Below are 72,089 nucleotides of genomic sequence, written 5' to 3'. Positions count from 1 at the left end.
GTCCTACACCCATGTAGGCAAACAACCTGAACCGCTGGAGCGATGATCAGGGTCAACCCTTACCATACTTTGGGGACCGAACCTTTTACAACGTCAGCGATGGTGGCTCTACTGACCGAGCTCTGCCTGTCATTATCCGCAGAATAGCTCGTATTGTCGAGCAAGGTAGAGCAGCCGTCGACCGGGTCATAGAGATTGATACCGACTCAGGTGTCAACACAGTCAGCATCCGCCGTCTTGAAGAAGACATGGAACGGACCCGGAGGACAAATAAAACCCTGCAGTAGCAGTTGGCTGCCTTACGAGCTGAATTATTGGAACTTCGAGCTCGTCAGAGGACTTAGGATCGACCCATTCAAGAGGTGTTTCGTCAAGTGTCCGACCGCAGTACTCGCCCGGGATTTTCCCATCGCCGTTGGTTGATGTCTAGTACATCTCCGTCTTGTAATTAAAGAATAGCCTTTAACATCTGTGCTCCAAGTAGCACTTGTGTGTAAAATATTTCTAGCTTTCCGTACTCAAAATTTGAAATCTAAGGACTGCCAAACTTTTCTATATGATATGATGTATGACCTACTGTTAGGTCGATTTTCCCTGAACTTATTACATCAGTAATACCAGTAAATTTTTGAGATCTATCTATCTGGGGAAAAATCTATACACTTGTGCTTTCTAATAATGCTTGTTGTGGTTTCAAGCACCCTTTCAACTGTTGGACTATGTTTAGTTAGTCCATGTGTCACTCTCGCGTTGCTTACAAATTGATTCTTACCATCCTTCTTATTTTTTTTAAACTTTCAGCTGAAGGATGCCTCCTCGCAAGTCTCCCAGGAATAGGAATAATCCTGCACCTCCACCACCTCCTCCGCCTCCGGTCATCGATACTGTAGCCCTGAATGCTGTCGTAGCTGCAGCAGTGGCAACCGCCATGGCTCAGTATCACTCTTCTGATGCCAGCAGAGGTGGAACCCCTGTGGAATCTACTCCGATCGAAATCCCTATGCGCTCAAGGGAGTGCTCTTACAAGGATTTTACAAACTGCAAGCCGAAGCCTTTCTATGGCACCGGCGGAGTCATTGCCCTCTCGCAATGGTTCGAGAAGACTGAATCAGTCTTCGAAATTTGTTCATGCTCTGCTGCGTGCAAGGTGAAATATGCCGCCTGCACCTTTGAGGGTAAAGCCCTAACGTGGTGGAACGGCCACGTCAAAGCATTAACTCTCGTCGTAACCAACGACATGGGCTGGGAAACAATGAAAGACCTCATGACTGAGGAATACTGCCCGAGGGGCGAGATCCAGAAACTGGAGCAGGAACTCTGGAACCTGTCAATGAAGGGCACCAATGTGGTCGCTTATACTGCCCGATTCAGCGAGCTGGTGGCCCTCTGCCCCAATATGGTTCCTACCGAGGGGAAGAAGATCGAGAGGTACATATGGGGACTAGTGCCTCCGTATCAGGGGAATGTGCTAGCGTCAAACCCCGCTACCTTCGACAGTGCCAAACGATTGGCGCAACGACTCATTGACCATGGAGTCAAAACCTCTGCAACCACAACCACCCTAGCCATCCCGGAACCCTCCAAACCCGCCGATACTAAGCGGAAATTTTGGGATGAAAGGAAGAAGCATCAGGCTGCCAAAAAGCAGCAATTGGTGGCAATTCATGCCGCAGTAACCCCTACTGCTGCTACTACTGCCCCGGTTAGTCGGTATGCTGGAAGTTCGCCCAAGTGCAACAAATGCAGCTACCACCACAACGGCCCCTGCCGTGAATTGCAGTGCTCTAACTGCAACAGGAAAGGACACACCGTCCGATTCTGTAAGTTCCCGGCACAACCTATCAACCAAGTCCCTGGCTCTGGCGCGAGCCCAACCTGCTATGGATGTGGCGAAGCAGGCCACTTTAAGAGGGACTGCCCCAAAGCGAGGAATGCTGGAGGAGCAGGGAGGGTACTGGCTATAGGCCACGGGGAAGCAGTTGCTGACCCGACAGTAGTAACCGGTACGTTCCTCCTCGATAACTCCTATGCATGCATTCTATTCGATAGTGGAGCGGAGCGAAGCTTCGTAAACCATAAATTTGCTCGCATGCTTAATCAACCACCGCACGCACTCAAAGAACTATTTACAGTAGAAATGGCTAATGGAAAAACTGAAAATACGAGTAGCATATACTTAGGTTGTACCCTAACTCTAGACAACCATTCATTTCCAATCGACCTCATGCCGGTCTCAATAAAAAGTTTCGACGTCATCATTGGCATGGACTGGTTAAGCCTTCATCGTGCCGACATCATGTGCTTCGAGAAAGCAGTCCGTCTAAACCTTCCGTCTAGCGAAACTCTTATAGTCTATGGCGACAAACCCGGTGCAAGTCTTCGCATCATATCAAGTATTCAAGCACAGAAATACCTGCGTAAGGAATACCACGCATTCCTTGCTCACGTCGTCGACACGAACCTAGAAACGAAAGAACTAAAGAACCTCCCAGTAGTGAGCGACTTCCCCGACGTTTTCCCAGAAGAACTACCCGGATTACCTCCGCAACGACAAGTCGAGTTCAGAATCGACTTAGTCCCAGGAGCTACCCCAGTAGCCAAGTCGCCCTACCGTTTAGCACCAGCCGAAATGCAAGAACTCTCTGGTCAACTTAACGAACTGCTCAGCAAGGGCTTTATAAGGCCAAGTTTCTCACCTTGGGGAGCACCGGTCTTGTTTGTTAAGAAGAAGGACGGATCCTTCCGTATGTGTATTGACTACAGAGAACTCAACAAACTGACGGTCAAGAATCGTTATCCTCTACCACGCATAGATGATCTATTCGACCAACTGCAAGGGGCGAACTATTTTTCTAAGATTGATCTGAGATCCGGATATCACCAGTTACGAGTGCTAGAGGAGGATGTGCCGAAGACCGCCTTCCGAACTCGTTACGGACATTACGAGTTCGTGGTGATGCCATTCGGATTGACCAATGCGCCCGCAGTCTTCATGGATCTGATGAATAGAGTATGCCGACCCTACTTGGATCAGTTCGTCATCGTTTTCATTGACGACATCCTAATCTACTCCCGAAGTAAGAAAGAACATGGCGATCATCTGCGACAAGTTCTAGGGACATTACGAAAAGAGAAACTTTATGCGAAGTTCTCGAAATGTGAATTTTGGATCCGAAGAGTCGAATTCTTAGGACACGTGGTAAGCGAAGAGGGAATCCACGTGGACCCATCCAAAATTAAGGCTATTGAGAACTGGTCAGCACCGAAGACGCCTACAGAAATTCGCCAATTTCTAGGTCTCGCTGGCTACTACCGCAGGTTCATTCAGAACTTCTCACGAATAGCGAAGCCTCTTACAACCCTAACCCAGAAAGGTGTGGCCTTTGACTGGGAAGAGAAACAAGAAAGAGCGTTCCAAACGCTCAAACGAGCCTTGTGCACCGCACCAATACTATCCCTTCCCGAAGGAATAGAAGACTTCGTAGTTTATTGCGATGCATCAAACCAAGGACTCGGATGTGTTCTGATGCAGCGAGGTAAGGTCATCGCCTACGCCTCAAGACCATTGAAGACACACGAGGTTAACTACACGACCCACGATCTTGAACTAGGAGCAGTAGTGTTTGCTCTGAAGATCTGGAGACATTACTTGTATGGAACGAAGAGCACTATCTTTACCGACCACAAAAGTTTACAACACATTTTCGATCAGAAGGAGCTCAACATGAGACAACGACGATGGGTCGAGCTACTCAGTGATTACGAATGCGAGATTCGTTATCATCCGGGTAAAGCCAACGTAGTAGCAGACGCGAGCATCGCCGGATGTTGCAGGTATGCAATTTCCATTCTCAGTTCTTTTATTTTGTGCATGATTTCATTGTTATGGTTCTGCATCATTCTCGGTATGAGTATTTTATTTTGATTGGTTGATTGTGGTCGAGTTATATGCCATCTGCATACCTTGGATATTTGTATGGTAGTTAGGGGGATGTGCTCTCTTGAAGAAGGTTTTGAAGGATGCAGTAACTGTAGCATGCTTGGGAGGGATTTGGTACGTTTCGCTAGTTCAGAGTGGTGCAGTGATTGTGATGGATTGGCTAAAGCCCTAGCTATGTCGGGCTTGGGTTCCTCAGTGGATGGGTTATGGAATGGTAGCGAAGATCGGGATCTCTTTGAGTAATTGAGCAGCAAGGGGTAAACAGGATCGAAGTGGGGGAGAATTCTCCGGGTGTGCCCAGGGAGGAGCACACAGACCCAGAATGAGTGCGTGACCTCCGGGAGGGAAGAGAGAGGTAGTTCAGCGTTTGTTGGATTGAGGATTTCAGGGTTGGGAGTTTGAGAAACTCCACATCAGCTAGCGCGTGGGATGGTATGGTTAGTTATGGTTGCGAATTCAGATTGTGGATCGCCTGAAGGACTCGCGGGAGTCGGAATAAGGATCTTGAGAAGCTGATGTCACGTGGGTGCCTTCGTATTAGCCGTCGGCAATGGTTGGTGATGTAAGACTACGGGTAAGCCGTAGCATTCCTTGGTAGCTCCGTTAGTGGAGTTGGGGCGAGGCCCTTATCTCCTAGTGATCAGGTAGGGATCAGGAATGGGTAGTGGATGAGAGTAGTGGGGAGTTGCCTGTATAGCTCTAGAAAGGTGAGACCTTGGGAGAGGCCGCTCCAGGATATAGTTGGGTGAGACCCGTGGGCGAGGCCCGTATGAGATTTGCGGTGCAGGTGAGACCTGGGAGCAGGGTTGCTCAGTAGTATGGTTGGGTGAGACCCGAGGGCGAGGCCCGTGAGTTTAGCAGCGCAGGTGGGACCTGGTCGGGATCTTAGTGTCAAGTTAGGGGATCGGGGATCCCAGGTTTGTAGTGCCTGGATGGTAGGATTGTATGAACAGTTATAGGTGGTCGAGGTTCTTTGGAAGTCGCTGGGAGCGACCAGGGATGGTGTTGGGTTTAGCTACCGGTGGGAGCCGGTAATCCAGTCATTGATAGGTTGGTAGGGACCAGGGCGGTCCCGGTTTATCAGGAAGTCAGTCGGGGAATAATTGAATTGCCAGTCGGTGGCAGTGTGAGTATGCAGCGTATGGTAGACTTCAGTTAGTTGAGTCGAGGGGTGCTCGACACCAAGTGTTGGCAGGAAGGAGTGTCAGTGAGTGCTGACGGTGATGACCCGTCCTGGAAATAGCAGGGAGATGAGGGAGTTAGTGAAGGATAGGACCTTCACAGTGTCAAAGGAAAAGTCGGAAATGAGACTTTGCCTTGGGAAGGCAAGGGATTTGCGCAAGGAAAGAAGTGGAGAACCCCTGTGGGTTCAGTGCAGTATTCGGTGGAAGGCCAGCGCAGGTAGGCGGCTGGTGTTGGGTATTGGAGGCAGATCGCAGGCAGTGGGCCATAGTAAACTTCAAGGACGAAGTTCAGTTTAAGTGGGGGAGAGTTGTAACACCCAGGATTTTGAAAGCCAAGAAAGTAAAGGAAACCCTAAATTTAAGAGGGACTCGACGAGTCAAAGGAAGGACTCGGCGAGTCGGAGCGGGATCCGGGTCGATAAGAAAGTGACCAACTCGACGAGTCGGCCAAGTGGACTCAGCGAGTCTGGTCTGTGCGAGGAAAACCCTAAATCCGGGGCTTGGAGCCTATTTAAGCATCTTAATCTTCTTCCTAGGGCTCCTTTACAGCCTCTTGCACCCAGAACGCCGCACCTTAAGCCCCCATTGTGTTCATTCAAGCTTCTAGCCATTTTTGAGTGGGTTTAAGGAAGAAGAAGGAGTGGGAATCCTTGAAGCATCAAGGAGTGGCTTTGGATTTGAAGTTTGGGAAGCATTTCAAAGCATTGGAAGGTATCAATTCGTTTCTCTCCTCCATATTTTCCCTTGGTTATGAGTTTTGGGGCTTTTAAGCCATGTTTAAGACCAATCTTGAACTTGAGGTCCAGATCTGAGGTTGCTACCTCAGATCCATGTTTATTTTGGTTTGTAATCCCAGAAAGTATCAGCCATTGGGTGGAAATTGGAGTCTCCTGGTCCTAAACCCTAGCTATGGGTGTATTTTGCCTAGATCTCACTCTCTACACGTAAAGTTTGCAACTTTACGTGGGAAATAGGCTTGGGGAGGGTAGATCTATAGTTTGGAGCTCATGCATGACTCGGAAGTCCTCTGCATGTAAGTGGATCTAAGTGGACTCGACGAGTCCTTCGAGTGGACTCGGCGAGTAGCTTGAAGATGAGGAGGAACTCGACGAGTGGGATGAACAGCTCGTCGAGTCGGATGAAGATGGGCATGAACTCGGCGAGTTGGATGAACAACTCGTCGAGTTGGATGAAGTTTGTCGTGTGCTCGGCGAGTCTGTTCTTAGACTCGGCGAGTCAGGTCGAGTGGTCCCAAACCCTTCGAGTTAAGACTCGAGTCAGCGAGTCGAGCCAGGACTCAGTGAGTTGGTCAGGACAGGAATCGGGAATCAGTAGACTCGGCGAGTCAGGGGCTGACTCGGCGAGTAGAGTCGCGAGTGGAAGGACTCTGGAATTATGAACTCGACGAGTCAGTAGGGTGACTCGACGAGTAGGGTTGACCTGGAAGGTTGACTTTGACCAGGACGTTGACTTTGACCAGAGTTTACTTGGTTGACCTTTGAAGGTCAGTTAGACTAAGTGTTATGTTGATATTGGTAGCTCGGGGAGCTAGCGGAGCAACAGTTCGGAGTCAGTGGTCAGGTAGCGGTCAAAGGGGTTAACAGCAGCAGTCCAGCAATATCAGGTGAGTTTCCCTTTGTATGAATGGGTCTACGGCCACAACGCCGGCCCATGTAGTTATGAGTAGAAGACCCGGGGGTTAGCCCTAGGCACAGTATGCTAGTATGATTTTTGGACGAGGTCCAATGACAGAGGGCGGGTGCCCAAGGAGCGGTTTATGTGATAGTCTATACTTGTTGTCTGTGTGATACTTGTATGTGCCTGGTAGGGAGGTGAGAGAGGGCGAGGTCCCGTATCTCACCAATAGCAGAGTGTGGATGGTGTTCCACATCTCAGTAGCAGCAGAGCAGGGGCGAGGCCCAAGTTAGGAAAGGAGTGAGGGTGGGCTGGGCCCGAACCTCACTATCAGCAGGAGTATGGACGAGGTTCCATGACTCATCAGTAGCAGAACTCGGGCGGGGCCCAGAGATAGGCGAGGCCTTAGAGCAAGAGTTGTTAGTATATGTTTAGTTTATGTAATGTTATGTGATATGTTTATGTGCTATTATATGTTAGAGGGCGAGGCCCTGTGACAGGCGAGGCCTAAGTGAAACAGATCTGTATCCGAGCGGGGCTCGAAGCCAGGCGGGGCCTGGAGCGGCGGGGCCGTTGTAGCGGGCGAGGCCCGAAGTAGAGGGCGAGGCCCAGGATAGCGGGCGTGGCCCAGTATGTGCAGTATGTGGTTTTGCATGGTATGCGGTAAGGTGGGGAACTCACTAAGCTTCGTGCTTACGGTTTTCAGTTTTGTTTTCAGGTACTTCCGGTAGCGGAGGGAGGAGCTCGGGGTGATCGCATGGCACACACCATAGATTAGTCAACCTGGGAATGTTTACTCTGATAATAAACATGTGTTTTGAAAACCTATACTCAGATTATGTTTTGGAATGATGTCTTTGGTTAAAGTAATGTTTTATTAAAAAGAAATTTTTGGTCTTAAATTTTGGGATGTTACATATTCGATCTATCCTATTCAAGAAATTCGTAACAGATTCTTCGAACGGTATCTAAATCTGTTCTCTCATGCCTCTTACCTTCTTCCAATTACATATGTAAAACGAATTTAGGGTAGACATACCAGACCCCTTTCTGCTAAACCATTTTCGTGAATAGAGGAGACGAGTAACCCGACTCGGGTTTAATTTTTACCCAAAACTAAACATTTTCAAGTTATTACAACTTAGGTCCTTTAAACAACTCAATTTATCTTAATATACCCTTTATTTTACTCTTATAATAAAAACTAACCTACTAAAAGAACATTTCAAATTAGCACCGGGCTTTCTTTAGTTTTCCTTCTTTCCGACTAACAATCGTTCATCTCTCCAACGAAACAACGGATTCCCTTAATACAACTGCTTTCAATCAGATTGAATTTAGGGGCAATTTGGACATTTGTAACTGGTGTAAATGGTTATTTGTCTAAGTAAGAAGTTTTTTGATCCAACCCTTACCTCTCTAACCAAGGGCTCCAACTATTTTTTATAAAATACAGTAATTCAAAAAAAATTACATATTTTTTATATTCACCGTTACAAATATATATATATATATATATATATATATATATATATATATATATATATAGAAAAATAATTAAAAATGCCCCGTGGGTTACCACGGGTTTACTTACTAGTTAATATTAATCATAAATATACCATTCTCAAAAGATTATCCATATAAATTGTGTCGGTGAAGTGCAACCCAAATGGACCATGCCGGGACGGGTCAAGTACATACCAAATATAGTTATGGACTTAGACATTAATCCAACAAGTATATATTTGATTGGTTGTTTCTATTCATCAGAAATGACACAAAACATTATTTCTTTTTATGAACTATTTAGACAAGGTTTTCGATATCCGTTTAATGATATGAATTGTTCAATTTTGGCTTATAGGAATGCTGTTTTTATGTTTGAAATTTTACCTTGTAATGGTGTGTATGAAACTCTGATTGTAAGGGTCAAATTCTTGTAAAGAGTCGAATAGTGTTTAGTTTATTTCGTATGTAACATATTTGCTAAGTCACTTTCTTACGAACCTTAATAGTCTTAGACTTAGTATTTTTTGTACTCTCTGTTTCCCTATAAATAGGTATTGAGCTTAGATTTAAAGATACGAGTTTTCCAATATCGTTATCTATTTTGTAATCGAGCTTATTGAGAGTAATATAAACTTCAAAGTCTTATTTACTTTCTGAGTTCATTACATTGATTGTTCTTGCTCTTAATCAATTTCTCAAATACACTTCAACTATAATTGGTATTAGAGCAGGAATCAAACTGCATTGATCTTATTTTCTTTCTGAATCATCTGATTTTGAGTCATCTTTTTGTCTCAAAAGTTTCTGCGCTTTTGGTTCTGAAAATCACGTATGATCTACAAATTTGATTAGATTCTGCATTCAAATTATATAATCGAGTGATTGATTATAAGTTTTTGATCAATTCGTTTGATCAAATTTCAAATTCATCAAGTTTTCTGTGATTTCTGAATTTTTCTCATGTGTTCATCAATGGCGAACTTCAGTATAAACACAATGACTTCATATTCCCATATGCTTGGATCATCAACCAAAAATTCCAATGCTGATTCCAGAATACTACGATCAGTGGGTTGATCGTATGGAAGACTACTTGAATGGTCTGGAGAAGAGTTGTGGAATTGCATCAATAGAACAGTTCAACCTCCATTGAATGTTCAAAACATAGATTCACCTGGAACTACTTCTGTTGTTGGAGAACAACAAAAAAGACTAAAGAACAACAAAAAGCGATGCATGAGAGAGTTGAGAGGTGCTTTTCCACCTGTTGTTTACAACTACATTCGTGGTTGTAAAACTGCTAAGGAAATTTGGAATACTCTCAAAGAAAAGTATCAAGGAAGTGAGAAGACTAAGATCGGTTCTGTTAAGCAATGTTTGGTTGAACAGAAGGAGTTCAAACAAAAGGAAACTAAAACAATTGAAGTCTACTACGATCGTCTGAATGAGTTGATCTACTGGTGCAATCGCTATGGAATTACAAGGTCCTTAATGGAGTATAATCTTACTTTTGTTATGGGACTAAGGAAGGAATGGAGGAGTGTTAGTATGATGATCAAAAATCAACAGAGCTTCAACAGTTCATCTTTGAATTATGCATACAATCAGCTAAAGACACATGAAAGTAAAGTTTTTGAAATACTGGAAGAAGTGAAACAAATTTTAGGCGGACCACTGGCTCTGGTTTCGAAAGTGTCTGAGGTGGAATCTGCTGAAAAGGAGAATTCAGATGAAGAAGGTTTTCTCTTGAATTCGGATGATGAAGTTGTAGCTTTTTACTCCAATAATCGAGTTAAAAAGTTTTTGAAACAGCCTTTTAATCCTAAGGGAAAGCAGAGTGAGGTGAAAGGAAATTTTACGAAGTCTGGTGTAGAAGAGAAAAAGACTTTTGAAAAGTCTGAGAAGAATGATGACAAGGTGAAAGAGTTTAAGACAGAAAAACAATTGAAAGGGGATCCTGGTGTAGATTGTCATTATTGTAATGGTGTGAATCACTTTGCAATTGATTGTTTTCTTCAAAAGAAAGAGGAAAAGAAAAATAGAGTAAAGGACGAAGCATATTATGTTGAAAAACTGGAGGAAGCTCGTGAGAAGGCCAAGGGATTGTATCTTGTGGCAAGAAGAGAGGATGAAGATGAAGAAAGTCGCACTTATCAGATTTGGTCCTCCGGGTCTGATGATGAGGAGATGAGGCATCCTACTCATGGTGCCATGTTTGCAAGATTTGAGGATGGAGAAGAAGAGGAGATATCTGGTGTTGCTTCGTTACGAAGTCAAGTGACAAATCTCCTATGACAACTAAGGTACGTTCTATACTCGAATATTTTAATATTCCTTTACATGCATATGATCCTGAAATAATTGCTTTTGATGATATTGTTGCTTACTTTGATGCTATTGTTGTTTCTGCTAGTAACGAGGAAAAGAAACTTAATAATCAATTGCTTGAGACTCAAAAGTTGCTAGACACGAAACGTTGCAGGGTAGAGTATCTAGAGTTACAATTACGAAATGTCAATAATGATAGAGAAAATGTAGATAAAGATTTAAGAATGTTGTTGGCACAATGTAACATCTATTGTAACTCTGCAAAACGTTTATATGCCAAGTTACCTGCTTTACATCATTCTTCTGACATTAGCAAAGAACAACATTGTAAACTGTTGCCTTTTCTTGCATTCGAAAGAGAAAAAGTTGATGTCATGTCATATGATTGTGAAAACACAATAGTTGATTTTAACAGAGTACCATATGATAGGTTTGCATATGGTGTTGTTAAGATAGATGAGATTTTAAATGCTGATGAATTGGTTAATATTTTTAATGAAAGTTTGACAAAAGATGAACAAGTGAGAATTTTGAAAAGAACTGAACATTCGAAACTTGATTCACAACTCAATTTTGCTGATGTCGATGAGAATTCGGATATTCTTAGCGAAATCAGTGAAATTGAAGAAGAAGAAAGTATTGATTGTTCTCAATTGTCTATCATTAACATCACATCTAAGGTCAAAGGTAAAGAAATTGTTAATGATTCGATGGTTGAGGATGACAATAGAAAACCCTCTACTTCAAATTTTTTTGACTTTGATGATGTAGAAGTTCGAGACAGTCAGACAGATAGTAGTCATGATAAGGAGGAAGAAATTAAAGCTTCGAATGTTTATAAGACAGAAAAGAAAGTTTCAACTGAAACTTTAATTCCAAGAGTTGTTGTTGAACAAGTGTATGGTGACACGGAAAAGTTTGACAAAGTGATTAGTGACAAAGGAGCACATTTTATGGAAACCAACACAGTTGTGTATCCACATTTTACATGTACTGATAATGTTGTGTTTCCAAACCAAGTGTTTGTCACTACTGGAAATGTAGAGAATATAAAGCCAGAATTCAACAAATTGGTTCAAGAAGACAATAAGCGTTCAACAGATGAAGGATTCTTTGCAAATCAAAACACAATTGAAAACAACCTAACTAAAAATTCGTATGTTTTTCAAAAACAAAAACCAAAAAAAATGGGTTGATAAATCTGAAAAAGAAAAAGAAGTTGTTACAAAAGAAGTTGTTGATTCAACTCTAATTGTGAAACTTAATTCAAATGAATTCAAAGTGCTTGTTGATAAGTTTTCAAAAGAACACAAAGTTTCAAAAAGAAAGGCACAAAAGGTAATTTTTTGTCAAGTAGTATCTAACGAAAAACTCGCTTTAACTAAATCCAAAGTTTCGTCTGAGAAAAACAGTGTTTCAAAATCCAAATTAACATATATTTCAAAAACCAAAGAGTTTTCAAAATCCATTTGTCACAGATAAACAAAGAAACACGTCTTTTCATCAACCAATGAATGTAATAGACACCTTTCCAATTAATCAAGAGGTTGCACATGTTCGAAAATTTGATAACATTCGAAAGTATGAGAAATCACAAAAGGGTGTGAATGATCAAAAACTTAACAATGTTCGAAAATCAACAAATAGTCAACCAATTACAAGCGAAACCTTCAAATCACCAGTAACATTTACACCACAAAAGCCAAATTTTCCAAATCCTTCAATCACAAAACCAACAAAGGTTTCATGTTCAAATAGAAAATCAGAAATTCATTCCATTAATAATTGGCTTGAGGGACAAGGCAAAAGGTATCAGTCTGGAAGGTTTTCTCAAGTTCAGATCAAAACAGCTTACGAAAAGTATTTAAATGAGTCAACAACTGGAATTTTATCTTCTCAAGATTCGAATAATCCAGTTCAGAGATGGAAACCAATCAACAAATTAACAATAATTGAGAAGACTGAGGTGTAATCTAATGAAAATCCAAAACTATCGAAAAGTTACATTTCAATATCTTTAGATAATGATGTTGATTTAATTGATAGTATCAAGGCAAAAGTTCGAACTTGGGCTTTCAATTCTAAAATTCACTCTTTGTTTCAAGCTAATAACCAAGGACCCAAAAAGCATTGGGTACCTAAATTCTTTAAATAAATGCAGGTACTAGGTGACGAGCAATATGATACGAAATGGTACATTGATAGTGGTTGCTCACGTCACATGACTGGAAGGAAGGAGAACTTAAGAGATTTTCGAAGTCTTGAAAATGCTGGAGTAGTGAAGTATGGTAATAATAAAAAATGTCAAGTCAAAGGATATGGCAAAGTAACGAATGGGAAATTCACAGTAAATCGAGTTGCATATGTGGAAGATCTTAAACATAATTTGATTAGTGTTTCACAATTAGTTGTGGGCACTGGAAATCAAGTGGTGTTTAACGAAGAAGGGAGTATAATCTCAAATGTCAAGACGAACGAAGTGTTGCTAAAGTCAAAACGATATGGCGATATTTCACACTGGATATTAAACCAATTGTGGGCAAACCATCTGTTTGTCTACTTTCGAAAGCATCAAATGATGTCAGCTGCTTATGGCATGGACGTTTGTCACATTTAAACTTTCGAAATCTAAACAAGTTGGTTACAGAGGACTTAGTTCGTGGTCTTCTTGTGTTAAAATTTGATAATAATCCTCTTTGTGGTGCTTGCGAACAAGAAAAACAACATCGCAAAGGACATCCTATTGTGATAGATTCGAAAATTGTTGAACCATTGGAACTTCTTCACATAGACCTTTGTGGACCTTTGACTGTTGAAACACTCAACAAGAAACAGTACATTTTGGTTATTGTTGATGATTTTTCACGATTCACTTGGGTATTTTTTGTCAGGTTAAAATCTGAAGTTGCTCAAACAATGATTGATTTTATCAAAAAGATAGAGATGAGTCAGAAAAAGAATGTTCGAAGAATAAAGAGTGATAATGGGTCAGAGTTTAAGAATAACATACTGGATTTGTTCTTGACTGAAAAAGGAATTTCGCATAACTTCTCATCACCATATACACCTCAACAAAATGGTGTTGTTGAAAGAAGGAACGGATCATTGTGCAAAGCAGCAAGAACAATGTTGTCATATGCGAATCTTCCTCAATATCTATGGGTTGAAGCCATCTCTACAGCATGCTTTACTCAGAATTGTTCTTTTATTCATAGAAGATCTAACATCACTCCTTATGAAATCATAATTAATCGAAAACCTAATGTCAAATTCTTTCATGTTTTTGGTTGCGGATGTTTCATCATGAATCTTGTGACAACCCGAAATTTCTATCTCGAACAATAGATCAATTCAATCAAAGTTAGACTCGTTTATCTATCTTTTAACACTGTTTAGGGTCTATTTGAGTGTTCTAAACCTAGTACAATCAAGGTAGGATCCTAGAAATGGGATAACACGATGCATATCAAGCAAACTCGGGCCAAACACTCCAACATATGGAGTGTGCGGCTGCACACGTGAGTGTACGGCCACACATAGGTGTGTGCGGCCGCACACCCATCCCATCCACACACTCTTACCTATATAAACCACACTTAGCCATTTTGAACAATTTTTACACTCCTTCAAAGATGGAACACGTTTTTCTCTCAAGTACCATCCCAATCTTCATCTTGATCTTCATAAAAGTAAGTAATCCGTCCTTTGATTTGTTGATACTTGAACTTAACTAGCCTTCTTCCCTACTTTAATCCATGAAAACACATTTTGGTGTTAGATCTTCAAAAACACCAAGAACATACACTAAGTTTTGGACCCTAATCACCCTTTTCAAGCCTTTATAACGTGTATATACTTGTTATAACTTGTTTTAGGCCAAGAACACTTCAATATATACCTAAAAAACGCCATTTCTCATGATCTTCAGGTGTGTACGGCCGCACACACCATGTGCAACCATACACTCCCTTTTTAGGTCCTAAAATGGCAACAAACTCCATTTATGGCTAGAACATGAAGTATGAAACCTTCCTAGATGATTCCTAAGGCCAAAAAATACGTTTTGACACGCTTTATGGGGAGTGTGCGGCCGCACACACACCCTGGCCGTACACACACTAATATGGTGTATTTTGACCATACACTCCCTTGTATAGTTATATACCCCACATATACAATCATATATGGTTGTAACACTTCAATATAAGTGCTTACTAGTCCCTAAGTTGGTCCCAATTCAATAATTAGTTGTTTCAAGCACTAATTGTATACATATATATATGTCGTTATATGGGTAATAGGATCCGTTTGTGCTCAAGTCCGCAATTGACACTCAACTTCCTAAACCGATCTTACAGTCGCATCACTCACTACAGCTGAGTTCATACCCCTTAATCAACCTTTTAAATGTTTTTAAATGCTTTTAGGGGGGGATACAAGTCGAATCATTCTAGTTATTATATCAATTACATGTGATTAATAACTAGCATACAAATGGATTTACTATACTTTAAACTATTTTGTCAACAAAACTACTTGCAAATGATTATCAAACACTTTTACATGTTCAACCCTTTTTAAAACATAGTTTTAGTTTCCAAATATTTATTTTCAATTCTTTAAACTCTTATATTGTCAAATCATGTCCAATACATATATAGTTATATAAGTAAGGTTTGAAGGACTTAGGACTGATAATACACTCTATTTCCTATTCCTTGCTTGGTTGTGGACTTAGAGTACACTATTATTTGTTCGGTTGTCGTTTGATCCTTATTTATACATCATGTATATATGTATAGACATAAAAGCTCATTTTCTTATTTCAATACACTCAGTTATGCAAAAAACAATTCTAGTAAACTATAATAGGTATAGTTTATCGTTATACTACTTACTATTTCTAGTGCAACGAATCATACAAAGAGTCAGTTCATACATGAGTCAATACATACTATAAACAATACATACACTACACTATACAACTGAACATACTATAATGAAAGTCAGAGAGAACATACTACTCACTAGACAGAGAGAACATACACTAGTACATACTATTCATACACACTATATACAATACTAGAGAACTTACTATAATGAAAATCAGGGGAGACATACACTACACTAGTACATACACTACATACACACTATAACATAAATGTGAGGCACTACTTCGGGGCATGGCATCTCTGTCATGGCTCGTCTTGTATCCAGGGTCTCCTAAAGGGAGAGCGTGAATTCGTGTATAGATCTATAGTGCACTGACCGTCCTACACCTTGCTGCTAGCTACAGTGGGACCTGCAGGTCTTCAGGTGATGAATGTCATAACATCTTGACATCTTCGAGCGTCGTGTTTCACTAGGTCGATCAAGTATGGTTACAATTACATCACATTATACCTTAATTAACAATTGATTTTAAGATAGTTAGTACAATAGTAGTTATAATATTATTATACTACAGTACTTCATTATTTTCCCATTACATCTACCCTGTGACCTCCTCACATAAAGGGTAATGTAAAACTATACTTTCACTAATGATAGTCACGTTTGGGAAAAATACTCACTTTTACAATGAACAAACATACAGTACACTTGATGCCTTGGTAGAAGGCTGCATTTATGGAAAATATAGGATTTTCTAGGAGATACAAACAATTACTACAAACATTTTACATACTCTTACATTCAAACACTTACAAACATTTTCATACAAATTATGACACTAAATACTTATGAACTCACCCGCTTTAATGCTGACAAACTCTTTCAAAATAACTTGTATTCTCAAGTCGTCAGTAAACATGTATCAAGGCCAGCTTTTGAGAAGATGGAACCCATACAAGACTCATCTTTTATTTTGATTCATATTTTGGTGTCCTATAAACCACAGAACACACTTGTATTAAAATTATATTATTAATGAAATGGATGATGTTGTTTGCTTGTTTACTATTATTCTGTGTTGTGATACTATACATGACATCTTCTGCCCCAGAACATTTCCGCCGTTCTTGGTTTTGGGGTGTGATAGATTGGTATCAGAGCATCGTTTATAGTGAATCTAGTATATCAACCCATAAAAGATATACTAAATATAAACGCAATGAGATTAAAATACTCTGACCAAGAGTTTATACTTTTAAATAATAAAATATTTAACTAAGTATACATGCCTGCATTCATACTAAAATTAGTGTCACAATGACAAAAACTAAAGTATTACGATTGTTGAATATCACAAGTAAGCTCGGGGATGTATGGTCAGTCCTGGGAGTGGCATAGCCTAATCAACTATGCTGGTCCGAGGAGTGATTAGCATATGCCCAAGAATGGTTGTGATATGGCAACAAGTCTAAAAACTTACCAACACTACTACAATGAAGACATTAGGAGTATTTTGTGTTACTATAATTACTTAGTTGAGAACTAAAGATCTTCATTAATATGTCAATAGTTGCTAAGTGGATAGACTAAGGTTATATGTAACTAGGATGACATAGACTTAGAATTTGTGAAATTTTGCATTACCCCCTGTTCCTTGTGAATTTGGAGTTAAGGTCACTTATTCGAAGGAAATGTTTCATGGTTTAGAGAAGAGCCAGAGGATGATCATCCAATCCCTTTGGATGATCACCATACTGAAGGCTTTTCGGATGGTGCTAACTTCGAGCCTGAGGTTGAGAACCTACCCCCGGTGGCTCCCAACCCAAATCCTAACCCTCGTCTGGCTTTTCAAGGCGCGACGCCTCCTTGGGTAGAATGTTTGGAGACATGGAGCGAAGAGCAAGATCAAACTATGTCGTTTAATGGAGACTGAAGCTTCTATAACATAAGCCAAGGAGGCTCAGCAGACAAAGTTCTGCCAAACCTGGTATGTAGAGTTTCCCAAAAAGAAATCTAGGCCAGGACAACTCTCCATTGTATCGCAGAGGTTGATACCAATGTAGGAATGCATACCATCCGCACCGTTCACCTTGAAAATGCTCGTGAGATATCTGAGAGAGACCAAGAGGCTCTGCTGCAAGCACTAGCTGAAACTCAAGCCGAAGTCATAGAGCTCCGAGTACGCCAGAGGGTGTACGAAAGAAACCTGCTAGATATGGAACATAAACTGGATGAAATAAGGGTTCACCAGAGGGATGGCCGTCACCAGTAGGAGATGGTTTATCTTTCCTTCCTTGTTATAAGGAATTGTTTTCCTATCTATGCCCTATGTAGCACTTTTCTATGTAACTACCCCAGTACCGTAAGTACTTTTAGTTAGGCCTTTATGCTGTCAAAACTTTTCTACTCCGGATATGATGTAAGACCTACTACAAGGTCAATTTTCCGAAACTTATTACATCATAAATATCAATGATATTGACAGTCGGCTAATTTATGTGTCAATCTTTGTTCAAATACTTTCATCATACTATCGTTAGAACTCTATCTAAAACTCACTCTAGTCAAGCTATTGGACTATGGTAATTTAGCTCCGGGATCATTTCCAACTCTCTTTCAAAAATTGGATCATGTTATCCACCAACCAATGATACCCTAGTTTGGACTACAAACGTCTTGTGACCATTCTATGAACTTACTTCTACTCTTTACTAGGACTGCATCATAGGGATGTAGGTCAACCCTTGAGAACTTACTTCTACTCTTTACATGAATGATCAAAATACATCTAGGTTCAACCATAATCACTCACGAACTCGTTTTCTTTCGTAACAGAATCATGTCGTCATCCAGAAATAGTCAGTCGAACAACGAAACCCCTATCCTTCATATCGACGCCGCTATATTCCAAGCCGTGGTAACAGCTGCAGTGGCAGCTGTCCTTGCAAACCTCAGCGCTAACAACGCAAGCAAGGCTAGCAAGGGGGTTGAAAATTCCGATCGTTGTATCGATCCGGGAAGCCAACAAATGATAACAGTCACAGACTTGCAAAGTCGTAAAACCGAGAATAGGAAATGAAAGCTTCAAGCCCAAAAAGAGCGAAATCGATCCCAAAGACTTGCCATGCAACAGTAACAAGTGGAAACCCCTGCCATTCCAGCACCGATCAAACCATACGAGGGAAAACTACCGAAGTGTAACAAGTGTAACTTTCATCATAATGGGGCTTGCCATGAAATGCAATGCTGCAATTGCCACAAAATAGGTCACCATGCTCATAGTTGTAGAGCACCGGCACGACCCATCACTTAAGCCTCTGGCATTGGAGTCAACCAGGCTTGCTATCGTTGCGGTGAAATTGGACACTTTAAAAGGAATTGTTCAAAAAGGAGGAACAACTGAAGCACTCGTGTCCACATAACTCCGACCGACACATCACTTCCACCACCGATGTCGGTACTAGCCAGATATGTCACCTATGCTGAGAGATAGGACATCCCAAGAAGGATTGTCCAATAACAAAGAACTCTAGCGCAGACGGGAAGATACTAAGGATCACTGCCACAGGAGAGACTACTACGGACCCACGTTGAAGTAATTAAGGCGTTTCGTTGTAATAGACTCATAAACTGTTAAAAACTAGTGCAACTCGAGTCTTATCATTTGCGAGATCCTGTCAGTCAAGGGGTCCTCATGCTGCGTATACTTGCTTTTTGTAGTGTACCTTGTTTGCAGCAGTAGTCTTGTAGTTAATCTAAAGTACTGAAACTCTGTTAAAAGTTGCATTGTTGTGTTTTTTCTGTAACGCCTTTATGATCAAGTCTAATGCCTTTATTTACAAGTGAGTCTGATATTAGCATACAACTTGAGCCAATTCGATCCTCACAATACTACTTTCGTGCATAAATCTCTTTCTCCGCAATTGCCTTTCTAGCGAAGCTGTGATTCCAGAACTCCAAGGTACTCATGCAGAGAGTACCTCATGTTTCGTGTCCTTCCCGAAGAACCCTCAGCAAACCTCCCCGGAATACCACTCGTACAGTACGTCAAGTTCAATCCGAAGACCCATACGGTTGATTTATCTCTGAGGAATGTATATACAAGGGTGATATATAATCAAGGTTCTATAGGTTTAGAATTTATGATTCCGCTTTAACTTCTTTTCCTTGTTTGGATGTGAGCTTAAAGAAGAATCATTTATTCGACTACCTTTTCAATCTTAATTATATACGACTCGTATACGCGAGACTGTGATTGATGAACCATGTATGACTTCTGATATGAACTTCAGGACGGATACTGCTCAAGACTACGAGTGATAGTGCTGCCACGCGAATAAACTTAGAACCCAATCAAATGCCTTCTCGCCGAACGAGGACAAGAGATACAGATAGAATAGAAGCACCTATCCTATTCCTTACTTCATGAGTAATCGTACTTTCTTTTGGATATTCCCGATGTCTTTCCAGAAGAACTCCCAGGATTACCTCCACAACGTCAAGGTCAACTTCGGAATCAGATTAGTTGCAGGGGCTACCCCTGTAACCAAATCACCCTATAGTATAACGCCTACAGAGATGCAAGAACTGTCCGGTCAACTTAACGAACTACTCAGCAATGGATTTGAAATACCAAGCTCCTCACACTGGGGAACTCCAGTCTATTTCGTCAAGAAGAAAGACGGATTGTTTAGTATGTGCATCGACTACAGAGACCTCGACAAGATTTCCATTAGGAATCATTACCCTCTGCCTCTCATAGATGGATTGTTTGACCACCCGCCAAGAACGAATTACCTTTCGAAGATGGATCTGAGATCCGAATATCACCAGTTACGAGTGTTAGAGGAGGATGTCCCGAGGACGGCCTTCCGAACACGATACGGACACCATGAGTCCGTAGTGATACCTTCCGGATAAGACCAATGCGCCCGCGGTATTCATGGACTTAATGAATAGGGTATTCCGTCTTTACTTGGATCAGTTCTTCATTGTCTTCATAGATGACATACTTATCTATTCTCGTAGTAAGGGAGAGCATAGTAAGCATCTACGCCAGATCTGGGAAACATTACGACCAGAGAAGCTCTACGCGAAGATCTCTAAAGGCGAGTTTGGAATTCGACGAGTCGAATTCCCAAGACACACTGTTAGTGAAGTGGGAATTCATATGGAACCTTCCAAAAATCAAAACCGCTAAGAACTGGTCAGCACCAAAGACGCCTACATGAATTTGCGAATTTCTAAGCTACGCTGACAAAAGAAGGAAACCTTTGGAATTCCAGGAGGGGACCACGTTCCTTGAAAGTCTCACCCTGGAAAGGCTTGATATGCTCCGGAAAGCGTGGAAAGCTAAATCCAAGATAAATAGTTGTGACAATCCAAAAATTTTATCTTATACTCTTATTCAAATCAATGAAGGTTGGACTCGTTTTTTCTATTTTCTAGCACTATTTAGAGTCAATTAGAGTGTTCTAAACCCAATACAATTAAGGTGGGAAACTAGAAATGGGATAACAGGATGCATATCAAGCAAAATCGGGCCAAACACTCCAACACATGGAGTGTGCAGCTGCACACCCATCCCCAGCCGCACACTCTCCCATATATATACTACACTTGTCATTTTTGAACACTTTTTCACTTCTTCAAAGCTAGAACACGTTTTCTCTCAAGTACCATCCAAAGTTTCACGCCAAACTTCAATCAAATGAGTGATTCATCCTTTGTTTAGTTAATATGTGACCTTAACTAGCCTTTCCCCTTGCCTTGATCCATGAAAACATCCATTTTTAGTCAAGAACACCAAGAACACACACTAGTTTTGGACCTTAATCACCCCTTTCAATCCTTTATAACGTGTATACACTTATCATAACTTGTTATATGCTAAGAACACTTGATGATATGCTAGAAAAACATGATTTTATCATGTTCATAAAGGGTGTGCGGCCGCACACACCCTTTTTAGGTCCAAAAGTGGTAATAAACTTCATATAAGGCTAAATCATGAAGTAAGAAACCTTCCTAGATGAGTCCTAAAGCCTTAAAATACATTTTGGCACATTCCATAGGGAGTGTGCGGCCGTACACACACAAATGGTGTGTATTTTGACCATACACTCCCTTGTATAGCCATATACCCGTTATATACAATCATATATGGTTGTAACACTTCAAAATAAGTGTTTACTAGCCTCTAAGGTAGCTTCAATTCAATAATTAGATGTTATAAGCACAAATTATATTCATATATGTATCATTATATGTTAAATAGGATCTGCGTGTGTGCTCAAGTCTTCACTTGACACTTAGCATCCTATACAATCCGTTCATCCAAACCACTCACTATAGGTGAGTTCATACCCCTTAATTAACCTTTTAAATGTTTTTACATGCTTTTATGGGAGGGGGGATACAAGTTGAACAATTTTGGTTATTATATCAATCACATGTGATTAATAACTACCAAACAAGTGGTCTTCTTGCTTTTCAAACTGTGTTATCAAACTGTTTTACAAACTCTTTTACATATCAAATGCTCTTATCAACTCTTTCACATGCCAATTACTATTTCTTAAACTCTTTTAAACTTATATTCTATTAAAAGGTATATCTATATAGATATAGTTATATACGTAGGATTAAAAGGTCTTAGGACTGATAGCTCACCTTACTTCATGTTCCTTGTTTGGTTGTGGACGTAGGGTATCAGGGTTATCTTGTCTGAGGGTCGTTTGAATCCTAGTTATATATTATGTATATGTATATAGATATAAAAGGTTACTTCATTCAGTACAATACCTTTGGGTAGCAAGGGTATACAAACAACCTCATATACACAAACAACATTACTAGTAAACTATAATAGGTATAGTTTAGAGATATACTAATACTATTACTAGAACAATGAAACATACAAAGAGTCAGTTCATACATGAGTCAATAACAAAAAATAGATACTATGATGAGAAACTAACAAGAGATACTATAACGAGAAACACACGATAGATACTATGATGAGAAACTAACATATAGGCTAGACAGAGAAATAACACACAATACAGCTAGCACATACATTAAATATACATTAATACGGTTATGTGAGCCATTAAACGGGGCATGGCACTACCTGCCATGATCGTTTTTGTATCCAGAATCTCCTTAATTGGGGAGCGTATGAGTTTGCGAATAGATCTATACTGGATTGACTATCCTACACCTTGGTGCTCGCTACAGTGGGACTTGCAAGTCCACGGGTGCCAAATGTCATTTCTTACGGCGTCTTACATCGTCGTTTTACTATTGAGTCGGTAGCAGGGTACAAGCCGATCACATGGTACTTTAAATAACAATTGGTTTAAGGTAGTTAGTACAGCAGTAGTTACTTAATACAACACTACAGTACTATAATATTTTTCCCATTACATTCACTTCGTGAACATTCACACGATGCACGGTATTGTAAAAACTATATTTTTGGTTAATGATAGTCGGAATTAGGAAAATACACACTCTTACAAGAGACACACATAGATACTAGATGCCTTGGTAGAAGGCTACTTTTAGTAGGAAACATAGGGCTTTCTAGGAGTTTTCAAACAAATACAAACATTACAAAACTTATACATCACATCTTACAATCATCTTACAAATGCTTTCATGCAAACACAGACACTAATATACTTATATCACCAACTTTAAAGCTGCTAAACTCTTTCAAAATAACTTGTATTCTCAGGTCATCAGTAGACAGGTCACCAGTAGATAGGTACCGGAGCCAGGTTTTTGAAAAGACGGAGCTCGTTCAACACTCCTCTTTTATTTTGATGTATATTTTTGGTGTCTATATAACTTGACAGAACACACTTGTACGAAATTATATTATTAATGCAATGGATGATGTTGTTGCTTGTTTACTACTTTGCATTGTTGTGATACTGTACATGACGTCCTCCACCCCCGAACGTTTCCGCCGTTCTATGATTTTGGGGTGTGACAATAGGGCCTTCGAGATTCTTACCATAATCGCTTTGTAACTTACAAACTTAACCTACCCGCGAACCTAGCAACGTACATTCTACTTTCCACGTCTCAAACTTGAAAAAGTGTATGTCCGAAAAGACTCTTGTAATCCCACTCGACGAGATTGAGATCAACAAGAGCCTCAACTTCATGGAAGAACCGTAGTGACCATGGACCGAGAGGTCAAGCAGACGAAACAAAGTCGCATCCCATTAGTGAAGGTTCGCTGGAATGCCAAGTGAGGACATGAATTCACTTGGGAGCGCAAGGATCAAATGAAACTGAAATATCCTCATCTTTTCGCTTAGTTAAATTGTAACTAGTTATTGCTTAAACTCTAATTTCGGGACGAAATTCCCTCTAACGGGGGGATGATGCGACAACCCGAAATTTCTATCTCGAACAATAGATCAATTCAATCAAAGTTAGACTCGTTTTTCTATCTTTTAACACTGTTTAGGGTCTATTTGAGTGTTCTAAACCTAGTACAATCAAGGTAGGAGCCTAGAAATGGGATAACACGATGCATATCAAGCAAACTCGTGCCAAACACTCCAACATATGGAGTTTGCGGCCGCACACTTGAGTGTACGGCCACACACATGTGTGTGCGGCCGCACACCCATCCCAGCCACACACTCTTACCTATATATACCATAGTTAGCCTTTTTTAACACTTTTTACACTCCTTCAAAGCTGGAATACATTTTTCTCTCAAGTACCATCCCAATCTTCATCTTGATCTTCATAAAAGTAAGTAATCCTTCCGTTGATTTATTGATACATGAACTTAACTATACTTCTTCCCTACTTTAATCCATGAAAACACGTTTTTGGTGTTAGATCTTCAAAAACACCAAGAACACCAAGATCACCAAGAACACACACTAAGTTTTGGACCATAATCACCCTTTTCAAGCCTCTATAACGTGTATATACTTGTTATAACTTGTTTTAGGCCAATAAAACTTGACGATATACCTGAAAATTGCCAATTCTCGTGATCTTCAGGTGTGTACGGCCGCACACACCATGTGCAACCATACACACCCTTTTTAGGTCCTAAAATGGCAACAAACTCCATTTATGGATAGAACATGAAGTAAGAAACCTTCCTAGATGAGTTCTAAGGCCTCAAAATACATTTTGACACACTTTATGGGGGGTGTGCGGCCGCACACACACTAATATGGTGTATTTTGACCATACATTCCCTTGTATAGCTATATACCCCTCATATACAATCGTATATGGTTGTAACACTTCAATATAAGTGTTTACTAGTCCCTAAGGTGATCCCAATTCAATAATTAGTTGTTTCAAGCACTAATTGTATACATATATATGTCGTTATATGGGTAATAAGATCCGTTGGTGCTCAAGTCCACAATTGACACTCAACTTCCTAAACCGATCTTACAGTCGCATCACTCACTACAGCTGAGTCCATGCCCCTTAATCAACCTTTTAAATGTTTTTAAATGCTTTTATGGGGGGAACACAAGTTGAATCATACTAGTTATTATATCGATCACATGTGATTAATAACTAGCATACAAATGGATTTACTATACTTTAAACTATTTTGTCAACAAAACTACTTGCAAATGATTATCAAACACTTTTACATGTTAAACCCTTTATAAAACTTAGAGTATGAAACTTTTGAAAATTTCAAGGAGTTTAAGCAATAAGTGAAGAATCAATTGGTTAGGAAGATAAAGATGTTGTGACCCGCTCGAGGAGGAGAGTATCTTACTATCGAGTTCCTTGACTATCTTAAGGAATGTGGAATTGTTTCACAATTGACGCCACCTAGGACACAACAGCTTAATGGTGTACCTGAGAGGTGTAATAGAACCTTGCTAGACATGGTTCATTCCATGATGAGTCTAGCTTTGTTACCTATCTCATTCTGGGGGTATGCCTTAGAGACTGTCGCCCATATCCTTAGTCTAGTCCCTACCAAAAAGGTATCCAAAACACCTCACGAGATGTGGATATGGAAGGTTCCCTCATTAGATCACATCAAAGTTTGGGGTTGCAAGGCTTTCGTGAGACGTGAGACTCATGACAAGATCGAACCTTGAAGTGAGCGATGTATTTTCATTGGCTACCCGCAAAATTCCTTTAGATATCTCTTCTATAGACCGAGTGACAATGTTGTCTTCGTCACGAGGAGAGAAGTCTTTCGTAAGAGAGAACTCATATGCCAAGGGGACAGTGGGAGGAAAATTGACCTTGAAGAGCTTCAGGAGTCAAGCGGTGAAGGAATCTCAAAAACTAGCAATCAACCTAAGGAGGAAACTCCGGTTGAGCCAATTGACGAGTCCGTACCTCTGAGACATTTCAGTAGAGTTAGAGTTCCACCTGATTTTTATGGTTTCCATATTACTACAGAAGGTGATACATTTATTAGTGATAGCACACTGGTAAATCTTGATGAACCTAACAACTACAAAGAAGCCATGAAGTCTGCAAAATGGAAAGACGCTATGAACAACGAGATTCAGTCCATGTATGACAATCAAGTTTGGAACTTGATTGACAATGTACCGGGTCGTAATACAATCGGTTGCAAATGGATCTTCAAGAAGAAGATCGACATGGATGAGAAAGTACACACATATAAGGCACGACTGGTTGCGAAGGGCTTTACTCAAACTCATGGAGTTGACTATGATGAGACCTTGTCACCAGTAGTGAAGATTAAATCTATTAGGGTTATGCTAGTCATAGCTGCATTTCATGACTATAAAATATGGCAAATGGATGTCAAAACTATTTTCATGGAAAGTTGGCTAAAGATGTTTACATGAGTCAGCCAGAGGTTTTTGTCAATGCAAAGTACACTAATAGAGTGTGTAAGCTTGAAAATTCCATCTATGGATTAAAACAAGCATCTCACAGATGGAATCTTTGTTTTGATGAGAAAGTCAAAGAATTTGCATTTTCGAGAAGCGAGGATGAGTCTTGTGTATATGTCAAAGCTAGTGGGAGTATAGTGAGCTTTTTGGTATTGTATGTTGATGACATACGACATTCCAACCTTGTAAGAGGTTAGGTCCTGGCTTGGGAAGTGTTTCGCTATGAAGTACCTTAGAGAAGTTGCTTATATTCAAGGGATAAGGATATTGAGAGACAGGAGTAAATGACTAATTGGGCTTAGTCAAACTACCTACTTAGACAAGGTGTTGAAGCGTTTCAGCATGAAGAAATCCAAGAAAGGTAACCTACCTATCCTAAGCAATACCAAACTGAGTAAGACTCAGAGTCTGAGTATAGAGGCTGAGATAGCAGAAATGAGTCAACTACCATATGCTTCTGCAGTAGGCTCGATCATGTATGCTATGACTTGTACTCACCCTGATGTGGCCTTTGCTTTGAGCATGGTCAGAAGATATCAAGGGAATCCTGGTAAAGCTCATTAGACTACAGTTAAGAACATTCTCAAGTACCTATGGAGGACTAAGGACTAGGTCCTTACCCTTGGTGGGAGTGATGACTTGAGAGTGATAGGGTATAGCGACACCATTTTTCAAACCGACAGAGATAATTTTCGTTCTCAATCGGGCTGGGTGTTTACCCTGAATGGAGGAGTAGTGACATGGAAAAGTCCAAGCAGGAGACTGTAGCTGATTCAACATGCGAATCAGAGTACATAGAAGCAAGCGAAGCATCAAAGGAGGTGATATGGTTAAAAAACTTCATCAAAGACCTTAGAGTCATTCCATCCATAAAGGAGACTATGGAGATTTTCTGCGATAATGAAGGGGTCGTCTCTCCGGATCTGTGAACACCTATGTGCAAATCATTATTTCTATGCGGAAATGGTATTTTTAGTCGTGTTTAAGCAATAATTGACGTTTATATATGATTTTTTAAGTTATTATTGTTTTATATGCCTTTTAGTGATCAGAAACGACTTTTTTCAATTTTATGAATGTTTTAATCATGAGAAGTCATTTTTTCATTATCTTTGTGGAGAGAGTTTTATAAAAATGAGTTTTATTATTCTGTGTGTGGGATGTGGCAGTCAGTTAATGGAAATGAGGTTTACGTTAGAAATAATGTGAAAAACTATGGTTTAAATCTTCCTCCAAACTTTGACCATCAGATGTTATTACAAATGGTTAGAAATAAGGTCGGTGTTTTCAATAGTCGTATATCTTTGTCTTTTAAACACTTTGAGTGTGGGTATGTCATGGAGCTTGCAGATGACTCAGATGTAGATCACCTGAAACATGTAATGTCTGAAACAAAGCAGAAAGTGCATTTGTATTTATCGGTGGTAGATGAAGAAGTTGAAGAACAGCCAGTGGTGAAAAGCCAGTTTATTGGAGCAAAAAGTAGTAGAGGTCGTGGAGATAGACAATCTGGTGGAAACCGGTCCAGGGGATGCGAAAATGATGTAGGAGTGGGTTATGAAAAGAAAGCTTCAGTTGCTGATAAGTTTGTATCAGATAATGATAACTTTTTATTAGATAATGATAATGAACCAAATTTGTGCATGAAAGAATTAGAACAACAAAATTTATTTGAGTTTGGAGAAGTACCGAATTTTGATGATCAATTATCTGATGAAAAATCAAATGAAGGTTAGTCGGAAGATGAGTACACGCAACGGAAAATTGCTTTTAATCCCTAGTATTGTGTTCCTCTTATTCCTGATTGTCCGGAACCTATTCTTGAACCTGGACCATTTCACAGTTTAGGTCCGAATGATAAAATATTTATGAATCAAACCTATAACACCAAAAAAGACCTAACAACTTCTGTTAATTTCAAATCGGTTAAAGAAAAGTTTTAGATTGAGGTTCAAAAATCAACCAAATCTCGATATAAGGTTGTTTGTTTGCAAGAAAACTGTCATTGGCGTTTATATGCAGCCGTCATTAAAGGAACTAAAATGTTTGAAACTAAGACTTTTAATGAGGGGCACACATGTTCTTCGTTACTTATACACCCAAATCATAGGCAAGCAACTAGTGAAGTTGTGGGAACCATAATACATGACATTATGGGTCAAGGAAGTTTGAGAGTTTGGAGGCCTAGAGATATTATTAAAGATATGAATGTGTTGCTGGAAATTAATTTGAATTATTCACAAGCATGGCATGCTAGAGAATGTGCTATGGGATTGATGACGGGGACCCCCGAATAAAGTTTCTCCAAACTTCCAGTTTATCTTCACAACTTGAAGAAACATAATCCTCGGACTGTGGCGTATGTACAAACTAATTTGGAGGATCGCTTCGAGTATTGTTTTTTCTCTATTGGTTGCGTGGTAAATACATAAATTAAATTTTAAACTTTGTAAATATATAGTGTTTATAAACAAAATAAATTGTTAATATATTCATTCTTTTTACATAATATATTCAGAGGGTTTTGTAGATAAGTTATTATTATTGATGGTTCCCATCTGAAGGGAAAGTACAAACGCACCATATTGCATGCAGTTGCCATGGATGACAACAATCAAATATTGCCTATTGGGTATGGAATTTGCCTAAAAGATATAACGAATTCTTGGACATGGTTCCTTGAAAAACTACATGAATGCATTAGTGATTTGGAAGGTCTGACATTGGTAACAGATAGGGTTGCATCAATTGTTGTAAGTATTCAAAATGTTTTTCCAAATGCCCAACATGGTTTGTGTGGTTTTCATCTAATAGGAAACATAGTGCACACCTTTGGAAAAAAAATTAAAAAAAAAAAAAAAAAAAAAAAAGAGCAACAATTTTGTTTTGGAAGCTTGTAAGAGCTTACAAGACCATTGAGTTTAAACAGTATTGGGGGAGACTTTGTACTCTTAGACCAGATGTAAAGGCGTACCTTAGTCAAATTCCACAGATAAATGGACTAGATCGCATTGCCCAGCATGAGGTACGGTTATTTGACCTCAAATAGTGCAGAGTCCATGAATGTTGTATCAAAACATGCAAGAAAGTTGCCTATATTACCACTTCTTGAGTTCTTCTGTACACTTATGCAAAAATGGTTTTACCAACGTCAGGTGGCTGCAGGTATGACTAAAATTTTATCAAATTATACAATAAATGTCATATATAATCATATATCATTACTTTAACAGAAAAAAGTACAACAATACTTACGAAGTGGGTCGAAGATATGGTTAAAAAAATAAAGACAGAATAACAGGATGGTCGATATTTGGTGTTGACAATGCAACATATCAAGTCCATGACTTCAAAAGTGGTGGCATAGGTGACTTGAGGCAAAAGACTTGTTCTTGCAATTATTGGCAACTAACTGTTTGTCTTGTGGTCATGTGATAATGGTTTTAACGCACTTGAAAAATGAAAATTGTGGGCATATAGCTATAGATGCACATAAAATTGAAGCGTATTGAAATACGTACGAGGAGGCCATATACCCACTACCAGAACATGGTGATTGGGAAGTTCCTAATGACCATATGGTTGTTAAATCTCCAGTAATGGAAATACGTCAAACGAGTAGACCGAAATACACCAACCGTATCCCCTTACAAGGTGAGGAACCGAAAATAAGAAGATGTATTAAATGCCATAGTACAACACATAATGCAATAACATGTAAGAAAATTGTCCCAAAGAAGCAAAATAAAAGTAGAAAACGTAGTAGGGCTTCAGGACGTGGGACAAAAGCGAGAGAAGACGAAGGGATGCAAGCGACAGAAAAGCAATGGAAGCAGGAGGAAGAAATCCAAGGGACACACAAGATAGAAAACTTAGGGACACAAGCAACAAAAAACCAAGGGATGCAAGACTCACAAAACCAATGGATGAACTACAAAAACAGAACATATTTTTCGTGGTTCGATTTGAATGAATGAAGTTTATTATAAAAAAATTTTATTATGAAGTTTGTATAAGAAAAATAATTAGTATTCCAAAAAACTTTTGCATTACTATTTCATCAACTCCACAGCAAAGTATTGTTAATTTCGCAGTACCGTTTCATCTACTCTGTATCAAATAGTGTTCATTCCGCAGTTGTAATATTTTAGTATATTAAAATTACAGTTTCATTAGTAAGGATTTTACTATAAAATGTTTTTAGAATGCATATAATTTCATCTACTCTGTGCCCTTTCTTCGATTCATTTTTCTGAAAAATTACCCTCATATTTTCACTCACAATGGGTTCCAGACCATGGAGCGCTTAGGAGAACCTACGTCTAACTCGTGCATATATTACTGCGTATGAGAGCATCAGTGTGAATGATCCTAGTTTTTGGACCCGTTTAACTTATACCTTCAACGTTGATCCTCAAACCGCTGTAGGAAACTATCGTAACACGGTTGATATCACAGCAAAATGGTATGAAGTAAAAACATAAATTTTGTTATTCAACGATCTTTATAACAAAGTTGATGACGCACGGATGAATGAAGATGAGGACGTGTTCTTGGAGGCGGCGAAAGAGGAATATAAATCCATTAGCGATAGGTCAGAATTCGAGTATGAAGCCCTTTGGAATCTTATAAAATATCTCATGTATTTTTAATTTGTATTGCGTTTGTAGTAGGTTATTTTTATGTACTTGGTTTGTATTAGGTTATTTAGATGTATTTGGTTATTTTAAGTTTATTTATATGTACTGCTTTATATCAGGTTATTTTTATGTATTTAGTTTTTATTACGTTATTTACGAAATAATTTGAGTTGTTTTCTACTTTATTCCATGGAACAGAAACTACAAACACTACAAATAAATGGAAACAGAAAACACAAACCTTACAAATAATAAGATAAAGCAGTAGCAAACATTACGCATAAAACATTACCGTCTACATGAAATACTGTTTTTTTACCACATTTCAAACGTCCTCATATTCGAACTCACTTCCATCACGCTCCATCATGTAATGATATTTAACAACTTGTAGCCTATTTTTAACATAATTATACCATTGATTAAAGCATGTGATTTTTTCCTTTAATTCCATACACTTACTGACAATATTGTAACGTCTGTTCTAGGTATCATTTAATCTTAAGTTGTTAGGGTTTTGCACTGGGACTCGACGAGTTGGGAAGCCCAACTCGACGAGTAGAGATCATTTTTGGACGCGGGACTTAGGGTCTACTCGATGAGTTGGAAGACCCCAACTCGACGAGTAGGCACTGTAAAGGAAAACCCTAATTTTCAAGGGTTTGTACCCTATTTAAGGAACTTATGGGTTATTTGTGGCCTCCCTCATCGTCCTATCTGTCCACAGAGAAACCCTAGCCGCACTTTAGCGTTTCCTTGAGTGTGTGTGAGCTTTGGAGAGTGAATCTTGTGCTTTTTGGAAGGAAACTTGAAGGTTGAAGAGATTGAAGTGGGGAGAGGGCTTTAGATCCAGCATCTACCTGGTGTTAGCATCCATTTGGAGGTAAAAAGTTGCTACCTTGATCTCTATTTGCTTAGATCTCATCTTATGAAAGAATATGGTCACTTTTGGTGCAAAAGGGGTGTCATACTCGGATTTGGACTTGTCATGAGGATATGGTTCCAGATCTGGACACCTCTAGGTCTCCATGGACATAAAGTTGCTCCCTTTACCTAGTCTAGGCCCTTTTCTATGTCTTAAATATTGTATGAACCCTAGTTTTAGTGTTTTAGCCATTTGAGGTCATGCATGCACATAAAGTTTCCAACTTTACGTGGTATTTCGGTCTTAAGGGACTTGATCTGTAGTTTGGAGGTTTGGATTCGACTGGAAGGACGAATTATGTTTAGGCAAGGGAAAAATCGACGAGTTGCCCTCGCGACTCGGCGAGTTGGATCGGGTTTTCCCGTTTTCGGTCCGCAAAGTAAACTCGGAGAGTTGATAAGGTAACTCGACGAGTTGGATCAGATTTTCCCCGTTTTCAGTCTAACAAGTAACTAGGCGAGTTGGTTATGGTTTTCCCCAATTTTCTAAGCATTGAAGGAACTCAACGAGTTGCTAGATGCACTCGATGAGTTGGTCAACATGGACTGTTGACTTTGACCGTTGTCCTTGACTTTGACCATGGTTGACCAAGTTTGACTTTTAGGGTGTTTCTGGTATTTCGGGATTTTGACAAGACCAGTCACATGATGATTGTAGGCAGTTGAGTTGGAGCTATGCATTGGGACTTATCTGATCTTATCTTATCAGTTCAGCATTTTTGAGAGGTGAGTCTCCTCACCATGCTAATGGGTCGAAGGCACTAAGGTCGGCCCATTTTATGATATGTGGTACACTAGTTGATGTAGTGTTATGTGCTAGGAGGTATGTGTGACATCCCCATTTTCACGGTCAAAAAAGACCGATTTTGTTTATGCTTTATAAAAATCAGAGTACCTCTTTTAATAAAAATGTTGTGGAATTTGTTCCCAGTAAAACATGATAAATACGTTATCAAGGCATTTCCAAAGAAAAGTATTTTTATTCATTTAAAAACATTTGGGGTTTCATCGTTGATACAGAAACATAAGCATAAACAAAACTTACATACATTATCACTAGTGATTTATATCTCCTTAGTCTCTCAGTGTAATGTGACTTCATATCAACACATGTGATATAAATAAACTGAGTGAGTCAGGTTGGGAAACCTGGTGAGTACATAGGGTTTTTAACCCACAATAATATTATTATGTTTAATCATCAAACAGTTAACCCAATTACTCATCCCCATTATCTTCTTTACTCTTAAGGATCTACCCTAAGAATCGGTTATTTCTCATTCATTCATTCCTAAGGATTATCCTAAGGAATAGGTACGAAGTCCATCGTTGTCAATGACACAGCTGTCAAGCACAGCTGCTAGTTCTATCACTTAAGCGCAGCTGCCAGAATTGTGACATTCTATATGAAGCACAACTGCCAGTATTGTCCTTCGAGCACAGCTGTTAGGGTTATCTCGTTTATTGACAGTATCATTTTCGAGAGTCCACTCACAATACTTGTCAATGGGTTTTTAGAGTACACCAATGAACACATCGTTCACAACAACTACAGGTTGCGAGTCTGCTAGTGTTCCACTGGACTGTCTAGAATAGTTTGTGGTTGTCATCCATACTCTGCTAGATGACGGGGCCAACATTTGAGAATAAGGCTTCTCACATCGTCCACCTCTCACCCTTACCTCATGGTCTATATCACCTCTCAACTCATCATCCAACTCATATTTCATTTACCCATGTTTTACCCAACATATTATGTAGATATAAATACATATACAGTTTAAATTATATAAAACTTCTATAAAATTGTTCATCCAGCATAGATAGTAAGTATACAGATAATATGCACACATAACACGTAGTTTATATAAAATACTCCATATCTATGTGTAAAATGAAAGGGACCATGCACTCACTTGTTAAGGTGGTGATTCTGAATTCAGACAGTGCTTCGTTACTCTTAAAACAATTTCCCTCGACAAAACCTAGTATCATTGCCACTAGGGTTTAGTTTAATATTCACCGAGGCTAATTAATAGTCTAGCTATTATTACTATTATATAAGCATTAAACAATACTTATATAACCCATAATAATAGCCCAAGTATTTATTATAAGTTCCTAATAACGTTACAATAATTAAATAAAAGCTATATTAAAAATAGCATAGGCATAACTCACTTACAGCGGGTTTTATGGAAAACCGGGCTTCGCTTGGAGCAGCGTTTCCGAACCAAACGACCCTTTTTCTCGGGACTCCGGGAGCCTCGGGTCTTCCTTCAGGTGCTAGGGGGTTCACCTAGGCTTTACGGGGGTTAGAAACCCTAGAGAGAGAAAGTATTTAGAGAGAGAAAGAGATTTGGTGTGAATTGCTCGGAACATCTCACAGCTATTTATAGGGCCAGCACCTTCGGTTACGCTGGGCGTTCGGACTCAGCTACGCTGGGCGTAGCTCGGATAAGGATGCCAACTCGCACCAGGTGTCTCGCACGCGTCCACTCTCGGAACCAGATAAGAACCGAAGTACGTTGGGCGTACTTGACCTCAGACGCGGGGCGTAGCGAAGGGTGATGCGTCGCAATCTGAAGCGAGGCTAGATCATCATCGGACGACTGGAAATCGGCCACGTCATCAACTTCGCACCAGGTTTCGCATTTTCGAGTTCCAACTTCAAAAATTTATATCTTTCTCATACGAGCTCCGTTTTCAACGTTCTTTATATATACGCATAGGCAGGAACGTACTCTACAACTTTCGTTTAGACTCCGTCGGCTAATTTTGACTTTATTTTAAAAGTTATATTATTAAAGGCCGGGACATGATTGGTTCGTTAAAATCTCATAACTTTTTCATCCGACGTCTCATCCGACGTCCGTTTTCGTCTGTCTTCTTATCTTTACGCTACGATTAATGAGATCTTCAATTCTCATTTATGTCGCGTAGGCCAAAAACCACTCGATCTAAAATTCGAGTTTCGGGTTGTGCATTGCTAAGCCAAATCTTAGAAAATTCATAAGTTCCTCATACAAAGTCAGATTTGGGCGTTCTTTTTTTGTATGTTATCGGTTTAATGTATACTACAACTTTTGTTTAGATCACTAAGGCTATAAAGTCCTCTATCGTAAATTCACTATTTATGTCTCCCGGTGACATGTCGGTTTTGCCGTAAAACTTCGGCGTTCTTTATATGTACGGAACCCTTGTAATATATACTAAAATTTGGTTAAGATTAATCCTTATAAATAATATTTCATCAAAAACTCATTTTTGACGCTCATTGTCTCTAAATTGACTAGCCCGAATTTGCGGGCGTTACAGTATGCTAGTTCTATATGTGTTATACTTGTATGGAAGACCATGGGAGAGCCCATGGCACTTGAATGTAAGACCATGTAGAGAGCCCATGGCTTTCCCATTAAAGCCCATGGCACTTGGATGTAAGACCATGTGGAGAGAATTTCCCATTAAAGACGATAGGGAAGCCCATGGCACTTAGGTGTAAGACCATGTGGGGAGCCCATGGCATCCTGGAGTAAGACCCTAGGGGAGCCCACGGCATCCCTATATGTTGTATGCATGGCTTATGTGGTTTATGTAGCTTTTATAGCTAATATGGTATATGTGATTATGTAGATTGTATAGGGTATGCCCTGGGAACTCACTAAGCATTAGCTTACAGTTTGTTGGTTTGTTTCACGTACTACAGAGCCTAAGGGCAAGGGCAAGGCTTGATGGCGCGGCATGCACTCTCTCAAGCATTTTTATGGAACACTTTGATATTTGAAATAAAAATATTGATGTTATGAATTTGAAAACAATTGTTCTTGAGATTTTATGGTTTATTGGAAATGTTTTGATTATCTAAAAATGAAAAAAAATTGTTTGAAAATTTGGGTCATTACAAGTAACAATATCTTCTTTATGTCGGTTTTGTACTTCTCCCATCTCATTGTTGAACAAACATGTTATGCGGGTTCATTCATCACCTACAAGGCAATAAGGTAGACCTATTGGGTCCATCCTCGCATACTATGCTGCAAAAGATAACACACACACACACACACACACACACATATATATATATATATATATATATATATATATATATATATATATATATATATATGGAAAATTATTACATCAATATTACAAATTCTCTTAAACGATATAGCAATGTACTATGCAAGAAGGACAATTTGTGTAACACAATAAATTTCATCATTTATCAAAGTACATTGTTATTTTAAATAGTTATAAATTTTAAACTAAGCTAATTTATATAACATAAATTTATATTTTAAATAGTTATAAATTTTAACCTAGACTAAGCTATATAATATAAATTTAAACCCGAAACCAACAAGAATGCTAGAAATTACAAATATAAACCTAACCTAACCTATATAAGATAAATTTCTTTAAACAATATAGCAATGCACTATGCAAGAGGGACAATTTATGTAACACAATTTAAAACATATATTTCATCAATTAGCAGCCCAATGTTATTTTAAATAGTTATAAATTTTAACCTAAATCAACATAAATTTATTAAAGTACATTGTTATTTTAAATAGTTATAAAAATCGTAATACTCAATCCCAATCACATTTACAACATTGTTTATTAAAAAAAACTCAATCATATTTACAACAAATTCAAAATCGTTATTAAAAATAATAATAATAAAAACCCTTAAAAAAATAAAAACCTTAAAAAAAATTAAAAAATAATTCCGCAGAGGCCTTTGCCAAAAGTCCTCTACAAATCTGTTTTTCAGGACCACTCCTCTGAGGATTTGTTCTTCGAATAACAATAGCAGAATCATGATTTTTCTGATCTATTAAACTACCATACACCCTACAGAACATAATATTGATTCAATAACACATTTTTAGAATAAAAAATTGACGTTACTAATGCTAATTAGGGTTTCATAGAATTTCAAAAAGAAGATAACACTTACATGAGTTCCATACCCTTCAGATAAGACATTATCGTATAATGCTTGCACTTTCCGGGATCACCTCACCATTTCTCTTTTGTTGGTCCAGTGATGCAATAGTCTCGCCTGTCTTTGTCTTCTGCAGCAAACTCCCCCAAAAGAAACTCTGTATCCGCAGCGAAGGAAGTAAGGAATGTGGTATTTTTTAGTGAATTTACAATATTAACCCTGTCACTTAATTCCTAGGTGAATTCCTATTTCCGCAAAGGCATTAGGCGATCCACAAAGCTCGCTCTGCGGATTTGGTGGTCATTCTACAAAACTTCGATTTTCATGGTTAAATCATTAAAACACCCCCATAAATGATTATTTGACGAAATTTCTAATTATTTAAAGAGTAAATTACACGAATGGTCCCTATGGTTTAGGGTAATTTGCATGTTTGGTCCCTAACTTATTTTTTAACTCAGAAGGTCACTACTGTTTGTTTTTGTTACACATTTGGTCCCTAACTTACCTAAAAAAAAACTATTTTGCCCTTGATTTTTTAATTTATTTAAATAAACACACCCCCAACCCCACCCCCTCACCTTACCTTACCTACCCCATCATTTTTTCCTATTTAAATAATAGTGTTTGTAGGTAAGACGGAGACCAAATACGTAACAAAAACAAACAGTAGGGACCACACGCATAACAAAAACAAACAGTAGGGACCACACGCGTAACAAAAACAAAAAGTAGGGACTAACCGAGTTAAAAAATAAGTTAGGGACCAAGTGCGCAAATTACCCCAAACCATAAGAACCATTCGTGTAATTTACTCTTATTTAAATAACCTAGCAAATTGATTTTACAAAAGTTCAAAACCAAACCTATAATATAAGAAGCTCGCTCAAGACTAGTGAAGGACCTAATTGTAAATAATGTTTTTTTAAAAGAAAAATAAATAAATATTACTAAATATCCTACAAAATAGACAAAACTACAAATTTGGTCCCTGTGGTATTAAACAATCTTTGGATAGGGTCCAAAAAGTTTCGAGCTTGCATGGAAGGTCCAAAATCAAAACATTTATGTGATTTTGGTCCAAAATTTTTTGAAAAGACGATTATACCCTTTTATTTTCTTTTTTGTATTTTTTATAATTATTCTAATACTATTTTAATTAAAAATAAAGAAAAAAGAAAAAAAACCCACCCAACTCACCGTTCTCTCTCTCTCTCTCTCTCTCTCTCTCTCTCTCTCTCTCTCTCTCTCTCTCTCTCTCTCTCTCTCTCTCCGTTCGTCTTCTCAAATCTCGTGAATTTCTTCATCTTCTTAAGATTTCCTAAAATTGATGAACAAAATCCAAAATGAAGCCAAACACACTAACACACATATTCACATTCCAACGCAAAGATGAACACAGGGACCAAATTTTATTGTAATGGCGGAATCGATGAGTGGTGGCGAAGGTCGGTGAATGGGGCTGTGGAACGGTTTTTGCTCCGATTTTATTGTGAGGATAAAAGATGAACACAATTTTAGAGCACAATGATGGTGACTCGAAGAAACTTGGTGGTTGTGTCGTTCCGATCTGGTAGGGGTTGAAGCATTGATTTCATCCAAATCGACAATTCAAAACCACCCATCAATCAAGATTCCTTCGATTGATCCTTCACAAGGTCTGTGATTGTGAATGGAAACTCCATCTCCACCATCTCTCCGTCAATAACCCCAATGCAACCACCATTGACCCTTTCTCAGCCTCCTCTATGACGCTGAAATACGGTGAAAACTTGGTTGAGAAACCCAGACGATAAAGCACGAAACTAGTGTGTATGTGTATGAAATTTGAGCTTCTAATTGAAATTTGAAACTGGGTTTTGTATACAATCACAAATCTGGAAAGAAAAAAAAAAAAAAAAAAAAAAAAAAAAAAAAAAAAAAAAAAAAAAAAAACCCATAAACTAGTGTTTGTGTGTGAAATATGTTTGTGGGGTACGAAGAGAAAGGGAAGGGTGGTCCATAAGATATACTGGAGGATGAGAAACCTTCATCTACCACTTCTATTGTAACCTGCAAATCGATGATCCACACATGTGTCATTCATGCTTCATCAATCTCAGTGACCAAATTGAGGGAGCATAAAACCCTAAACCGTTAAATCCGATCTAAGAGCTAATGATTCTAAGAAGGTGAAGAACGATAGTAAGAAGACCGATATTTGCTTACAGGATGCTGATGGTATAAGACTATGGTGAAATTCGGTGTTTCTCTTGGAGGAAAGGCAGTGACGGTAGAATGAAGAAGGTAAAGAACAATAGTGTCCGACAAATAAGGGTAAAAGGAGAGAGAGAGAGAGAGAGAGAGAGAGAGAGAGAGAGAGAGAGAGAGAGAGAGAGAGAGATTATTTTTTATTTTTTTAATTATTTAAATACCAAAATAAATAAAGAAAATAGAAAATGAAATGAAAAAAAGTAAAACCGACTTTTCAAGTTTTTTTGGACCAAAAACAATGAAAAACTTTGATTTTGGACCTTCGGTGCAAGCTGAAAACTTTTTGGACCCCATCCAAAGGTTTTTGCAAACCACAAGGACCAAATTTACAGTTTTGTCTACAAAATATTTCAAAACATTCATATTCAATTGTTTAAATGTTTTAATAAGCTCAAAAAATAGAAACTCCTTCAAATATCTAATTGTTCATCGTTTTCTACTCTACTTCGCATTCTTCAATGATACGAACTCCATCTTCTACAAACTAGCATGTTACGATAAAGAAGAACAAAAAAACTATGAAACATGAAAGCCTACAGAGGTCCACATGATTGCCAAACGTACCACCACTTCTGCATAATGTACAACACAAGAATGAATTACAACAACAAAGCATGTTACATTCAAGACTCAAGAGTGATTCTAAATTTCTAAATCTCAATCACAGCAATCAGGTTTGTGTTCTTTCTGCATCTTCTCCCACAAACACAAAACCATTCTTGGATTCTGGTAATGGGCAAGTATGTAATTTGGCTCACACCCAGCATTGTAAAACCGTTCATCATTTTCATATTGTACTTCACGAACATGTTTCTTGAACTCTTCAATCCAAATACCCATAGCAACATCTTCTAGTTTGAAAAGCTAAAAAAGGAGTGAGGGGTAGTTTAGTCAATATCCCACCTCAAAACATCGAAAGCTTAGAGCATCTACAACTGGAAAGCTTTTTGGTGGAGTTTATTTATGTAAAAGCTCAATATATCTCCCCAATATGAGAGCTTTTTCAATTTGATAATTTATGGGAATGGGACCCACTAATTTTGTTTATATCATTGTAATGTTGTTTGTATTAGTTGTATAAAGTATAAACACCTATGGGATGGGGATGGGACCCACCACAATCATTGCAAGAGCTTATACATTTACAAGTTATTTGAAAAGGCATTGAATTTTCTAAGCCCCTACAAAAGCTCCTACTGTGGATGCTTTTATCACTTTCGTAAATCACAAGAATCCACAACATATGATTCGGGCTAAATGCAAGAAATAACAAAGTGCTTTCAATTTTAATTCTTATAAAACACATTTCACTTTGAAAAATCTACACAATTATAGGTTTGTTGTACTTTCAATTCTTTCTTATTAGGACATAATACTCTCCCAAATCTAACCAATTATAGCAATGAGAATTGTTTTGCATCTAGATGACATGGCTACAATCGGATAGATTTCTAAAGTGCAATGTTGTAATAGAAAGAAATGAAAGTAGGATGCTATAATAAACAAATCAATGGAAGTATGCTACTATTTCTTGCATTTAACCCTATATGGTTCCTCTTGTAGATACTTCTTAAATTACCAAATTGCCCAAAGCAATAAATAAATAAAAATCTAACCTTGAGGCTTCTTTCGTGATGGCCTCGGACAATAAACTTTGCTATATCTCTTGAAATCACGTATCCCGGACCATGTGCCCATGGAGGGTATGACTCATGTGGCCATTCCTGTCCAAACAACCAATTAAAAAAAAACATATTCGTAAGGATGTGGGCCCTGTTTGTTACAAATCATGGAACACATGGCCTTATATTGTTTCATGTGCATTTGACATGGACTAATGTCAATAATTACTTGTCAGATGAAATGCAATAAGTAACAATGTACTTTCATTGATTTCTTTATCATAGCATCCGATTTTCGTTTCTTTTAATTGCAATATTGTAGTTTGAAAATGTACCCAATTACAAAAAGCTCATCCAAATCCAAAGCAACTCTTATTACTACAATGGGTATAATTCCTAAGAAGAAAAGAGTTGAAAGTACAATGCTATGATAAAGAGATGAAAACTAGCCCTATAAAGCATGTGTTTAGGTAAGGGCAAAAAGGTAAAAAGTAAAGAAAGATAAAGTACCTCAGTGCTAATATACCATTTGTTGTCTTTGTCTCTTTGTGGTTTGGAATCAAGGGATACTTGACCATACAAGAGGCCATCTGAAGTCTTGGTTTTAAGACTAGCAAGAATCTCATCCACTCTCACAAAAGCATCATCGTCTGTTTTCATTATATATTTTGCCGGGAAAATTTTCGTCTGCAAATTATGAGAAAAAGAAATTGTCATAATAGTTATAAGGAATACACGAGAATGACATTTTTTCTTCCATATTTATTTTTGGGCTAAATGCAAATCATAGCAATGTATTTCCCTTTATCATTGATTATAGCATCGTATTATCATTTTTTTCTATTACAACATTGTAATTTCAATTTTTTTCTTATTATAGCATTGTACTTTCATTTTTTTTTAAATAGGAACATGGTACTTTATAAGAGCTAACAAAGTATAGCACTGAAAATTACTTTGCATTTTGATGATATTGTTATAATTAGGTAAACTTTCAAAGTACAATGCTTTACAAATATATGAAAGTACATTGCTTTTTCTACTATTGAACATTAGTGTATGAAATTAAATACCCCCATAATGCAAATTGCAATGGTTTTCAAAGTTAGTAGACTGTAATAATCAACAAAGGGCATCAATTGAACATCTTGATAAGCTTGAGCTTCTCTCCATAGCTCAAAGTTAACTTCCTTGTTCTTGTGCTGCAGTAAAAACATTCAAACAGAAATTGATTAAAAGTTTAAAACTAACAAAGGGCATCAACTGAACATCTTGGTATGCAAGAAATAGCAAAGTAATTTCATTTCTTCATATTGCAACATTGTACATTAAAAAAAGTTTAAAAAAAAAACTACCCAATTATAGCAAAATCATCTAAACACAAAGCAAGTTGGGTAGATTTCTGGAAGTGTAATGACTCCTAATAAGAAAAGTTGAAATCACAATGCTAAAAGAAAAACTGGGTAGCTTTTTCAAAGTACAACGCCTTAATAAAAAAAAAGATTAAAAAGTTGAATGTTGTAATATAATGTATCACTCACAAGACCAATGAAAAAACGAACAGCAACCACTCCAGAACGAACAGCTTCATATTTCATCCATGATCTTCTCAAAGCCATACGTCTTTCAAAATTATTCCCAGAAGAAAAAACTCCAATCAATAACAGAAGCCTCTTGCTTTTATTAGATATCAATGGAGCTTTGAGCTCCTCAAGATCAATAGCCATGTCAAGATTTTCAGACACTGGTAAGCCTTTAGCCAAGGTGGATATGATATGTAAGCCACCTTTCACTCTAACCCCACTTACTAACCATGGTTCGAGTTTCTGCATAAGTAGATAACATCAGCGTAGTAAGAAGGGTATTTGCGTCTTTTGACTAGATGAGAGAGATAGAAAGCAAATCGATGTCCTCCCACCTTTTTTGGGTAGGAGAACAGATATACGTCTTTCATCAGGTTATCAGTTTAACCACTAGAGTGTTTCCTATCGTGATTAAATCATTAAATTGTGTTTTGAACGCATTTAGAAAAAACATATGTTCCAAATCCAATGCAAGTCAATTAGTCAAACATAGTAAAAATAGTAATTGTAGCCTGAAAATCATCATACCTTAAGCTTACCTCTCGATATGCAAAAGATGTTTCATGCCTTCCATTTACAGTGGCATGAAATCCCTCCACACCCACCCAAATTGTAGCAGTAAACAAACTTCCATCCAAAAATGGAAAGTTTGAAACCATATGATTATCATGTCCACTTACATCTGAACCATTACTCGATTTGTTCTTATTGTTAACAATAAGCTGTTTAGAAGTTGAGTTTTCTTCCAATGAGCTTCCCATAAGTTGTTCATTACACTTTACAAGTCCATCAACTGAAATACAAGCATGGAATTCATTATGCTATTTTCTTTTATGAAGGTAACTATATAGCATTGTACTTCAAGTTCTTTTCTTGTTAGGGCAATCTACTTTGAAAATTTTATCCAATCATAAAAACTGCTTAGTATTTGAAAAGAGATTGTTACTTTTTTGGTCGGAATGAGAGTAAATGACCATTTTACCCTTCCGTCTAAATAGATTAAAATACACAAATGGTCCCTATGGTTTAGGGTAATTTGCGTGTTTGGTCCCTAACTTATTTTTTTAACTTGGAAGGTCCCTACTATTTGTTTTTGTTACGTGCTTGGTCTCTGTCTTATCTAAAAAGACTATTTTTCCCTTGATTTTTTAATTTATTTAAATAAACACAACCAACCCCACCCCCCTCACATTACCTTACATGCCCCATCATTTTTCCCTATTTAAATAATAGTTTTTTTTGGTAAGACAGGGACTAAAAACGTAACAAAAACAAACAGTAGGGACCAAGCGCGTAACAAAAACAAACAGTAAGGACCTTCCGAGTTAAAAAAATAAGTTAGGGACCAAGCACGCAAATTACCCCAAACCATAAGGACCATTCATGTAATTTACTCATCTAAATATGATGAAAAAATGATAGTCTATTTTACACCATTAAGTTTAAAAGAAACATCATCTAAGTACCTTTTGCATTGTTTGGAGACCCATGACTAGGACATCTTTCCTCTTTACCCCATCCAAATTCATAAGTCCATGTATTTTGAGCAATAAATGGCTCCTTTGTGAAATTATTTCCCGATAAAACCACATTATAGCTCAAAATCACATCCGCTTCCTCTTTCCCTTCCAATCCCACAAATTCAATTTGAAATCCATCTTGATTCCCCTTGGGTATAGCAATAACAGTAATGGAAGAATCCTCAATAAGTCCACAAGGTATAGAGAAAGAAGTAGCATTATTCATTGAAATAACCGAAAAACTACAATTCCTCTCCTTATTATGAACAAACTTAGAGGCTCTATTTTCATCAATTGTAGACTGTAGTTCTTTCCATGCCACAGCTGCTTCTTTAATCCCTTGAGCTGTCATGGGCAAAGAATCCGATCTAGAAAGTAAAAGACGCATTTGCCCCCATGCCAACAATGGCTTCCCTTCTTCTTCTTTAGGCATGTGAGTCGAGTTAAAGAGATAATTGAGTCCATCAAGATTAACTAGGCGTGGCCTTTTAACAAAAGTTTGTAACTTTTCCCCTTTTGGTTGCTCTGAGTTACTAAAATTGGTGTGTTCTTGATTAGGATGGAAGAATTCATATGAAGATTGCTTTTCGGGTTGTTTTTGGATAAAACTATAGCTAACAAGTAATATACAAGCAAGTCCTATGATCAATACACCTCCTGTCCACTTCTTCATTCCTTAATTGCTTCAAAAGTCACATAAATCACATTTTAAATGAAATGTGGTATGATTGAATGTGTCTCAAATCACATAAACTGTGAGCACCCTGTAACAGAGAGGGGAAAAAAAATCAGTACTTTACTTAAAGATTGCATCTTTTGACACAGGAAGCATTTTGAGTATTTCTAAAATGTCTAAATAGTAAATCCCAACCAAGAAAACATAAAAGTATGATTCTTGTAGACCAATATAGCATATGACTATGCCTAGAATGTCTAAAATAACAAAATACCCTTTAAAGATCTCAAATTAAAGAGAAACACAAGGGGTAAAATATCATATTCAATGGTTTGTAACCATACATTATCATTCTCTATAACTTTTGGTTCCTACATTCCATAAAGATTGCATTTTTTAACAGGAAACATCCAACTATATGTATGTATTTTGTGTACTTCTAGCATGTCTAAATACCAACCAAGAAAACATAAAAATACGATTCTTGTAAAGATAAATAGCGTACGATTCAAATGTCTAAAATGACAAAACACCCTTCAAAGACAACAAGTTAAGGACTAAGGAGATTCATAAGGGGAAAATATCATCGGCAATGGTGTGTGACCATAAGGAAAACTACTTAACTACAACTTCAAAAGATATAAAAATCAAGCTTGTAACTTAAAGAAAAGAAAAATCTCTTTTGCCCAGGGTTCAATAGAATGGAGATTCAAAAGGACTTTCCAAAATGAGGAAAAAAGCAGACACAAGAAGCGATAAAGAGACGAACTTTATTGGTTCCAGCGTCTTATATAATGGAAAAATAAAAGAAGATAGAGAAATTTGTAAGTTCAAAACAAGATATGGTAAATGGGTACCTTGGATCTGGGATTTGTATTGTAATAATCTAAGGAATGAAAGTGAGTTGCTTTAAGTGAATTTCTCCAATTAAAAAAGAAGGTCGGTCAACAGCCCAAGCAAGCTTCTGCTCACTGATCTTGCTACTTGCTACTAAATACTTTGTTCCTCTCTCTTGTGTCGGAAGAGGGTCACAGCAATTGTAGATCTTCCCTTTGTCTTAACTTTAAACAAAGGTATGCTTTGAGGTTTGAGCTTCTTCTCACTCACGTGACACTTTCAACCTCTTACTTTTTCCCACCTAATAATTTCGAGAATTTTGTTATGCGATTAAAGATTTCATGACATTTAAAAGAACTTTAAATCATTTTTTCTTTTTTTAAAGGGAACAATTTACATAGGAAGTACTTATTTGTAGGGGTGTCGAAAGGGTAAATTTTTGGGTTTCGGATAGAACGGATCGGGTAGAATGGGTATTTCCTTAAGAAAATATTACCCGATACCCAACATATATTGTAATTCGGGTTTTCGGATTTGAGGTCGGGTCGGATAATTATCGGGTATACCCGAAAATTTCTTAAATGAAACTTATTGATAATTTTTTTTTACATGTTGGTTGGTTTAATAAAGAATCGGGTAGGAAAATACTTCATACAATTAACAATTACATATATAATAACAATACAAATCATTATAATATGTTATGTACTTTTTTTAATTTCGTTATGTGCGATAGTGAGAAACTGAGAATTGTGATGACGGTTCAGGACTCAGCTTCAACGTCGTATTCCTTTTGCAAGTTTGTGTCGACTGTCGAGCCGTCGTTCATAAGAAGAAAATGAAGGTTTTTGTTTTATTTGAAGTGTGTGTACGTGATTGCATTATATATTTGTTATTATTTAAAAAAAGAATTTGGATATTCGGGTATACCCGAAAATAAATATTCATACCTAAAACCCGATCTATATTGTTATCGGGTTAACCTATTACCCGAATGTTCACACCCGTTACCCGTTCTACCCGAATTCGAAACGGGTCGGGTGGCTAGAACGGGTTTCGGGTTTTTTCGACAGGCCTATTTATTTGGTCCCTTTTCTTGAAATTACCGGTAGTAAATACCACGTAGATAAATGATTGTGATGGGACTGCGAATAAGTTAAATGAAATTGATGTACCAAGTGTGTACATATCTTTGTGTGTCTAAGAACATCCATAATGAATTGAACTTCAATCATATTATTTTTCAACATTCCATACAACTTAATCAATTTTTTCTTACAATGCATTCAACTTTATAAAGTTCAATAAAAAATTACAAAAGTTAATTTATAGTATGTATTTAAGATTAGAAAATTTTCATTTTTTTCATTGAAGAGTTCAATGGTCATTGAACTTCAAATTTATTGAATGTCAAAGTGACACCTCACTATGGTAGAATTTCATCCATTGAATGACAACTAGACTTGTCACCTTATTCAACTCTCGCATTGAACTCATTATTGTTGATGCTCTAAGGCTCGAGGGAGTTGTAGCCCTCCTAGCACCTTACCACATCATTTTTTTATCATCATGTCATTTTTTTGTTTGTCACCGTGCTAGCATCTTTTTCTTAACATTTCATAAGGAGTGGTAGCACCTTAGCACATCTTTTTTTTTCTATATCAAAATTAAATAAGTTATATATATATATATATATATATATATATATATATATATATATATTCTTTATCAAAATAAAATAAATTATATTCTTAATACACAAATATTTCATATGAAATAAATTATATTTTTTTATAATACATAAAAATTTAATATTAAATAAAAAGGTTTCTGTTTTTGGACAAATAATATCAAGTTGGTGAAACTTTGGGGGCAAATGTATAACTTCTTTTATCTTCTTCCCTTAAAAAGGAAGAACGCGTTCTTTCCGATTCTCATGTTAAAAGGAGGAACGTAGCATAACAACAAATTGGTAAAATGTGAAGTGGGATCCAGTCAAAATAAGAAGCATCAATTACAGCCCTTGAAGACCACCTTCTCTTTCTCACACACACACACACACACACATACATACACACACATCTCGTTGAACATGTGGCGAGCCATGGATGGTGAGTTGCTTAGCAACTTCAATGGGAGTGGTAGAGACGAGGCTAGCGAGCCACTCCATCCAGCCTAAATCATCATATATCTTACTATGCAAATCTTAGTCCCAATTTTAAAGTCTTTTACTTCGTTGGTCCACCATATATAAGCGTCGCCTTATAGAAACCGTAAATCGACAATATGCATTAACATTCTACCCTTTTCTCGAAAAAGTTTATCATTCCCTTTCGAGAACAAACTCATGGATCCAGATAAGATTATATTTTTCATTCAATGGAAACAACACCAACGAGCATGGCCTGCAAGACATGGATGGAGATTACTTGCATAGAGATTCAGTTGGAAATGGCAATGATGTGAGATCAAGTGGACACATTGCGTAATGGACTCGAGGAGGTAAATGTAGTGCATGATGAATTGAAGCATGTGAACAGATACATGAATGATCATAGGAGTTGAAATTTGATATTCTTATGATGAGGAAGACTAGAGACAACACCCACAACAAGTTCTACGAATGGGCATTCCTATCAAGTGGTAATTCATTCTCGAATAAATCAAAGTGTTAAATTGTATTTTGTCTTTATGTCAATTAATTCCGTATTTAACATTTTTCATTGAATTTTTGTCCTACCAAATGGTATCAGAGTGGTATTGTTCAAGCTGCTTAGAATTTCATCTCATTTTTCATTTAATTGATATGTTCTTATTCATAAATTCGATTTTTCATTTGAATCTCAACTTTCAATAGTTTTTGGCAATATTCGTTCATGTTTCAATGGCAATTTTCAATTCACAAGCAATCAAACACTTGTGCACTAATCCAAGTGAGAGGAAGCTTAAACCTGAGAACCAATCATGACAGTTTTTAGCAAAAAGAAACAATTTATTGAATCGTCTCTTCCTCCATAAATTGCCAACATGAAAATGGTTTAATCTATCAAAGAAAAGTTTGTAAAGTTGGGTGTGACAATCGTCAATTTTCGGTCTAGTCAAAGTCAAATAAAGTCAACAAGTCAAAACCGACCAACTCAATTAACCCTTGCATATTTAGGGTTTACATTATGTTTACTATTGTACAACACACTAACTTAATGCAAAGTATCACTTTGAGTCTCCACATGTTCAGAAAATGTAAACCCTAATCAGGGTAAGTGATGGAACAACTCGATAAAACATTATTACATACCCTCCGGGGACATATAACACTCATAACGAGGCTTAATGGGGTTTACAAACATTGCATTCGAAGCTAAACACTCCCAAAAGTCACAGACAAAGTGTAACGCCCACGTTTCCAGGTTAGGCATTATCGTTGATGTAATAGTCTAAGTTAACCTTTGTAACTCTTTTTGAAGTATTAATGATGAAATATTTGAGTATTATGTGAATTATGTGAATTATGTGTTTATTTTCTTAATTATTATAATTTAATGAATTAAGAATAAAATAAGCGTCAAAAGTAAAGTGTGAGATAAGTCCGATATCCTTCCATGAAGATGTAGTGATTGAAACAAGGATTCCGGAGATATAAAGAATGCCAAAATCCGAGTTATAACGAAGAAGTTATGACCTGTCAAAGTTTCGCGACCAGACCGGCACGACGCTGAATGACGTAAAATGCGAATTTGAAATAGAGAGGTATTTAGACTTAGTGATCTAAACGAATGTTGTAGAGTTCGTTAAACCGAGAGCGTGCATAAAAAGATCGTCCAAATCTGACTTTGCATGAGGAAGTTATGATTTTCCGAAGTTTCGACTTAGCAGTATGCAGCCCGAATACTTGATTTGAGATCGAGCGGTTTTTAGCCGAAACAATCTAAACGAGAATCGAAGATCTCATAAATGGTAGTGCGACGGTAAAAATACAGGCAAAAACGAACATCGGATGAAGAAGTTATGAATTTATAATGGAGTTTTCCTGTCCCGACCTACTAAAATAAAATAATAAAAATAAATTCAAAATTAGCTGACAAAGTCTAAATGAAAGTTGTAGAGTATAGTCTCACCTACACGGGGATATAAAGAACTTCGAAGCTCGTATGAGGAAGATATGATTTTCTGAAGTTTTTAAATAATTAAAATATATAAATTTTAATATAAAATCGGATAATATCGGAAGCCATGACGCGTCGATCCTATCCACCCAGTACGCCCAGCGTACATGTCGACGGAGGATTACGCCCAGCGTAACTCGGGGTTTCAGTCCCTATAAACAGAAGTCGAGGTTGTCGAGTTTCTTCGCCAAATTTCTCTCTCTCTCTCTCTCTTGTTTTTACCTCGTTTTGCGTGCAAGAAATATCCCGAAGCCCCGGTATCATTCCCGAGACCTGAAGCCCCGAAGATCCGGAGAAGTAAAATTCCTGAGCCGAAGCTCTGTCCGCGAGGAGCTCGGTTTTTGTAAAGATCTTCCAGATCTACCGAAGAATACTACTTTTACAAGCCGTAGTGTTGTCCGATCATCTTCTGATCAAGTGAGTGTGTGGTCACTTTCTTCTCACACATAAATACGAGGTATTTGCTTTAAAATACGTGTTATGTGTGTGTGTGTCTCTCTCTCTCTCTCTCTCTCTCTATATATATATATATATATATATATATATATATATATATATATATATATATATATATATATATATATATATATATATTGTTGTTTATTTGAAGTAAGTGTTTATTCCTTTTCTTCTAACACAATGATACAAAGTATTCTATATAAAATATGTGTTATGTGTTTATACATTATTTGTTCATTCTGAAATAAGTGTTGAATAAATGTTTTATACCAATTTTAAACTGTATATGTATTTTTATCTACAAAAGTGTTGGGTAAAGCATGGGTAGATAGTTGATGTGTGTTAAAATGAAGAGAGGCCTCGATGTTGTTTTTGATTCAGTCATCTAGCGGAGTTTAGATGACGACCACGGACTTTTCTAGACAGTTCTGTGGAACGCTAACAGGCTCGCCACCTGTAGGTGTTAATGAACTTGGGTGTTCATTCGTTGTACTTCATCCCCCTCATGGTTGCCTTATTTGACATATATTGTTGGGAAACCCCCGAATGCATGTGTTGTCGCCCCGATGAAATATTCTAATACTAAGTCCCTTGTGTTAGTTGTTTTAGGGACGTAAAGTGAGAATAACGGGAATGGGTAATTGGGTTATTGTTGGTTGATGAAAATAAATTTAATTACTTATTGTGGGTTGAAAACCCTATATGCTTACCAGGCTCCCAAGTCTGACCCACTTAGTTTTCTTTATATTACAGGTAGTGGCACCAGAGCATAAGTTGGATGACTTGTCAAATTATTTTTGGATTATAGACCTGTTGTTGTAAATAACTATTGTAAGGTCTGTATTGAAATGTTTATGTTTTTGGTCTGTTTATCGGAACATGACATCCGGAGTATTTTAATATAATGAAAAATACATTTCTTTAAGAAATGCTTTGGTAAATCTTATTTTTATCATATTTTGTTTTGGGAACAAATTCCGCAACTATTTTAATCAAAGGATTACTCTGAAATCATTTTAAAAGCATAAATTAAACAAGTCTTTTCTGGCCGTGATTTTGGGGATGTCACACAAAGTTTCTCTCAATCTCTCTCGCTCTATCTCTCTCTCCCAATTCTCTCTCAAATCTCTCTCATAACCTCTCTCAACTTTTCATAATCATTTGTGCATCTCGACCCTTAACTTAGTCAAAAACCGCGCAAAACGGGAAGTTTATTGGTAAAACAACCCTATTGGACCGAAATCCTAATGGAACTGAGCCCCTAAGAAGCGAAACCCTAAAAAGCGAAACCCTAAGAGTCGAAGCCGAAGTACCCTTTCAGACCGAAACCTCTAAAGATCGAACCACTAGGACCGAACTGCTGAGGAACCGAGCCCGAAACCGCCACGTCTTCGCTTCGCCTTCGCTCCTCCGCCTGCCTTTGATTTTGGTCCTTCTCGACGAGTTTCGCCTGCATCACTCCTTGGACCGATCCTTCTCTCGGTTCTCAGAGACCGAACCCTCCCTCTCGGTTCTTAAGGGTCGAACCTCGCAGCTTCGCTTCTTGGTCCCGGTTTTCGAGTAGTTTCGCGTTTTAAGCCCGTTTTTCATGATTTTAACGTGGGATTTTCACACAAACTCATATTTTGACATATAAGACCCTATATATTCATAATTTAATCACATTTGAGAGAAATCTTTGTCCAATAATAAAATCTATTGGGTAAGATATTGAGGTGGAGTGTTGACTTTTCCATAAAGTAATGACACAAGCTACCTCCCATACCCACTCTAGGACAACCTCCGGTCACTATTCATCTCTACCTAGTCAAATATTTGTCCTCTCACCCTTTTCTCCAGCAAATGATCTAGATCAAATGCTGGAAAATCCTTATCTTTCCTCGCACTTTATTCACTCTTTCACCAAGAATTAAACACATTTCTCTCACTTTCTCTCTCTAAAAACTCGAGACTCCAAGGCTGATATTGAGCTTTTCACTCACTTTTGGTATGTATTTTCATCCTACATTTGAACATTCTTCACACCTTCACTCAAATTATGGTTCTCTCCTAACAAATATCACCATATTTGTTCTTATATCTTCAAATCTTCAAGCATCTTCCAAGTGTTCTTGACTTGGAAACCTCTTTTCTTCATCATCCATCCCAAGAAATCATTTAAGGTAAGTTCATACCCCCTTATTTTCACGTTTTTAACTAGTTTTATGGGGGAGAATACAAGTTAAAAAAACAAAAAACTTAACTAAACTCAAACATCAGCTTTCAATAGAAAAGTTAAGGTTCATTCACGAACTGTTTTGACCAACTTAAACTTAAAGTCTTTCAAAACTGTTTAATATGCAAATAGTTCAGGTTTATACCTTTAAAATGACAACTTGCACATGTTCATAATACTTTTCTACAATTTATGGTGATTTTTACAAAACTATCTATCACTATAGCTACGGATTCGGACCAGTTTGAGAATATGAACATTTTCACACAAGTTAGAGATCACTAAAAATCATAATAAAAATTATGACCAAACTAGAAACATATTCTAATCTCTCAGAGTTTATGGATTCAGTTTTCGACATCGTATGAATTTTTTGCGATTTTTACAAAATAGTGCAGAAAAGCTAAAAACTAGTCAAACAACTTACAACTTTTATAACACGTTGAGCAAAGTGTTTACCTTTGATGACTTCATATTTTTCTTGTGTTTTCTGTTGAATTACATTTATATAATAGAAATTACCCACTGAAATGTAGGATTCATTTGTCGTTACAATCAATACAAGATGAAACGTAATAAGTATAGTTATGTTTTGCTAAATTACTACTTACACCGAAAAGGTTTTACACTCTATACAAACGGGTTTCATTTACTACATGATAAACTATAATAGGTATAGTTTATGGATTTCACATTACAAACATACTACACAAAAAATGGATTTAATTCCACCACCGAAAAGGTTTTACAAACACATTACACGTAAACTCGTTATCGTAAATTGTGAGACTCGTCTTCATTGTGCTCTTAGAGTACGGGTTAAAAATACATGATAGTTATAACCAGAATCTCTTGTAGGGAGAGTGTGATAATTGTGTATAGATCTATATTGGGATTGACAACCCACACCCATTGCTGCTTGCAACAGCCCGACCGGCCAGTCGGGGGTGACAAATGTCATTTCATTTCCGACGCTTGAAGAACGTCCTAGCAAGTCTTCTCTTTCATAACATGTTTATAGCGACTCACATAGGGAGATAATGACACATATAGTTTACGGGGATTACTTCGTTAAAGAGATTGATTTATTTAAATCTACATATATTTTTACTAGTACGATCTAACATGCATACACTCGGTCTTGGGATTTAAGACTACATAACATTTATAAGGAAAATATTGGATTTTCTTGGTTACACATATTATTTGCAAACAAAGGTTTTCAAACTATACATCCAATTTCTTCCAACCAATCACGTGCCCGATCCTTCAAAAGGCAGGAAACATATCTAACCTTCGCCTCCTCGGGCAGAAGCTCATCCTGAACGCATTAACCAAGTCCGCTTACCACCTCCTACTAATAATGGGGTCCTTTTCCCCGTGAAATGCAGGAGCTCCACAAGCACAAAACTCTCAAAAAGACAGAGTGTGAGCTCCAGTGATAGCCATAACCTCCACACGGAACGCGCCTAAGCTCTCATCCACTATCTCTGAAACACAACGAGAAATCTCTGATGAAATGAAATCCCGCAACTGCTCGCTAATTGGCTCAGTACCCACACCCAAGCCATAACCACTTTCCTGAGTGCTCATCTCCAAACTGAAAGCCACAACCAATGATCAAAACATACTCAAGGATCCTCTTCCCCTAAGCTTCTTAGATTCTCCAAGAATCTCACCAATTTGAGTATGGATCCTGTGCTTTCAGTAGTATGGGCCCAATACTACCTTCCACGCCTATCCATACTTTCCTCAGCAATCATCCCGAATCCTCTAAGTCACTTCCTCAAACTGATGCTCCCAAAACTCACTAAATTGTACTACTAACCCACTGCAGCATATCCTAGACTTTCATAGGTTCCCGAACCTACCTAGTCCTCAAGTGCTGAAGGATTCCCATTAATGTCAACTAGCTACCTCAGGAATATATCCACATGAAACAGAGATCAAATAATCCTTCGAGTAAAAGACCCAACCCTAGAACGGTTGGACTCATACGAGAGTTGCATAATAGGGTCAAATCCATCACTCTGAGATTATCTAGCATGTGCCACATATGACTTAGCATATTCACTTAGTAGCTAACTCACATTGCTAATAGTCCCACAAAGCACAAAGCAAGTAGCATTCGAACAATGGAAAAACTAACCAACACACTCCAATCAAACCATTCTATCCTCTAATCAGGAATCTGTACTAGCATGCAATTCGAAGGCTCATACAATCAGGCATAACCTAAACAGGCCATCCTACCACTGGCTGATCAGTTCTAGCATGCAAATCTACAAGCTCATATAAGCCTACAAAGGCATCTCTCCTAGATCCTTAACTCTAATCTAGCATGCGAATCACATGATTATATCATATCACATAACAAACATGTATTGGTATTTTGGGAACCACTTACTTGAGTTCGGTCAATTACACACATCATATCCCTTTCTTTGCTTAGAAATTCTTTTGTAATTAGGTGTCTATTTTTTTAAAATTTCATCAAGCCCTCAGTTTGAGTTCAGGCACCCCCGAGAGTATGCCCGAATCCCTCAAACCAAGGCTTTGATACCAACTTGTAACATCCCAAAAATCTAGGGTAAAATTTTCATTTTTATTTTAACCAAAACAATATTGTAACTTTTATAACACATTGAAAAACATTTCAAATAAAACAATATATCAGAGTCTAATCCCAAAGATCACATATTGCAGAAATCATGGGTGTATGTGTTGCGATCGCCCCGAGCTCTTTCATTTGAAAACTGGATGTACCTGAAACCAAAACTGAAAACCTTAAGCACGAAGCTTAGTGAGTTCCCCAGATACCACATACCATGCATATCAACTAATGCAATAGAACTATGATGGTCATTGAAAACCATGCTTATATATATATATATATATATATATATATATATATATATATATATATATATATATATGTTGAATCAAAAAAGTGACCCTCTTAAAGATCAGCTACCGCAACCTCCAAGCCACCGCAGTCAAGCAATCTCATCATCAACTAGTCATCCGAAGTCTTCAGCACCGTAATCTTTATCTCTACTTAGTTTATTTTGTCTTTTCTATAAAACACTCTAATGTCTTGTATGCCTTGCATGGCTACTCTTAGAGTTGTAAACTTGTCTCTATAAATAGAGTTCATTTCTCATGTAATCTGTACCGATGTGAATCTCTCTTCAAATTCTAATACACATCTTAAAGTTCTCATTCTATCTTACTTATCAAATCTTCTTACTCTCATAATCAATCCTCATCTCTCTTCGGAGCAAGTCACTTGTGACTTAATCACTAAGCTAGATCTCACTTACTAACTTGGTTTGAATGCATTCCTTGTTATGAATCTGCTTATGTGTATATTTGATATAACAATTGTTGTCATTTACATTTCTTTACTTTTCCGCATCTAACTCACTAACTTCTAAGTCTTAATATTATTGTTGAGCTAACAGATCCTTCGAGATTAACTTTTCCACTATATACTTGTTCTAACGATTTGTTCAAGTGTGTCTCAAAGTTTCTCTCTCAACAATTGGTATCAGAGCCATAGTGGTTGCTTTTTGAAAATCGGAACTCTGATTTTTCGAAGAGCTTTCTATACCACTGAAGCTCATTTCTAAAAACAAAAAAATCTTCAAAATGGCACAATCGTTATCACTGAATGTCTCCAACATTGTTGGTGGTTCTAATCGGGCCCCAATACTGGTTGCGAATGAGTATCATCACTGGTCTCAAAGGATGGAAAGATATCTCAGACGACTTGGTAGAGATGTTTGGCGTTCTATAAAAGAAGGACCACATGTTCCAGTTCTCACACCAGTCCAAACTGATGGAGCCACAGCAAGGCTAAGAGGAGGTCAACTAGCTTTGAACCGTCCACCAAAGATGATCTAGACAAGATGGAAAATGATGCTATTGCCTTTTATGAAATCTCTTGTGGAGTTGCTCCTGACAACTTCGAAATCATCATAAACTACAAATTAGCAAAGGAGATTTGGGATGTTCTCAAAAACTTGTACGAAGGCTCAGAGCAGGCTCAAGACAAGAAGCTCACTACAACACTCAATGAATTCAACAACTTCAAAGCCCACTCCGGTGAAAGTTTGGAAGACTCTTTTAAGAGATTCAACTTGATTGTCAAAAAATCGTCCAATGCGGGCACCGTCCGCAGCAATCATGAAACAAACCTACAGTTCCTTAATGCCTTGGGAAGACACTAGACAACATCCAAAATGATTGTTCAAGGAGATAGGAAGATTCATTCGTTGTCCCTCTATAAGCTCTATGGAGAGTTGCAAGCTCAAGAGTCCACTTTACTCAAGGACTGCTCATACTTCGGAGGTCCACTTGCACTAGTAGCACAATCACCTCACACTCAAACCTATCCCACTTCGTATGACTCACCGCCGCAGTCATATGAAGCTGACTCAGAATATGAAGATGAAGAAGAGTTTCAGAATGCCATCGCCTTTATCAGTCAAAAATTCAATCGCTTACCACCTTCATTTCGTAAAAACCAACAATACAATCGACCACCTTTCAACCGCAACTTTCAAAACAATCACTTTCGTTCCACCAAGAATGCTCTCCCTCCACCGCAGCCTCAGCAAACACAGTCTAAAGACGTACCACCGCAGTCTCAATCAACTGACTCCGGTACCTCTTTAGAAGACAAAAGTGACATTGTTATATGTCACAAGTGCAACAAAGAAAACCATTTTGCCAAGGATTGCAAGGCAAACATAGTGAAAGATAGAGCCTCTATCTCAGAATGGCTCAAGAACTGGAAGACAAAGAAAATGGAAAAGCCTAAGTTGAAGTGAAAAGGAATCATCAAGTGTGGTCATCAGGAGATGAAGACGAAGACGATCACAGTAAAGGAAAAGGAAAGATCTGTATGGTAGCAACTGCTGATGAAGACGGCTCAACCAAGCTAAAGAAGAACCATTGCTATATGGCGAAAAATGGAACTCTCAGCATTGTGGAATAGGTAAAACTTATTATTCAAACTTTAAATTACAACATGCATGATTGTCAACCTTTCATAGACACACTCAATAACACATGTGTTGCCGTCCTTATAGACTACAATAAAGCCTTAGATGAGAAGAACATCGCTTCGCAGGAGATGTTTCATGTTAGAGGACGTTTGGACAATAAGAGACTCAAAATGGCAATGTTAGAGAAGGACTTGATGCTAGAAAAAGATGCTAGGATGTTAAGTGAAACACAACTAGAAATAGCCTTAAATCAAAGAGATTTAGCACAGAGTGAAATTGTACGCTTAAATCTGTTAATTGAAAAGCTTTTTAATGAAACTGAGGCCATTGAGAATCTTGTTAATAATGGGAATATTGATAACACTTTTAATTGGGGTTGGTCCAATGGATACCCAACCGTAACGGACTCCTCACCTCGGATCACACCGGAACGTCCCTATGTCCCTCCAGACTGCAACTTCTTATTCCCAGTCAATGACAAAACATTTCCTGAGGATATCCAAGCTCATTTTGGTAAACTCCATGATCTAAGTAATAACTGTGTTATCGAGGAAATTCTCACTGAATTTTCTAATCATGTTGATAACATAGTTTATTCTGATTCTCAGACATCATCCGTAGCTGATGAGGAAATTATTGTAGAAAGTCCTGAAGTCTCATTAGACTTCCTATCTCTGTAGACTGACCGTAGTGTTCCTAACCGCAGTCATGAACTGCACACCGTCCCATTACCCTGTATCAAATGTCCCATTGAAGTGTCCACCAAGACTTACTCTGCGCTTGTCCAAAGCACTACACCGCAGACTATAGTCAAAAGTTATGTGACTATTGAACCAATTAATCATGAATTACCAATCGAAAATTTTGAATTTGGTTAATGTTCTCAAAGTCCTGACTTCTCCAGTTCGGACGAATCAAGCCCTTGTTTTTCAAAATCTCCAAAATATTTAAGGAAACCGCAATTAAATGTCACTGACTGCGGCTCTCCTAAGACCGATGTAAAAAGAGCTTTTAAAGAAGAATTTCGTTCCCATGGGAAGCAACGGGAAATTCATTCAAAACAAAAGAAATTTGTGAAATGTCCCAAGTCACAGAGTCCAAAAAAACTTGTTTTCTCAAATTATCATTTCAAGAAAATTGTTTCCAAGAAAACAAAAAGGAAGGAGTTCACTGTTTTTGACACCACTCAAAAATCATCTGACTCTAAGGATAAGTCTGTTCGATCAAATGGTTTTCAGGTCTATTCTTTAGACAATCCAAAATGGAAAGGTATTCTACCTACTCCAACCCTTCCAATGTCACTTTCAAAAACTCAAAAATGGAAAAGAATTTTACCAACTCTGGCACTCAAAAGGTCACCTCAAGAGTTTAAGAAATCATCTCACAAAAGACTTGCACGTGTCTACACACCTGCAAAAAACACCTTTTCAAAACATACAAACAAAAAGGTCAAATCTCACAATCCTCGGACTGGACAAAAGTATACTTTCTCTTCAAAACCTCAGACTAAGTCAAATGTCAGGGGAAATGACAAAAATTTTACGTGTTAATGTCAGTGTCAAAAGATCTTCTCTCATGACAAATCTCATCGTTCTCAAAAGACTCGTAACTATCCACAATCTCAACAAACTCCAAAAAATCTCAAACACCCAGGACTAGGCTTGAAAGTTGACTTAAAACCTGTCCCTGCCACTTCACATCATGCATCGATTAATACATCGTATGTGACTCCGGGCTCCAAACTCGCTTGGGTGCCCAAATTAACCACTTAATTTCTATAGGCTTTGTGCAAGGAGGATCAAGAAGAAGAATGGTTGATCGACAGTGCCTGCTCCTTGCACATGACCGGAAGGTTAGAATACCTTCGGGATTTCAAGCCTATTTGCAATGGTTGAAATGTCATTCGGCAACAATGCGAATGGTATTATCTGAGGTTACGGTGTACTCACTAAGGGGAGCTTCTCAATACAGAAGGTTGCTTATGTAGAAAGCCTTAAACACAATCTTATCAGTGTTGGCCAACTATGTAAGGCAGGCCATCGAGTGGAATTTGATGATCAATTATGTTACATAATGACGAGTGATATAACCACTTGCTTAATCAAGTTACGATCCGAAGGCACCATGTATCCTCTGGATGTCTCTCTCATCATTGGTAAACCGCAGCTGTGCTTTCTCTCAAAAGCCGTATCCAAAGTTAGCTGGTTATGGCACCGCAAGCTCGCTCATCTCAACTTCAAATACATCAACACCTTAGTCACTGAAGAATTGGTCAGAGGTCTCCCATTCTCAAGTTCAGCAATGACACTCTATGTCCTGCTTGTGAATGTAGTAAGCAGTCAAAAGCAAGTCACCCTATGGTGATTGACTCCTCTATATCTGAACCACTTGAACTTCTCCACATTGATCTCTGTGGTCCATCAACCGTAGCCAGTCTCCATCATAAAAAATATATACTAGTTATAGTTGATGACTTCACTCGCTTCACTTACTTTCTCAGACTCAAATCCGAAACACCACATATTCTAATAAATTTCATCAAAGAAATAGAACTCCAGATCAAGCTTCCTATAAGACGCATCCGCAGTGACAATGGAACTGGATTCACTAATCATCCTCTCAACAACTTCTTGGTGTCAAAAGGTATCTCTCATAACTTTTCAGCTCCATATACACCTCAGCAAAATGGTGTAGTAGAGCAAAGGAACCACACCCTTGTTGAAGCAGCCAGATCCATGCTCAACTTCGCACATCTTCCTCTTTACTTCTGGGCTGAAGCTGTAGCAACCACATGCTTCGTTCAGAACTGAAGCACTGTGTGCAAACACCTCAACAAGACACCATATGAGGGTCTCAACAGCCGAAAGCCAAATGTTCGTTTCTTTCACATCTTTGGGTGTAGATGTTTTGTGATCAACAACAATGATCAGCTTAACAAATTTGCACCGAAGTCTGATGAAGACATCTTTCTCAGTTACTCCACAAATAAGGTTGCATATCGGGTTCCCATCATACGTATAAGGCTAATCATTAAAAGTTTTTATGTGAAGTTCGATGACTCTTACATCCGCAACACCCCTCCATCTACTGAAACCACTGCCATCATGGAAAGCGACATTCATGCTTCTTCAGGTCCTGTAAACCTGGTTGAAGTAAATTATGATGATATTTTCGACCCTGTTGAAATGGCAAAACTATCCGAAGTTCTTGTATCACTGTTGGGATTATTATGTTGCGTCATGGGCTTGGTCCTTAGCCCAGTTTTGGTTGCCGGTATTGGGCCTGTTCAACCGTGCATGTTTTGTTCTAGGGTTTAGTATTCAAGTTGCATGCATGCAATATTTGTAGTTAATGCTTTCATTATTTTTCTCATTAAGTTTTTGTAAACCCTAGCTCACCTCTACAGTGGAAGTTCTTCATCGAGCTCTGCTGAGGCGTGACTATATTTGAATCATAAGCACAACGTTGATTCTATTATGTGTTCATATTATTATTGTGTTTGTCTTGTTTGATCTTCATATTTTTACCTGTGAAAGATCTAATTGATCTCATATTTATTCTCATCAATTGGTATTAGAGCAGGAGATTGTGTAATTCATACACATCTCTTCTGTCGAAGAAGTTATTAGGGTTTTTATTCCGCATTGATTGATATTAATTGAGCCGTCATTCCATATTGACGTATCTCATTAATCGTCGATCTAACCCTAACGATATATTACAAGTCTGATTTTAAATAGGTAATTGATCAAACATCATTACAATGTCCATGGATGATTCTCAAACCAATCCAATCAACATCTCCAACAGCATTGGTTCTACGAAAAGGATTCCAATCTTATATACTCAAGATTATGAAGTTTGGACGCATCACTTTGAAGATTATGTGATTGGATCGGAGGATAATGGATACCTGATTTGGGAAGCAATCACTGTTGGACCATTTGCTCACTCAAGCACCTCAAAGATTGTCAAAACTCAGAAGGAGTACAATCAGCTTGTTAACGATGTCAAAGATATTCCTCAAGACGAGAAGGAAAAGTTTTAATGCAACATAAAGGCCTTGAGGATGATTAGGTTTGCTCTACAGTCAGATACGTTTCGTTTGGTAAGTTCGTGCGCTACTGCTAAAGAGATATGGGACAGGCTAAAAGAAATGTATTCCACTGATGAAGATCTGGAACACTCGATTCAAACTCTTTTGCTTTCTGAATTTGGTGATTTCAAACAGAAGCCCGAAGAGAAACTAGTTCAGACTTTTGATCGCTTTAATCATCTCTTAAGTAAGATGATAAATCATGGGATCGAAAGGAAGGTTATTGAACAAAAGGTCACTTTCATGGACGGTCTAAGACCCGAATGGATGGTTGTTGTATCCACTATTAAAGCACATGAACAGTTCAAATTGTATTCTCTGCCGAAACTGGTGGGAATTTTGAAATCCCATGTGATAAGTTATTAACTAACTTGATGATCGATTAGATCTTCTTAACAGGTAATGTGATGAAGTAAAAACAGTAAATAACACAAGTACAGATCAAGATATGTCGAATGATTAGATAAAACAATCCTCAGCAGAGCTCGACTAAGAACTTCTACTGTAGAGGATTCTAGGGTTACAAGAACGATAACAATAAACTTGCTGAATAATAACTCTCTGATCGTTCTATTCTATCGTTTCCTTCTAAGTTCATGCAAGCACCTATATATAAACTAAACCCTACTAAACTCACGGATGGACAGGCCCATACCGGAGATACATAATGGACTAGCTAACGACCCCAATAGACGCAATACATAACACAAAACACGACCCAACAATCTCCCCCTTTGCGTCAAATTGGAGCGAGACTACTTCTTCTTCTTGCTTGGGCCAGCAGCGGGAGCCATCTTGATAGTATCAAACAGACGTGTGATAAGAGCAAGAATATTATGTCTGAACTGAATGTACCATTAAATCATATCATCAAAGTACTTGACATCGTCCGTTGTGTTCTGCTTGCATCTGTGGATGATCCCTAAAACGTGCTCCAAACAGGCAGTGGTGTATAGATGTTTGTCTGCCAAGGCGAAAAGACATTTCTGTCCTTCGTTCCTGGTAAACATGACCGAGTTCCTCTTCGAGTCAATCTTCCCCATCTGCATTAGGTTGAGATCATTGGCAGAGCCAATAGGAGATATTGTAGGTTTCTTCTTAAATACGCTCGCAATCTCCTGATCCATCAATGCAACTTCCATGATGTAGCACAAGAGCATCCTCTTGAAATGGTCGATGATTGGACCGTATTCAGCTTCGTTGGTGAGGAGGATATTGTGCAAGATAATCCAATCATGGGGATTAAGGTTGGGAAGATCTGCAAGGGAAATAGCATGTTTGGTTTTGGCAGATCCCCGAAGTACCTTGAACCGAACGTTGATGAAGTTACCTTCACTGTACGGCTTCAAGACCCGAACGTTGACAATTTTCTGAGCGCTCCAAGTATGATATTGGGGTTGAGCAGCCTTCAGATAGAAATTGATTAAGTCCTGATCAACATGTGGATGAGGATGAGGGAACTCTGCAACGTTGTCAAAGGCATGAAAGATAAACGCCTTTCGGGTCAGTGGCATGTCGAACTGTGAGTCGACAGTGTTGGAACGATCCAAAGAGATCACAGGTTCCAGCCACAAGATACTTGGTGTGTCGATGGCTTCCTTAATCATCCTCTCAAGAGTCCAGGAAGGAAACAAAGTTTTCCTGCTCTCAAGAAGGTCGTGGGCTTCCTTCTGTTTACGTTCGGCTTCTTCAGCCTCTCTTGCCACACGAGCATTGATGTCAGCCTCATTGTTTCGACTTTGCCGCTTGAGAATGTCGGCAATTGTCTCTTTATCATCATCTTCACTCTCCTCAGCAATGTTTTTGCCTTTGTCTTTCACACCAGAACCGGAGGCTTGGCCTACTGGAGCAGGTTCGGTTGTGTGAGTTGCTGAAGTAGGAGGTGGTTGAGACATTGTTTCCTTCTCTCCCCCTTTGTTTCGGAATGGACACGAAATCAAGGAGCCCTTCAATTTTGCTAAGTAGGGAGAGGGCGGGAGCGAGCTTCTCTGCAAGGTCACGCCTCACAGTGTAGTTGAGAATTGGATCATGTGCTTCTAGGATGTTTGAGATAGCAGAGTGGACATCCGAAACACACGATTTTATTACTTCTCTTTCAAATCGAAGAGATTCAATCTCCTGTTGAGAGTTGGAGAGTTGAATGATCTTGAACTTCAGAGCGGTAGTCTTCTTTGCAAGAACGTCCATGAGAGTGTTCTCGGCAGCCAAATCTTCTTGAAGCTTGGAGAGACGCTCTTCGATGGTTGTTCGAAAAGCTGAGTTGTCGTCAGAAATTGTTTGACGAAGAGAAGCGAAGGACTTTAAATCAGTTGCGACTGATGTTGCCAGCTGGTGGACAATAGGTTCCAGCGTAGTGTTGGCGGCGTTGGCACTCTCCTGTAAAGACTTTAACAGGGAAGAAGCATCAGTGAATAGTTTATCGACTTTTTCGGTCGTAGCCTGACAGGCTTTGGTGGAGGCATCTATGGCGGTGGTGGCTGAATCAAGTGAAGCTTGCTGAGCTTTGGAGAAAGCATCAACAATTTTCTGAACTGTAGCTTCAGATAGGGATGACTGAGAAGTGGAAGAGGAGGCGATGAGTGAGTCAATTTTGTCATGGAGCTCCTAGAGATGCCTTTTGGTGACAGGAGCGTCATCATCGTCATCACTTTGCATTTGAAACGGGCTATAGTAGACCGAGTCAAAAGTCATATTTTCCCCGCCAAGGAGTGGTTCGTCTTCCTCTGATGCGTGACCAGGAGAAGATGGTGGTGGTGAAGCTGGTGGTTCGGTAGTATGGGTAGGTTCGGGTTGGGTTGTTTGTTCGGGTGTAGGTGTGGATTCGAGTGCTGGGGTGGATTTTGGTGCGTCAGTATAAACCCCCGTATCAGATACGTTGGTTCTAACATCTGCAGTGGTGGTTGTGGTTGCTTTGGTGAAAATTGGTGATGGTATTGGGATAGAAGTAGGTGGTATTTGAGTAGTGGAAGTTATGGGGGGAATATAAATAGGAATGGTTTTAGGTGGAGAGGAAATAGGAGAAGAAGAGACATGAACTTCAGGTGTTGGAGATCGTGGTGGAGTGTTACCACGTTAAGAGCCTTCAGAATCAGAACTCTCACCCTCAGACTCGCTTGAGGAGGAAGCGATAATCAGCTTTCGCCTTGGTTGGGTTTTTCTCCTCTTCTGCTGTGGAGACTGAGCAGCCCTGGTGGGTTTCCTCTTCTTTGGAGACAGGCCTTTTGCCCCTTGGCCACCTGTTTTCCCTTATCAGCCTTCTTGCCTCTTGGAGCAGGCTTGTCGGCATCATGAATTGATTTCAGCATCTCCGGAGTAAGATCCCTCGGACCAGAACGTCTGAACTCCTTATACGTTTGAATGATCCGGCTATCAGCAGGAACATCCCCATACATGGTTTTCGGGATAGAACCGTTGAAGGGAAACTTAGAAGCATCCGACACAATAATCTTCGTGGTATGGAAGGTACCAATCGAAGACATTGGAGCACCAGCGACAATGGGGACGTGGTACTTGTCCATCACCCATTTCGTGATAATGGTCCAGAACTGAGCATACGAGATCTCTAAGTGTCTGGAAATGGAGGAGAGACTCTGAATTAGTTGTTGCCAAAGAACTGACCCGTAGTCCATGTTGATGCCATTGTAGATCCCATACATGATGGAGAGAAATAAACAACTGGCTCCATCAGACCCGGCACTTCGTTCAGATAAACCCTTGAACAAAACAGTGAACATACCATTCCACTGTGGAGGTAGGCACGACTTCTTGAATTTCGTCACCGTAGTAAGCACCTCCGTGTATCCCATGTTGTAGAACATGTTGAACAAATGACCCATGGGGATTGATTCCGGATTGACCCTGGAAGAATCCGCGTCAAACCCTAACAATGAGCAAAACCGCTGCTTTGAAATCGAAGCCTTGTGCTGAAATACATCGAAGAAGATTCTGTCGACGACCTTGTTGTAGTGAGCGGTGGCAAAGATTTGTGATAGGAACTCCATTGGAACTGATTCAGCCCTGGTAAGTGCAGGAGCGATTGGAGAAAACTTCAGGCATTCAATAATGGGGACCACGAATGTGTCATACGAATGAGGGGTTAAATCGATGATCAAGCTTTGCTGTGGGCGAATGGGCAAGATGTGGGATGTTGTGTGGACTGAAGAAGAATCTGCCATTGTTTTGAAGAAAGTGGAAGAGATGATGAACAGTGAAGGTTGAAGGATTTCTGGCTCTCTAGAAATACAGGCACGGTAAAGAGGTAAATGGTGGTTTACACTGCCTTTTATAGTGAGGGTAAAGGAGAGAGAAAAATCTTTCCAAATCTTCTATCGAAAAACGAAGAGTTTTCGGAAGTGACTGATGCGTGACAGTTGGCGCTGGCGATGATCACGCATGAGAGAGAGTGTCAGTCCCTAATTACACGCCTTCCCATCAGGCGCCGTTTGGATATGAAACGGTTCCTATTCGCACGCGGTTCCCTGTTGTGCCGTTTGAAATCAAATCAATTGGACTCCCGCCATTTGAAATCATTTCGTTATCTTATCCCTTTAGAATGAAACGACATCTTTAAAATAAAATCGCCACGTGGATCAATATTAACCACAACTTTTGATAACAGTCAACCCAATTAAAATTCCTTAGAATTAATGAAACTAGAATTTTGGAAAATCAAAAAGATTTTCGTGCTGAGTGTGTAAAAGAAAAAGAAATAAAGCAACACTTTTGAGGGATGATGTGATGTCAATAAAGACATGAAGCAGTGGATCCCGGGCACGAATCTCTTCCTTCAAAGTCAAGAGAGACTTTAAAGTGTTTGTGTGGTTTCCCGTTGAATAACGATCAGACACTTATTAAGAAGTGTTGAAAGGCTTCTTTTAATTAGGCTTATGAGGGTAGCTTTCGCTTCGATTCAGAGTTTCTAATCTTGATATAAGACAGAAATCGAACGAAGTACTTGTGAGACCAATGTAGTCTGTTGAACAAGTAGGTTGGAGATAATTTAATTGGCAAGATAAACTAATATATGTGTGAAATCTCAAAAAAAATAAAACTGGATCCCAAGGGAAGAAATGTTATTGAACATAACAATTTCATAGGTATCACTCAGAAAAAAAAAATAGAGATTTCATGTTGTACGTTCGTCAATTCATTAGTGAAAGCTTGAGCAAATTAATTGTTCACCGTCAATGCATAATGGGTATTGAATTTTGGGTTTCACTTAGCACGTAGTGACACGAAGCTAAGATCATGAACACAGAAATTGTGCAACCATAAACCACAGTGGTAATGTCTGAGAGTCTCAAGGGTTACGTTTGTGAAACGAGTGAGATGGAGAAAAATGATGTAGATGGTATAAAGAAACCAAAGTACCTCTGCTATAAAAAATAGGACCAAGCAGAAAACTCTTATCTCATGTGAGAAGAGAGTTAGGTAGCTCATGATTAGAATAAATATGATAGCCTAATTGGGAAGACAAGGTTTGTTTGTACCAAGTCAGTAAGGCTATTATTCAGAATCAGATGAGGCTTTGGACACATACAGCAGCATGCTTCTAGGGACATTTAGCTAGTGAAATGATTTACCCACAAGTAGACAAAAAAAAAATAAAAAAATAAGAGCCAATAAAGAATTGTTTTGGAGTTTTTGAATTTATATAAAAAAAATTGAATTAAAAAAAATTGGTTTTTGGAATTTTTGATAAAATAAAATAAAAAATAAGACATAAAAAAAAATTATACAAAAAAAATGTTGGAACCGAACCCGAGCGTTCAGTCTATTTCGTTTGAAAAAAACTTTGGAACCAAACCCGAGCGTTCGGTTTATTTCGGTTGCCAAAGAAAATAGGTTTGAAAAAGAAAATAACTTTGACAATAAGATAAATGAATTTGGAAAAATTATACATAAGATATACAACCAAAAGAAATTACCTTTGAGTGATAAACGAAGATCAGATGATACAACCGAACCCGAGCGTTCGGTTCATTTCGGTACATGAGCACAAGACCCGAACCCGAACGTTTGGTCTATTTCGCTTCTTACTTTTGATCTTGAGAGGTAATTTTTGGTACTGACTCCGATTCCATCATACCTAGCCCTTGTTGTATTTTGTTGAAAGATGCTTCAGGAAGAGCTTTGGTGAAGATGTCAGCCAGTTGGTCAGTGGTTCGAACAAAGTGAATTTCGACATTCCCATCTTCCACATGATCCTTAATGAAGTGATACCTCAGTGCTATGTGCTTGGTCTTCGAGTGTTGCACTGGGTTATGACAGATCCTAATTGCACTTTCAGAGTCGCAATATAGTGGGATCTTTTTCATATTGATTCCATAGTCCCGGAGCTGGCTTTGGATCCAAATCACTTGAGATGTACAGGAGGCAGTTGCGATGTATTCTGCTTCAGCGGTAGACATAGATACACAGGTCTGTCTCTTTGATTGCCAACTAACCAACTTCCCGTCAAGGAATTGGCAGCCTCCAGTGGTGCTTTTCCTGTCTAGTCCACAACCTCCAGGGTCTGCATCTGAATAGGCTTGAACGAAGAAACCTGAGTTGGATGGATACCATAAGCCGAGAAAGGTAGTTCGCTTGAGATGCCGGAGTATGTTCTTCACTGCAAGCATGTGAGGTTCACGAGGATTTGCCTGAAATCTAGCACAGTATCAAACAGAAAACATTATATCAGGCCTGCTAGCAATAAGGTACATTAAAGAACCGATCATTTGTCGATATAACGTAATATCGACTGCTGGCTTATCCAAGGATGGAGTGAGCTTGGTGCCGAACGCCATTGGAACTTTAACCTTTGAGTCTCCCATCATGCCGAATTTCGCAAGGAGAGTCTTGGTGTAAGCTTCCTGGTTAATAAAGATGTCGTCGGGTCCCTGTCTAATATTTAAACCAAGAAAAAAGTTAATGGGACCCATTGAGCTCATTTCAAATTTAGTCTCCATCAGCTTTCTGAATTCAGCCGTTAAGCTAGGATTCGTTGAGCCAAAGATGATATCATCGACATAGATTTGAACAATCATAAGGTGGTTACATTCCTTCTTACGAAAGAAGGTTGGGTCAACCGAACCTTGTTTGAATTTGGACATCTTTAAAAACTTGGTTAGCGTTTCATACCAGGCCCTCGGTGCTTGTTTCAGTCCATATACCGCTTTGTCCAGAATATAACAGTGATTGGGATATTTTTCATTGACGAATCCAGGAGGTTGCTCCACGTACACTGTTTCTTCGAGTTCTCCATTTAGAAATGCACACTTTACGTCCATTTGGTAGACCTCAAAGTTCTTGTGTGCAGCATAGGCAAGAAATATTCGAACAGATTCCAGCCTAGCCATAGGAGCAAAAGTTTCCTCATAGTCGATTCCTTCCTCCTGGCAGTATCCTTTCACCACTAGTCGAGCTTTGTTCCTTATCACATTGCCTTCCTTGTCCATCTTATTTCTAAAGACCCATTTGAGACCAACAACCGAGGCATCTTGAGGAGTTGGAATGAGGCGCCAAACTTTATTTCTTTTGAATTCATTAAGTTCGTCTTGCATAGCTTGAACCCAATCGGAGTGATCAAGAGCAGTGTTAACTGTCTTTGGTTCAACTTTTGAGACAAAGGAGTTAAACATACAGAACTCTACTTTTGAAAATAAGGAGGTTTGCTTTGCCTTTAGTTGAGATCAGGTCAGGACCTTTTCAGAGACATTACCGACAACCTGTGAAACAGGATGATCTCTGGTCCATTTGACAAGAGGAGGGTAATTTGGATCATAGGATGGATCCAATTCAACATTTACCATCTCTTCTAGTTCAGATTGACTATCATCGTCATAAGACATATCGGCTTTCTCCCCCTCGACCGATGAGCTTTCAAGTTTATCTTGACTTTCCGGAGCTACAAGAGTTTCGGGTGGTGTTGAGCTTTCGGGTACCACAGGACTTTCGGGTGCAGATTGGCTTTCGGGAGCAGCTGAAGAACAGTTCTCCCCCTCAACATGTGAGCCCGGCTGTGAAGAAGAAGGTGGATTATCCCCCTCAACTGAAGCACCGTGTTGTGGCGGGTCGTTTGGACTTGATCCTCTTTCATTCATTTGCTTGGCAGCATCTTCGATGAGTTGCTTCAGATGATCTACTTTGTTGTCTGTTGCACTAGCTTCCGAGAGAGTAGCCTTCTCTGGTTCATCGAATAACTCAACAAACTTCTCAAACAGATTTGCAATCGAGGCTGTGACTTGGCCTGTTTGAGAAAAAATTTCTCCAACTTTGTCTTCACAGGCCTTCAGCTTTTTGACATAGCTATCATCAAAAGTCACATAATAAGTTTCTTCTGTCTTCCTCGAACGCTTGTTTAATACTCGATAGGCTTTCAAAGTGAGAGAATATCCCAGGAAAATCCCTTCATCGGCTTTGACGTCGAACTTGTTACGATGTTCTTTAGAGTTGAAGATGAAACACCGTGAGCCGAATACGTGGAAGAATTTGACATTTGGCTTCCTGTTGTTGATGATCTCATAAGGAGTGAGATTAAAGCGTTTATTGAGATAGGACCTGTTCTTCGTAAAACATGCTGCAGCAATAGCATCAGCCCAAAAGTATAAAGGTAAAGAAGCAAAACTTAGCATGGTTCGGGCCGCCTCACACAAAGATCGGTTTCGTCTTTCGACAATCCCGTTTTGTTGAGGGGTGTAGGGAGCTGAGAAGTTGTGACTGGTTCCTTTTTCTGCCAAGAAGTCTTCGAATTCTTTATTTTTGAACTCCAACCCATTGTCGCTCTTGATGTTGCGAACGACTTTCCTCAGCTGTACTTCAACCTGCTTGATAAACATCTTTAGCTTGAGAGTTGCTTCAGATTTGTGCTTCAGAAAGAACACCCATGTAAAACGTGAAAAGTCATCAACAATGACAAGAATATACTTGCTGCCACCAATGCTTTCGATAGATGATGGACCACACAAGTCAATGTGAATTAACTCTAGTGGTTCAACAACTTTAGTGTTTACAATCGATGGGTGACTTTGACGACTCTGCTTCCCCATTTCACATGCAGCACATAAATGTTCGCGATCGAACTTGAGCAACGGAAGACCTCTAACATGACCTCCTGTGACAAGTTTGTTGATATCCTTGAAGTTGAGATGAGAGAGCCTTCGGTGCCACAGCCAGCTTTCGTCAGATTGTGCTTTGGACAAAAGGCAGATAACTGGATTTCCTTTGATAGGTTTGAGATTGAGAGGAAACATTTCGCCTTTGCGCTCCGATTTGAGAATCACTCTTTTTGTTTTCTTCTCTATTATTTCCGAACCCTCATCGTCGAATGAGACCTTGAGACCGGTACCTCTAACGAGCTGAGATACACTGATGAGGTTGTGTTGTAGTCCTTCAACGTATGCAACCTTTCTAATCGTGAAATCTCCATTTGTTATCATTCCATAACCTTTTATCGTGCCGAATGAGTTGTTCCCGAACTTGACATTTCCCCCGTTTGAAAGAGACTGAAATTCCCTCAGCTCTTCCTTCCTTCCTGTCATGTGACGTGAGCAGCCACTGTCAATATACCATTCTTCGTCAAACTGCTCGTCACTGATAACCTGCAAAAATTAAGCAGATTTAGGAACCCAAAGTTTCTTGGGTCCACGTGAGCCTTTCACAGGAACAGGAATAGTAAGAGAGATGTCAACAAGATATATTCTTTTTATTAAAGTTGTTTCATCTTTCTTTTTAATGGTGAAAACTTTAATTTTGTTGGGATTTGTTACGGTCGGTTGGGATTCAGGTTTAGACATTTGGACTTTGGAATGATTTTGATCAGTCTTGACTGAGGAAACCTTCGATTTTCCTTTCAAATCTGTTGAAGATTTTGGATTTTGAGTATGAACAGAATTGGATTTAGAATGAGGTTGAGAGGAATTAGAAGAATTAGAACGAGAGAAGTTAAACTGAGAAGTTTTATTGACTTGAGGTCCTGAGTGACACTTTTGTTTTTGGTCATTTGTAGGACCGAATCTCGAACTTTGGTCGCTTTTGCTCTTGGAACCGAACTTATGCTTTCGGTAGCTGGTGTTCTCTGAACCAAACCTTTCCCTTCGGTTGTTATGATCCTCAGAACCGAACCTTTCATTTCGGTTATTATTACTTTCTTGCTGCCTAACAACACTTTTCTCTGACTTTGAATTTCTGTCATGATAAGAGAAATGGGCGTTTTGAGATCGCCAAAAATGTTTTCGTTCAGAGAGATTTTTCTTGTATCTCTGATTCCTTTGCTGCTTCTGATCCTTCACTTGCTTCGGCTGTCGATGGATATTGGCTTTTTGCTTTTGCTTCTTGTCAGCCGGTTCACTTTGAACTAATGATGTTTCGCTTGAAGGAGTGACTTCTTCTGCAGGAACTCCTTTTTCTTCAGGAACTTCTTTTGTACCACTAGTACTTGGCACGTCGAAGTTGTCAAGCATGTTTAGTGGCTCTGGCACATATCTGCCTTTGGTTTTCCAGGACGTTCGCTCCGACAGACCAACGGTTTCGTCATCATTATCGATAGGGGCGGACCAGAAGAACTCATCACAACCATCAACATTATCTTCATTTACAATGGCCGTGAGTTCGGCTGTCTGATGTTCGGTTACTCCTGTGACCTTATACACCTGATTTGGAGTCGTCCTTACCTTTTGGTATATAACAACTTTTTCTTCAAGGATCGGGGACTTTTGTTGGGACAGACGAGCAAACTCCACAGAATTTTCTGAAATAAGATTTTTGTGGTTTTC

General features: G+C 38.5%; 1 protein-coding gene across 3 annotated transcripts; it reads right to left on the bottom strand.

Annotated features, from left to right (window-relative positions):
* Nucleotides 1–39,703: 39,703 nt before the first annotated feature.
* LOC111882217 (hydroxyproline O-galactosyltransferase GALT3) lies at nt 39,704–45,671 on the bottom strand. 3 transcript variants are annotated; one of them, XM_023878573.3, is made up of 8 exons: nt 45,411–45,671; nt 43,824–44,641; nt 42,897–43,150; nt 42,316–42,600; nt 41,848–41,976; nt 41,285–41,461; nt 40,769–40,876; nt 39,704–40,016 (listed from the first exon to the last, which is right to left on the bottom strand). In XM_023878573.3, exons 2-8 carry the CDS (start codon nt 44,548–44,550, stop codon nt 39,810–39,812), a joined length of 1,887 nt encoding a protein of 628 aa, XP_023734341.1. In that variant the 5' UTR covers nt 44,551–44,641; nt 45,411–45,671; the 3' UTR covers nt 39,704–39,809. The 3 variants fall into 3 exon arrangements, with proteins under 3 accessions (XP_023734341.1, XP_023734342.1, XP_042751790.1); XM_023878574.3 differs by lacking the exon at nt 45,411–45,671 and adding an exon at nt 45,323–45,378; XM_042895856.2 differs by lacking the exon at nt 45,411–45,671 and adding an exon at nt 45,059–45,276.
* Between the last annotated feature and the right edge of the window lie 26,418 nt (nt 45,672–72,089).

The sequence above is a fragment of the Lactuca sativa genome, chromosome 6, assembly GCF_002870075.4.
Source record: "Lactuca sativa cultivar Salinas chromosome 6, Lsat_Salinas_v11, whole genome shotgun sequence".
Taxonomy (NCBI): Eukaryota; Viridiplantae; Streptophyta; class Magnoliopsida; order Asterales; family Asteraceae; genus Lactuca; species Lactuca sativa.
This window is presented reverse-complemented; position numbering and strand designations above follow the sequence as displayed.

Coding starts and splice junctions, on each gene's coding strand:
- LOC111882217 (XM_023878573.3), bottom strand. CDS start 44,550: ATGAAGAAGTGGACAGGAGGTGTATTGATCATAGGACTTGCTTGTATA. Junction 43,151..43,823: donor GTCTCCAAACAATGCAAAAG/GTACTTAGATGA, acceptor CTTGTATTTCAG/TTGATGGACTTGTAAAGTGT. Junction 42,601..42,896: donor CATCTTTTGCATATCGAGAG/GTAAGCTTAAGG, acceptor CTACTTATGCAG/AAACTCGAACCATGGTTAGT.